This window comes from Cricetulus griseus, chromosome 3, assembly GCF_003668045.3.
Source record: "Cricetulus griseus strain 17A/GY chromosome 3, alternate assembly CriGri-PICRH-1.0, whole genome shotgun sequence".
In the NCBI taxonomy this organism is placed as follows: domain Eukaryota; kingdom Metazoa; phylum Chordata; class Mammalia; order Rodentia; family Cricetidae; genus Cricetulus; species Cricetulus griseus.
Window position 1 is genome coordinate 51,691,747 of NC_048596.1, and position 72,089 is coordinate 51,763,835.

Sequence of the window (72,089 nt, forward strand, 5' to 3'; positions counted from 1 at the left end):
TGTTTGCTTTTTCTTCTATTTCTTTAAGGGATTTTCTTGTTTCCTCTTTAAAGGTCTCTATCATCTTGCCGAGGTAATTTTTGAGGTCCATCTCATCTTCATGCTCTGTGTTGGGCTTTTCAGATCTTGCTGGAATGGAGACCCTAGATTCTGGTAGTGTCACATTGGTCTTTCTGTTGTTGAGTGAAATCTTATTCTGTCTTCTTCCCATATCTTCTTCTAGTGGGTGCAGGTGGGGCCTCTCTATCTCCTCCTGTGACCCAGTGGTGTGTGGGGGCCACGAATTCAATGTCGGCAACTCTGGATGGTCTTGCCTCTCCTGGTAGTCTCCTCACTCAATGTAGATCAGTTGGTGGAAAGGGATGGGAGAGTGGGGTGTTTCTAGATTCAGGGTGCTCTTCCTTGTCTGTGTGTGTCTACCCCAAGCAGGTGCAGGCCCAGGGAGGTTGGGGTGAATGATGGTTTGGGCGGGGGTTGGGTAAGGGCAGAGGCTCACTCACCTGGTTTGTGGGTCTGTCAGTGGAGAGGGATGGAAGAATGGGGTGTTACCAGATTCAGGGAGCTCCTCCCTGCCTGGGTGTGTCTATCCCAAGCAGGCAGGGGTGTGGGGGTGATGTCAGGGTGAATGATGATTTGGGCGGGGGTTGGGTAAGGGCAGAGACTCACTTACCTTGTTCCGTGGATCAGTCAACGAAAAGGGCTCTCTGCACCCTCTTAACTGCTTGTTCCGTTTACTATTTATGTTGGCCTACCAACATAAATAGGCCTGGGAATCAGATAGCCTCCTGACCCACCAGTTGTAAAACCTGCAGATCTCAGGATGTGCTAACTAATGGTAGCTATCTCTTTGTTTCATAGGGACCCTTAATTGTTAATTATTGACACATTGGCCAGTGGGGCAATCTGTTTCCTTCATGAGCCCCTTGGGGGGTGGGGTGGCCATCTGGGAATTCTTGGTACCCAGTTATCTTATGGCCTTGTAAGGGAGTAATTGCTGGTGGCTGTTAAATTCCAGGCACTAAGTCATAGTAGTAGCCTTGGTCAGTTTCTGGGCTATTTTTCTTTGCTAATTTTTAAGTTTTTCAATAGTACAACGAGAAGCACTTTTAAGTTCATGTTTTGAAGACAACCAAGGGAAATTTAAAATTTTGAGCCTTTGACTATGATATGAAGTCTTATGATGATAATAAAGCTATGCCAGATCCCACATTTGGGGACATCTATCCTGTCCAGCCAATATATCTGGTTTGGGCATGGAAGGAGACATGTGGATTGACGAAAAAATAGACAAGAGACAAGAGATAGAATTGGGAGGGCACCTAGTGAATACTAGGATCAGCCCCAAGTTTATTACTAAAAGCTCTTCTATACCCCAATCAAGAGGGGAGAAGACAAAAGACTTCCTTATCAAGAAACAACGAATGAGCAAGCATAATTACCTTCTCATTACCCCAAATATCTGGTAACCACACCCTAAACCAAATACCCTGTTGTCAAGGCAAGACACACTATAACTACACCTTAGGCCAAACATTCTGTTGTTTAACCTTGAAAGAACAATAGTGGGTTTGAATTTTCTGACCTTAAGTCACAATGAAGCAGAACTATTTCTATGAACTCCAACAAAGCTACAAGGAAAGAAATCTGAAACATTTTTTACATACCTTAAGGCATTTTGGGGACCTTTATGTCTTGCAATTGTATGCCTTAAATTGCATCTTCAGAACCTCATAATTTACTTGGTATATTCTTCTTTGCAACTTGTACTCTAAATCATTCTGTAGAACCTCATAACCTAATAAACTACAAATTTTTATCCATTTATTTGCCATAAGACATGTAGGTGATTCATTACTGAGAATAGTCATTGACATCCAAGTTTTTAAAATAAAGGAATAATAAAAGTTGCAGTGAACCTGTTTTGTGAGTTTATCTCCTTAGTGTGTCTCTTGACAGCAAGGTAAAGTCTGAGTCTGCCTTTTTTTTTTTTTTTTTTTTTTAAACAGGAAAGTTAGCTGCTCTAAAGAAAAGCAAGACCTGGCTTTTACATATGAATTGGACTGACCAGGCTGCTGTAGCTATTTAGAGAAGGAACTGGGTGTTTGCCGTTGTTAAACTGATAAAGCTATAGATAGCCATCAACATCATCACATTGAAAAAAGGATATAAGATATGTTTACAAAATTTTCAACTACAGCAAGTACAAACCAGGAGAGATTAAACACAAACTCTTAATGATTTTCAAAAATTGCTGTGAGATATTAACTGGCTAAAGTCCACAATTAGATTAACAACACAATAACTAATTAATTTATTTCAAGCCTTACAAGGTGATAAGGACTTAAATAAACAGTCCAAGAAAATTATCAGCTGAGGCTGAAAGAGAATTGTCTTTCTTAGAAAAGAGTTATAGTATGCACATGTAGGTTGTTTTGATCCAGGCCTTAATTGTCTTCTAAACATTCTGCCACAGGAATTCTAATGCAGAGAGAAGACAATTTTTAGAATGAATATTTTTGCCACACAAATTAAAAAAATTAAAGACCTATGTAAAAAAGTTTTCTGAATTGATCCTGAAAGGAAAATTGAGACTTTGTCAATTAACAGAAATAGACCAGCAAAAAATTGTGGTACCTTTTACTAATGCTGAAATTGCCTTGTTGTGGGTAGAAAAGAACATTGACAAAGAGCTTGCAGTAATTTTGGGGAAGAGATTAGCAACAAATATCTTAAAAGAACTAATTGGATCCTTATTTACAAAGCAAATATCTAAAAAGAACTAATTCAATCCTTCCTCACTTTGTACAGGGAACACCAATTTCTGGAGACCCTACATTCTATGCTGATTTCTGTGCTGATGCAAAAAAATCAGGAAATGCAAGTTATAAGTCATTGAAAATGAGCAAAGTGGCTCAAAGCCCTTATGTTTCTGTTCAAAAGTCATAATTATATGCTGTTCTCATGGTATTATTAGATTTAGATTTTCCTGATCCTTTTTTTTTTTTTTTTTTTTTTTTTTTTTTTTTTTGGTTTTTGAGACAGGGTTTCTCTGTAGCTTTGGAGCCCATCCTGGCACTCGCTCTGGAGACCAGGCTGGCCTCGAACTCACAGAGATCCGCCTGCCTCTACCTCCTGAGTGCTGGGACTAAAGGCGTGCGCCACCAACGCCCGGCTCCTGGCCCTCTTAATATGGATACTGACTCTCAATATGCAGAAAAAGTTGTTTTACATGTGGAAACTGAAAGACTTAAAAATTAGCAAAGAAATATAGCCCAGAAACTGACCAAGGCTACTACTATGACTTAGTGCCTGGAATTTAACAGCCACCAGCAATTACTCCCTTACAAGGCCATAAGATAACTGGGTACCAAGAATTCCCAGATGGCCACCCTCCCCAAGGGGCTCATGAAGGAAACAGATTGCCCCACCAGCCAATGTGTCAATAATTAACAATTAAGGGTCCCTATGAAACAAAGAGATAGCTACCATTAGTTAGCACATCCTGAGGGCTGCAGGTTTTACAACTGGTGGGTCAGGAGGCCATCTGATTCCCAGGCCTCCCCTCAAGACAAAGGGCCTCCTAGGAACCCATGACTCATGGGTTCAATGGACAGAAAGTCGAGGCCCCTCCCTAAGCTTATGGTTTTTGCCTTTAAAAATGCCTGTGCCTAGGGGACGGGGCTACTCTCTAGCCTGCATGCTGAGAGAGCCCGTTTGTACAAACGTCCACCTTTCATTAAAGCCTCTTGCTGTTTGCATCAAGTTTCTGCCTCCTTATGGTGATTGGGATGGCCGAGGTCCTGGGAAAAGATCCTGGATGGCTGAGCTTCCGGGGGTCTTACAGAAACCACTTAACTTATTCCAGATGATTCAGAATTAATTTTGTTATTTATTCAATTACAAGAAATAATTAGAAATAGAAATCACCATTGTATATAACACATATCAGATCCCATACAGGCCTCCCAGAGCCTATAGCGAAAGGTAATGATGAAATCGATCAGCTATTGGTAGAAAATGTTCTAGAAGCCTCAGAATTTCATAAGAAACATCATGTGAACAGCAAAGGTTTGAAGAAAGATTTTTCTATTGCTTGGCAATAAGTCAAGGGAAACATAAAAAACTGTCCTACTTGTTCTTTTTACAACTAAACTCAATTAGTTGCAGGAAGTAGCCCAAAAGGTATTCAAAGAAATGAAATTTGACAAATGAATGTGCTTCATTTTGTGTAGTTTGGGAAATTTAAGTATGTGCCCCATATCATAAATGTGTATTCAGGACTTCAATGGGCACCTGCTTTGAATTCTGAAAAAGTTGAATTTGTGATTATGTATTTCTTAAAAGTTATGGCCATTATGGGAATATCTGTACAAGTTAAGACTGACAATGCTCTAGCATATGTCTCTAGTAAAATTAAGGTTTTGCATATTATAACATAAAGCATAAAACAGATATTGCACAAAATTCTACAGGACAAGCAGTTTCAGAAGGATCTAATTGCACTGTAAAAGATATGCTTAATAAACAGAAAGGTTAATAAAGACCCCCACATATTGATTACACACTGCTCTATTAACTTTAAATGTTTTGAGTAATAATTAAAAAGGACGGACAGTTGCAGAGAGACATTGGCTAAGGAAAAAAACTGCTGAATTAAACTAGCCTGTATACTTCAAAGGTGCATTGACCTCAGAATGGAAACCAAGATACGTGTTATGTTGGGGAAGAGGTTTTGCTTTTGTTTCCACAGGAGAAGAAAAACTATGGATACTGTCAAGATTGGTAAATATTAGATTCAAACAAGAGAGATCTCTTGATTAGGAATGGTGTTTCCATGAAACAGTTTGGTTATTTAATCTAAACTCATTTATAAATCTAACAAATGCTTTTCATTTAATCAGATATAACCTGCCAAAAGGGAAATGCCCCAAAGTTAGGGTTGGGGCAGGATTTTTTTCTTTCTTGGATAATAAAGTTGAAGTCTTCAAAATGATAATGGGGCCCCACAATGATGATTCAACCTGAATTTTGGTAATGTCACTAAGTCCATAAATACCACCCAAAGATCAGTTTTGGGGTACAAACTGCTCAGGATAATTTTAAGGTGGTTAGGTAAAATGGTCCAGCCTCATAGAATACTCCAACTAGAACTTTTTTGCTTTAAATTTTTATTTGACTTTTTAAAAATTGAGCTATACATTTTCCCAACTCTTTTACCTTTAGCCCCTCTCCCCTGACACTATCCCCCTGCCCCCATGCTTCCAATTTACTCAGGAGTTCTTGTCTTTTTCCCTTTCCTAAGAATATCCTGTTATGTTTCTCTTAGGGTTCTCTTTGTTACCTGGCTTCAATAGGGCTGTGGCCTGTAAGCTGATTGTCCTTTGCTTTACGTGAATGAGTACATATTATCTTTGTCTTCCTAGGTCTGGTTTACCTTACTAAGGATGGCTTTTTCTAGTTCTGTTCATTTGCTTGCAAATTTCAAGATGTCATTGCTTTTTTACCACTGAGTAGTACTCATATTTTACGTATCCATTCTTCAGTTGAGGGGTATCTAGGTTGTTTCCAGGCTATTTCAAATAATGCTGCTAGGAACATAGTTGAGCAAATGTCCTTGTGGTGTAAGTGTGCATCCCAAAAGTGGTATTGCTGGGTCTTAAGGTAGATTGATTCCCAATTTTCTGAGAAACCACCGTACTGATTTCCAAAGTGGTTGTACAAGTTTGCACTCCCAGCAGGGATGGAGGAGTGTTCCCCTTACTCCACATCCTCTCCAGCATAAGCTAACATCCGAGTTTTTTATCTTGGCCATTCTGACAGGTATAAGATGGTATCTCAGAGTTGTTTTGATTTGTGTTTCTCTGATGACTAAGGTTGTTGAGCATTTCCTTACGTATCTCTCAGACATTTGAGATTCCTCTGTTGAGAGTTCTCTGTTTAGATCTGTACACCGTTTTTTATTGGATTATTTGGTCTTTTGATATCTAGTTTCTTGATTTCTTTGTCAGTCCTCTGTCAGATGTGGGGTTGGCAAAAGATCTTTTCCCATTCTGTAGGCTGTCATTTTGTCTTTTTTGACTATGTCCTTTGCTTTACCAAAGCTTCTCAGTTTCAGGAGGTCCCATTTATTCATTGTTTCTCTCAGTGTCTGTGTTACTGGTGTTATATTTAGGAAGTTGTCTCCAGTACCAATGCATTCCTAGATATTTCCAACTTTCTTTTCTCTGAGGTTGAGTGTGGTTCATTTTATGTTGAGGTCTTTGATCCATTTGGACTTCTGTTTTGTGCATGGCAATGATATGGATCTTTTTTAATTTTTCTACATGTCAACATCAAGCTATGCCAGCATCATTTGTTGAAGATGTTTTCGTTTTTTCCATTTTATAGTTTTAGCTTCTTTGTCAGAAATCAGGCATGCATAGGTGTGTGGATTGATATAAGGGTCTCCAATTTGATTCTATTGGCCCACCTGTCTGTTTTTACTACAATACTAACCTGTTTTTATTACTGTAGCTCTATAGTAGAGTTTGAAGTCAGGTATGGTGATGCTTCCAGATGTTCCTTTATTGTACAGGATTGTTTGGGCTGTCCTGGATTTTTTTTTGTCTTTCCATATGAAGTTGAATATTCTCCTTTCAAGATATGTGAAGAATTTTGCTGGCTTTCTGATGGGTATTGCAATGAATCTATAGATAGCTTTTGCTAAGTTTCCTGATGTCTTCTTCAATTTATTTCTTCAAAGACTTAAGGTTCTTATAATACAGGTCTTTCACTTGTTTGGTTAGAGTTACCCCAAGCTATTTTGTGTTACTTGTGGCCATTGTAAAGGCTGATGTGTCTCTGATTCCTTTCTCAGTCCATTTATCCTCTGTATGTAGGAGGACTACTGATTTTTTTTTTAGTTAATTGTGTGTCCTGCTACATTTCTGAAGGTGTTTATCAGTTGTAGGAGTTCCCTGGAACAATTTTTGGGGGTCACTTATGTATGCTATCATATCATCAGCAAATAGTGAAAATTTGAGTTCTTCTTTTCCAATTTGTATCACCTTGAGCTCCTTTTGTTGTCATATTGCTCTAGCTAAAACTTTGAGTACTCTATTGAATAGAAATGGAGAGAGTGCACAGCTTTGTCTTGTTCCTGATTTTAGTGGAATTACTTTGAATTTCTCTCCATTTAGTTTAGTGTTTACTGTTCACTTACTGTATATCAGCTTTAATATGTTTAGGGATGTTCCTTGCATCCCTGATCTCTCCAAGACCTTTATCATGAAGGGCTGTTGGTTTTTGTCAAAGGCTGTTTCAGTGTCTAATGAGTTGATCATGTGCTTTTTTTCTTTAAGTTTGTTTCTATGGTGGACTACATTGACAGACTTTTGTATGTTGAAGATCCCTGTATCTCTGGGATGAAGCCTACTTGATCATGGTGTATGATTTTTCTGATGTGTTCTTGGATTTGGTTTGCCAGTATTTTTGCATCAAAGTTTATGAGGCAGAATGGTCTGTAATTCTCTATCTTAGGTATGTCTTTGTTTGATTTGGGTGTCAGGGTTACTGTAGCCTCATAAAAAGAGTTTGGCAATATTCTTTCTGTTTCTATTGAGTGGAACAATTTGTGAGGAATTGTTATTAGCTCTTCTTTGTAGTTTTGGTAGAATTCTGCACTGAAACCATCTGGCTGTGGGCTTTTTTTTTTGGTTGGGAGACTTTTAATGACTGCTTTTATTTTCATAGGAATTATAGATCTATTTAATCTGGTTATCTGGTCTTGATTTAATTTTAGTATGTGGTACTTATCCAGAAAATTATCCATTTACATTAAATTTTCCAATTTTGTGGAGTACAGGTTTTTGAAACATAACCTGATGGTTCTCTAGATTTCCTCAGTGTCTGTTGTTATGCCCCCCTTTTCATTTCTGATTTTATTACTTTGGATATTCTCTCTCTATCTTTGGTTGGTTTAGATAAAGTTTTGTCTATCTTGCCAATTTTCTTGAAGAACCAACTCTTTCTCTCATTGATTCTTTGCATTGTTTTCTTTGTTTCTATTTTATTGATTTCAGCCCCCAATTTGACTATTTCCAGCCATCTCCTCCTCCTGGGTGAGTTTGCTTCTTTTTGTACTAGAGCTTTAAGTTGTTCTGTTAATTTGTTAGTGTGGGATTCCTCTAGCTTCTTCATGAATACATTTAGTGTTATAGACTTGCCTCTTATTACAGCTGTCACTGTTTCCCATAAGTTTGGGCATGTTGTACTGTTATTTTATTGAGTTTTAGGAAGTCTTCAATTTCTTTCTTTATTTCTTTCTTGATCCTGTGGTGATTCAATTGAGCATTGCTCAATTTCCATGAGTTTATGGGCTCTCTGCAACTAGTGTTGCTGTTGAATTCTAACTTTAAGCAATGGTGATCCGATAAGATACGGGGGTATGTAGCATGAAAATAAAAGACCCAGAGACTGATATTGGGGTTCAAACTTCAAGCTGAAGATCAGAAAAGCAATGCAACTGGTCACTAGCTCATACTCTATCTAAGAATGAAAGGTGATACTAGCTCCACCAAACCTCAGACTGTAACCTCTCCTCAGCATGGCTGGAGAATCCTGAGACTTCAATGTCTTCCTATCCTCAATGTGACAGACCACAAAATCAGTGCCTTTCTCATCCAATTCTCCCTTAGTCTCTGGGACACTGGAGATTATAGGCTTTGGATCTTCTCTACCTCTCTAATGGAAGCTGCCCCCAATATCAAACTATGTGCCTGCTCATTGGCACCCTACATTCTACCAGTGATCCATAGTTGGGACTGCGGCCTCTGCTCTTTTAACTTGTCTGTTTCCCTCCTCTTGCTGGCATGCTAAAACTCTCCTGCTTCCCATCATGGCTAAGGCTGTCTCAGGGTGGGAACCTCCTTCCACTTGGGAATGTCCTGTTCCGTAGACCTCTTATGCTCCTGTTCAAATGTCTCTCACTCTCCTGATTGTCTTATCTCTACTGCCCTTCTACCGTGTTTATTCTCTGTGCAGATGCCAGTGGCTCACAGTGAGCTGGCCTGAGACAGTGTCTGATTAGGACACTCTGAGAGTTTTTCATTTTTTCCCCATGAATGAGGTTTTCTGGCTTTGTACCAACTGGTGCATTCATTTCTCAGACCCATGAGGGGTCTCTTGGGTTTTGTACCCTAACACTATTCATAGATGGTACATTCATTTCTCAGACCTACAATGGTGTTTTGCTTTGTTTGATGTTGTGCCCCTTGGACTCCAGTGTCCTGTTGGTTTCACACATGCTTCTTCCTCAATTGTGGAGAAAAAAGCTAATAATATCATATCCCAAAACTTACTAATGTCTGCCATTTGGGAACCTGCTTATGGAAGCAGCCATCTTGACCACATGGCCTAGCTATAGGCCTGTCCACTCTATGGGTCACTCCCTTCCCTTGGCTTCTGTAGAGGGACAGTCTAGTCCACTTCTGCTGACTTTTTTGCCTTTTATTTTTATCTCTAATTTTTCATTCACTAGCTCTGTTGCGTATGGCTTGTTCTACTCTGTATCTTTACATGTCCTGTCTGTTTGCTGCAACTGAGAATCAGAGATCACACTCTGGTTCTCCTTACTTTTACCCAGTTCTGTTAATATATCCATGTGTGTGCATACATGTAGCTACTGTTTAAAAATGTAAGCTAACTCTATGCAACTTAAATTCAACTGTGCTAAGTCTCAAATATTTCTAAATTGTTCTATATCTTTAAATCATGGTAAACATTTTAAGGTTATAAAGGTCTATTTCAAATTAGCAAAATATTTACACCACCCAGTCCTTCCTTTAAGCTGTTTACAAAGGTTAAGCTTCTATTAAAAAGGGAATTTTTCTCTATTTTGTCCTTTACAGGCATAAATCTAACCTACCAAGTTAAAACCAGTTACAGCCAGGCTAGAGGACTCTAATTAAAACATCCCTCCATAGCCTCTCAGCTTCAATCCAGTTCTCCAGACAGATCCTGCACTAATCTGTAGCCATACAAATTAATTACAGGGATAAAGCCTTACCTAGCCACCTATGTGCTTAAGGCAAGTAACTAAAGACAAATTTTGTCTGCTGAGATATACTAAACAGACAGACAACCCTCAAATGCTCAGAGATCTAGAGAATATGGCATTTAAAATGTTTTATTAAAAAGCTTTTTATAACAGACAGGCCAGATGCTGGCCCCATCCCATTTCCTGGTGGGCACTGAAGAAACTCCACCCACAAAAGTGACAACACTAGCCACTAAGCAACCCTGCCTTTCACCCCAACTGCTGCAAAGAACTCTTTGGACTGTGGACAAGAGGACAGTGGAATCGACTTTTTCCACATTGCTTGGGCCAACAGTAGTCAAGTCTTCCTATAACTCCTAATCCACAGGTCTCACTCTAGAAGGCAGTTGTCCTTAAAGCCTCTGCCCTCAACAATTGTGAAGGACCTGGGGGTGGCTGTCCATGCAGCCAGCTAGTCAGTGTCTGTTATTCTTTAATAATTAATTCAGGTAAATTTTTATCCTTCTAAAGAACTCTGATGCTTTTGATGACTGGTAGCTTTGCCAGCTCAAAGCAAAACAGATTTCCAGAACAGGTATTTTAGGGTTTATCTATGTGAAGATAGGAAAGTGTAAGGTGTATGAAGGTCTGGGAATGTAAGTTACAAAGGTCTGAGGATGGAAAGGTCTAACAAGGTGGATAAATGCAGGTTATGAAGGTCTGAGAATGGAAGGTATAAAGGTCTGAGGATGGAAGGTCTAAGATGGTTATGTAAGGTGTATGAACTAAAGTTATGAAGGTCTGAGGATAAAAAGACTTAAGTGGTGACCAATTAAGTGAGTTGAGACATTAAAAAGAATGAGACATGTCCCAGATTTCTCTATTCCATTATGCTCCTGTTCATAGTCTTAACATTAATCAGTAAAGTTTTAATAAGCTACTAATCCAACTCTGACAGAGTACAAAACACCATATTATACCACTATACGATAACTGCAAAGTCAAAATTAAGGTACTCTTCATTGTCCTAAAGATATCTATCTGTCAGTTTTAAAAATGTTAATGCTTTCAGCCAAAACTCTTCCAGGGTATTAAACAACATGCTGTACCACTATATGATAACTGCAAAGGCAAAATTAAGGGGTTTTTCACTGTGCTAAAGTTTTTAAAGTGTTAATGCTTTCAGCCAAGTCGTTTCTAACATAAATGTGCTGCTAACATGTCTAACATCTTATGTTTTCACAAACTCATAGGATTCTTGTAAGTTCCAGGAAGCCAAATTGGACCCATCCAAACAGGTCAGATTCACTCCAGATAAATATTATTCAATCTCTCCCTGGTCCTGGGACTCCCTTCCCTCATCTTGGGACCCCTGGAGAACCCCTCCCTCATCTTAGAATCTTTCCCTCAAGTACCAGGACCTAAGAAAAACATTTTTTTTCAAGCTTAACCTTGTCCTCTGCTCTGCCAACATCTTGCCAGGTCTAAAGAGGTGCCAGAGTTCCACACAGTCAGGACTGTGATGAAACAACCAGCTACCCCAGAACATGGTAGCATTCCAGTTTTCTCAGATGCCCCAAAGATGGTCAACGCCCCCCAGGTCAGCAGGAAGTAGTTCTGAGAAATCGATGTCCTTATTCCCTAACTGCCATGCCTAACTCCTCACCATTTTAATAATAAGTAAAGGTGGGAATGTAAGGATTCAGGCATTAGCTGGCTGGCCCCTGTCACCTGGCAGAATGCACTCAGGCAGTACCCTGGTCAGCCCAGGGCTCCATAAGTACTAGTCTGAGCTCAGGTGCAAAGAACCCCTTTAAAAGAAAGACCCCCCCACCCACTTATGCTCTCTTGCTGTCTTGCTGTCTTGCCGCTTTTTCCACACTTTCCAGCTCTTCTCTCTCTCTGCTCTCCTCTCTCTCTCTCTCTCTCTCTCTCTCTCTCTCTCTCTCTCTCTCTCTCTCTCTCTGTACCCCTTCTTACTCCCCCTTTAATAAACTCCATGGTTAATGAATCTCTTGGTTCGTGTTCCATCGTGATGGAAACTTAAGCAAAAGAACAACAGTAACAACTCCTTCAAATCATTTGCTAGAGCCTCCTCCATGTAAGTCAGTTCCATTGCCTGAAAAGGACCCTGAAGCATGGGATGAGGAATTTTGATAGTCAATCTAATCTTGAGTTCTCTGCATTTTGATGAGGACTTAGGAGGGTCTATGAAAACCCTAGCTTTATGACCTGGGCAAGCTATGGCAAGGCAAGAGAAAGGGATTCATTTTCTTATTCTTCCCAAGCTTCATAAGCTGTGCTTGGTATTTCAAGTGCAATTTCAGAAAAAAAATCTAAATGCTTAATACCGAGTTATGCACTAGCCAATCTATTTAAAACTCCAACCGGGCGTTGGTGGCGCATGCCTATAATCTCAGCACTCGGGAGGCAGAGGCAAGCGGATCTCTGTGAATTCGAGGCCAGCCTGGTCTTCAGAGCAAGTGCCAGGATAGGCTCCAAAGCTACACAGAGAAACCCTGTCTCGAAAAACCAAAATAAATAAATAAATAAATAAATAAATAAATAAATAAATAAAACTCTAGAAGGAAAGTCAGCATTGGACAGTCCCCTAATATTATCTCAAGAGGCAAGGGAAGAACTATAGCTATCTCAATCCAGACTTAAAGAAGCCTTTGTGTACTGTGTGGATCCTTTACAGCCTTTACATGTACTTATTTTCCCCACTGAATTGTTTCCTACAAGTATTACAGCACAAGAGGATAAACCTTGGAAATGAATTTTTTATTCCATAAGGGCCATATATTACTAACTGCTTAGCTTACTCTTCTTTCTCAATCAGGGGAGAAACAGATGTCAACAATTACATGGAATTGATCCTTGCTTTATTTTATTACCCTTAACTAAAAATCAGTTTTTAAGAGAGATACAAAACTCTAAGGATTGTCAAATTCAAAGATTTCTGTAAAAGTATAGGAAGTCATTATCCAGCTGGCAAGCTATGGGATTTTCTCATACAAACTGAATTTGTAATAACAAAGTTGTTAAAAAAAATCCTCCATGCCACAGACAGATACTCATTTTATTAATGATTTATCTAACAGGAGGAAATTCCTGGTCCAGATATTTATCAATCTATTAATATATTTTCCTTACCCCACCAGGTAGAACTGGTAGTTTTGATTCATCTATTACATCTATTATAAACTATTAAGTATCATTTCAGATTCTGCTTGTGTTGTAGGATTATTTCCAGCAGTAGACTAATACTAGAACATACACTAACCCTCCTGTGTTTGTTGTAGAAGGAAATAAGCAAGCTGATACATTCACTTGCCCTATTTTTACTCCTCCTGAAGAAAATTGAGAAAGGGTATGCAGCTGTCTTTGCAGATGTATCCACTGAAGCATTATGGATTCCTCTTTGGCTCCTTTGGCCCCTGGCCTTCAAAAACAAGTGGATTTCAAGGAGACAGTGGAAGTCACTAAGAACACAGCAAACCTCAGCCAGTGGTGGCAGAAGGCACACGGCCCACCAGCACCAACTAAGCTGCCATCCGGGCCTAGATTCAGGGCTTTGAGTCAGTCCACCCCATTATCTACCACCATTTATGAACTCCTATAGAAGGAGCTGGTCCTGAAGAACCAGAGCTGCAGTGCTATGAACTTTCCTCTTAGTACTGCTTTCAGTGTCCTGTAATTGGGGTTTGTTGTGCCTTCATTTTCATTGAATTCTAAGAAGTCTTTAATTTTTTCTTTATTTCTTCCTTGACCCAGGGGTGATGCAATTAAGCATAGTCCAATTTCCATGAGTTTGTAGGTTTTCTACAATTTGTGTTGTTGTTGAAATCTAACTTTAAACTATGGTGATTCAATGAGATATAGGAGGTTATTCCAATTTTGTTGTATCTGTTGAAGTTTATTTTGTTGCTGAGTGTGTGTTAAACTTTAGAGAAGGTTCCATGTGGTGCTGAGAACCACATGGAAGAAAATATAACCCTTTGTGTTTGGATGGAATGTTCTATAGATGTCTGTTAAACCCAATTGAGTCATAACTTTTGTTAGTTCCTTTATTTCTCTATTAAGTTTCTGTCTGGCAGTCCTGTCCAGTGGTGAGAGTGGAGTGTTGAAGTCTCCCACTATAAGTGTGTGTGGTTTTATGTGTGATTTAAGTTTTAGTAATGGCCTATTTTACTACAATTAAAACATTTGGTATTTTGTTGTCTTCTTCTACCTTTGTAGATGCTTCCCCTACCCAAACATCAGTGTTATAGTCAAAAGATTCAACATTGTGTGCAGGATCCATTCATCCACTGGTGCTGATCTGATATTTAAGGGCCCAAGAACCTTTTTACATTCTAAATTAGCATTATCAAAAGCCAGAGATTAAATGAATACTCATCTAGCTTCTGCATCTGCTATCCCTATTTGTACAGCTTTGGTCAGTCTTTGCAAAAAGTCACAGAAGTGTTCTTTTGAGCCTTGTATAACCTTAGCATATGGCTCAATTATTTTCCCTCATTCTTGTATCTTATGCCAAGCATTCAAGGCTGCTGCACAACTTAGGGACAAGATCTTTTCATTGTATATAGCTTGAGTATCTGCATCAACATAATGACCCTCTCCAAGAATTTGATCTGGGGAAGCCTTACAACCTTTGATTCTGCCTTAATATTCAAGGGCTTTGGCTTCTTAGCTCCAATAGGCCTCCACTGTAGCTGTGGACCAAGTTCTAGAATTGCTGAGACTAATTGAAGCCAGTCATTTGAAATTATTCTTTTTTCATGATAAAGCTCTTGTTTATTAATAAAAGCAACAACAACATTAATTTACATGTCTTATTTTAGTCACCTAACAATACTCATGTTTTCCCAGTTTTATAGTTTCTTGAGCATTTTACACAATTGTGATATTTTATTAGTCTTGCTTTTACTATTGTATGTGATAGAAGGAAGAGTGTTTTGTTTAGCATTTTATTTACTTCTTGTATGATAAATCATCTCATTGAAAATGGCATGATTAATGCTTTTCACAATCAGTCAGCTGTTTCTGGAAACCTTCCCTTCCCTTCCCTTCTCTTCCCTTCCCTTTCTCTCCCATCCCCCTAGCCCTTCCTCCCCCCTTTTTCTCCTCCTCTCCCCTTCTTGTTTCTTTGAGAAAGGATGGCCCTAAAGTCTTATCAAGGAATAAATGTAGGAAGATCCACCTGCCAACACATGGTAGGACAGCCACAAAACTCTGCCCTAGACTATCTTGTCTGCTGGCCTGTATTAATGAAAGTAAGAAGCACCTATCCAGTTTCACTGTTGACAATAGAGCTTTATAAACAGCCCAGCTTTGCCTGCAAGGTGAAGAAAGCTCCTCTCAAGTTTTCATGTTAAGATAAGGGGATGCTTGTAAAACTGTGTGCTAGCTTTGGCAGTGTCTGTTAGTCATTTTGTTCATGCATTTTATCTAGTGTTGATGCAATTATCTTCTTAAAAACAATATTTGCATTTAGAATTATTCTATTTCTTGTAGCCCATGCCTTTACTAATTGCTTCACATATGGTGAAGGCATGCCATAAGAAACTACTGCTTCCTTAATATCTTTTAGATATTTCATATGTATCAGCTCCATTTACATTCAGTATAGCCTTCTGGGTGTTCAATATTTGCTGGCTTTTCAGAAATAGTAACAGGATAGACCATAGCAGGTGATGATGATGAGATAGCCTTTGGCAAGTCATCTCTGACTCTGAAAGGCACTGGTGATGCTAAATCTTTATTCTCTTTTGTTTGTACCTTAGCTCCTGGTGTATCAGTTTTAAGAAGGCCTTATGTGGCCTGTAATATATTCACCCTTGTTTCTCAGAGTGTTTGAACTTTCTGGACAGTAAAAACATCCAATAATTTCATTAAATCAGTCAGTTTCTTGTTCTCCTCATTTACATATGATTCTAGAGATTTAATAGTCTCATCTGTAGAGATTATTTGGATGGCATGTAGATTGCATTCCAAAAATAATGTTCTATCTGAAAACTTGTCGTTAACTTTAGTAGTAGTATGCTTCTTCTAAAAGTCCATCCATAGCAGAAATGGAAAAACTTTAAATTCCTGTGTAGTAACATTATCTGCCATTGTCCTGGAGTAGTTAATTTCATTCATTCATTCATTCATTCATTCATTCATTCATTCATTCATTCATTCATTCATTCATTCATTCATTCATTCATTCATTCATTCATTCATTCATTCATTCATTCATTCATTCATTCACTTTAATTGCAAAATATCCAGTAATTTACCTCAAGTAAAATCCCGGAAGATTGAGGTCTGTGCTTGCTGGTTTGCGTGTTGACCTTAAGTTGCAATAACTACGTTTGGCCAGCAGGTGTCACAGGTATACCACTAAAGCAAATCAAGGGGCAAAGACACTCTGAGGATCTGACTTGTCTCTGATGTATTACAATCCGTAATTTCTAAACAACACACAACAAACCTAAACTGAATGAATTTTGTTACGGAGAAAGGAAAGGAAGCAACCTGCAAGTGCAGCAGGTGCTGAAGGGCCAGCAGAGGTAGGCAGCTGTACTTGGTTGAGCTTTAACTATGGAGGGGTGTGCCCAGTGGTGGGTGCCTGAAAGCAGAGAGACGGCTCTACACAGGGCACTATGCTGTGCAGTGCACAAAAGAGGCATGTGGGGGCAGGAAGAAAACCCTTGGCAGCTCCGGGAAATTGAGGGGGGCGCAATGGGCCACACAGGCGGGTTGCCAAGAGCATCAGTGGCCAGGGGAGTGCACACTGCTCTGGGCAGGGTCGGGGAAGCTGCACTAAATGTGTGGCATCAAACTACGCAGATGGGCTGTCTGACCAAGAGAAATCAGGGAAGCTGGCAGGGCTTCTCAGGCTCGTGGATGCCACAGCCAGCTGCTCGGGCTGATCATGGGAATCAAACCACGTGGGGTGCAAATTGAAGGTGGGTTTAAATGAGTCCACAAGGCCCACATAAATGATTAATAGGTATTTATTAGGGAAGCACTAATAGTTATTTACAGACTTAATGGTAAATAACTACCGTGGTCTTCCTGCTCCTGAAGATGTGGTCTCTGCCTTTCCAGATCTCTGACTACTGCCCAAGAGAGCAAGCCAACCCCTACTCTTTCTTATAAGGGGTCACATCTGCACACCTGAAGCCACGCCCCTAGGATGCAGCCACCACCACAAGTCCACTGGTGAAACAAGATACCACTACACACGTCCTGTTGCCTGCATATCAAAATGTAGCAGCTCCACAGTACCATGTCTGCCTGCATGCCACCATGTCACACCATGATGACAATGGACTATACTTCTGAAAATGTAACCCCACCCTCCACCCCCGCCCAATTAAATGTTTTCCATTATAAGAGTTGCCTTGGTCATGGTGTCTTTTCACAGCAATAGAAACCCTAACTAAGACTCAGTATACTCAGTATACTAATCAGCCCCACCCATTGCAATGAGTCATTGGTCTTGCTCAAGGCCTCTGGCCTCTGGGACACCATCATCACTGGATCCTCACGAAAACTCCTGGATATCCTGCTATTGCCTCAAGTCATGGAGATACCGCAGCTATGGTTCTGTAGGACCAGTCCCTTCGCATGCTCCAACGGGTCGTAGAACAGGTAGGTGTTAGGGTGCGACGAAGCCCAGGATGTGGGCCTGGATGGTACCTGAGCTTGTCATTCTGGGATACTGGGACCTCCCTCTCAGATGAGAGGCAGAGCCAGCTCTCATATGCCTAGGCCATGGTCTCAGATGGCTGACCAGACCATGGGCATTGCACAGCCCTCAGTGGTAGTGGTAACAGGAGCCACAGACAATCATGCAGTCCCCGGTTGTAGTAGGGACATGGACAACCACACTTCAATTCCAAATTTTAACCTCTAATGATTTTCACTAATTCTTTTATACAAACTCAATGCTAAACAAAATATTTACTCCCATGAAGCAGAAAAAAAAAAGAAAGAAAGAAAAAGAAAACCACTTTACTTTGGATTCTGTAAAGGACTACATGAGATTGTAAGTTAACTCACCTGTTTTCAGAGATGTGAAGATCACTGTCCACAGCTGACAGGGCAGTCCACTGACAGATTTTCTCACAAAGTAGATCTTTAACAGATTCAGTTACTTAAAGCAAATCATCAGATGATCCCTCTTGGTCCCTACCTAAGCCTGACTCAGGAGAGGCGCACAGGGAGAAGAGTTCAGGATTAACCTTTTTAGTGTGTCTTAGTGAAAAAGAACTTTCAGAAATCTAGATATAATCATTGTCGCCTCCCGTTGGAGATAGGGATTCAGCCTAGATGGCCTTTCAGGACCTTCTTATTCACACTGGCAGCCTAGGGAGGTTCCAGTTACTTCAGATGGCTTTCCTTCTGATCTGCAATGGCTTTGTGGGTCCTCACAGTCTTTTGGAGAACTTTACTGCAGCCATCCCTGGTCACCGCTGCTGGGTCCCCATCCTTGACAATGTCACTGTTTCTGACAATGACAGTGGGATCCTGAGCCAAGATGACCTCCTGAGGATCTCTATCCCACTGGACTCCAACCTGAGGCCAGACAAGTGTCGTCGATTTGTCCAACCACAATGGCATCTCCTTCACCTGAATGGCACCTTCCCCAATGTGACAGAGCCAGACACAGAGCCCTGTGTGGATGGCTGGGTGTATGACAGGAGCACCTTCCTCTCCACCACTGTGTCCCAGGTCAGTCAGTCCCTTTCCCCACTGAGAGTTCATGGTGCGTTTTTACTGGTAGCCTAAATAGTGCACATGTTTTGAGAATAGTCTTTACTTTTAGCCACTGTAATTATTTCTGCATTTATTATTTAATGCATCTGGTGATCACTTTGAAAATGTTAAAAATTTATTCTCCTTGTCCTTTTATTATAGGGATGACCATTGTTTAAGAAGTAATTTTTGTGCCAGGTCAGTTTAAGCGAATAATCCATGTGGAATCTCATTAATATGTCAAGTCAGTATCATTTAGCTTTAATTTCAAGTTTAAGATATCTGGAAGCCTATACAAAACTACAGTGGTTGGCTCGGAATGTGGCTCTGTGCTATAGTGGTTGTGTAGCATGTGTGAGGTGGAGGATTCAAACTCTAACACTATCCCCTCCAAAAATGTTACCTTCTTTTATGACTAGAGTGTGGCTAATGGCTAGCACACTTTCCAAATGTTAAAAGCCCTACAGTTCATCACCAATATTGCCAAAAATAATAAATAAATAAAGTCAGTGCCCAGTCTCCACACCTGAAGTCGTCATATGGGAGATTGCGCACTGACACACATGATCCAACAAATTCTTCAAGATCTCAAATCATTGCATTATATAGTCATATTTGAAAACTCCTTTTTTGGGGGGGGAGTTTGACACAGGGTTTCTCTGTGTAGCCCTGGCTGTTCTGGAACTCGCTCTGTAGACCAGGAGGCTGGCCTCAAACTTAGATATCTGCCTGCCTCTGCCTCCCAAGTGCTGGAATTAAAGGTGTGCACCACCGTTGCCTAGACATTTGAGAACTTCTTAGCACAATTTACAAGCCATTAATATAACCTACAAAATTACAGGAAGATTCCCAGAAACAGGTTTGTTTAAGCTGAGACTTGATGGTAGAAGTCAGGTGACGATAAAAATGGAAACTGTAGAGGAAGACGCGGCTGGTACAGTGTAAATGGAAGCTCATGTTGAAGAATTTTGAACAAATTACACTGATAGGCTGTCATGCTGCTTTTCTTCTCTTTCAGTGGGACCTGGTGTGTGGATCTCAGGCACTGCATTCAGTGGCTAAATTTATATTCATGTTTGGCATTTTTTTAGGACATATCATAGGTGGCTATTTATCAGACAGGTGAGTGGCTGTGCTTTACAGTTCTCTCTCTCTCTCTCTCTCTCTCTCTCTCTCTCTCTCTCTCTCCCTCCCTTCCTCCCTCCCTCCATATATTTTTATCATCTGTGAGTTGCTTATTCATTCATCAAGTAGTCATTGCAGATTTTATTTCTCTATATGTATCTTTGAGCCTGGAGATCACTGGACACAAATGGAAATGTTAAGTGTAAAAAGTCCATGTATTGTATGAACACAGAAGTAGTAGCATTCAAGATACGGTTTAGAGAAGAGGTGAAACAACATGATTTAGAATGATAAGAAGGTAGCTATGGGGATGAGACAAACATGTTTCACCAGATAGAACTGACCGTATTTGAATACTGTAATAAAATATTTAGTGGAAAACACCATTGTCACTCTTGGTTTAGGTTACTAGACCCCATGCTTCTCAGACATTGCCCTAAACAATCATGGCGACAAGAGAACAGAAAGTACACTTTAATTCCTCAAGCATGACAGTGGGTTCCCGGGGCATACGGTAAAAGGTACAATGGGTGTGCAGCAAAACCATGCCTGTTGTTTTCAGTTTTGCTTCTGCCAAAGTGGATTTCTTTTTTTTAATTGAAAAGAAATTTTTCATACAATATATTTTTATCATGTTTGCCCCCTTCCCCATTCCTCCAAGATTTTCCCTACCCATCCAACTTTAGGTTATTTTTTCCTCTCTCTTTCATTTTAAAACAAACAAGAATACAAAAAAAACCCCAAGAAACACATACACAAACAAAACCCAAAAAGCACAAAAGCAGAAATCAAAACAAGCAAAAGACCAATGAGACAAAAAAAGGTCTAGACAAATGAAAATGATATCAAAAGTCAACAAAGTTTATTTGTGTTGGCCAACTACTCCTGGGCCTGGGACCTACCCTGAGTGTGTCCAATATACTCAATCAGACTCCATTGGCAAAAACGTACTTTTCCTACACATGTGAGTATAAATTTCAGATAGCTTCTTGATTAGAGGTGAGAGCCTGTGTCCCCCTCCCCCTCTCAGTGCTGGGACCTTGTCTGGCTTGAGTCTATGTATGTCTTGTGCATGCTGAGAGTCTTGGTGAGTTCATATGTGCATCAATCCTTTTGTGTCTGGAAGAAGTCTTCTTACAGAAATCCCTCCCTCCCCTCTGGGTCTTACAGTCTTTGCACCTCTTCCACACAGTTTTCTGATCCCTAGGGTAAGAGATGAAAACATCCCATTTAGGAATGAGAGCTCCAAAGTCTCTCACTCTCTGCACATTGTCCAGTTGTGGGTCTCTGTGTTAATTCCTATCTGTTGCAAGAAATACCTTCTATCATGATAACTGAGCAATGTACTGACCTATGGGCTTAGCAGTATGCCCGTAGGCAACATTTTATTGCTATATTCCTTTAGCAGAAAAATAGTAGTAAGTTCTCATGACCTTCCTAGTCTGGGGTTCTTGGCCACTTTAGTATTCTTGGGTATGGGTTCCAAGAGTGGTCCTTAAATTCAATCAGAAAGTAGTTGATGACTCCCTTAACATTTAAGTCTTTGTTGCACCAGAACATCTTGCAGGCAGGCCATTGTCACAGATTATAGGATTTATAGCTGGGAGCTATTACTGATTGCCTTTCTTCTTGGGTAACATCCAGAGAACCTTCTAGTACTATGAATGGTAATCCATAGGGGTGAACTTTCTAGTTAGGCACTGCTTTGACTTCTCCATGTTCACTGACATATGTAAGTGTAGCCTTCAGTAACACATAGGGTCTTACCATCGGGTTGTGGAGAGTAACCAATAACCTTGGCAATAGTCTGTGATGTTTGGGGGTTTCCATGGGATCCTTTTGCCAATACTCAACAAAATGTAACCCCTTCTTGACTTTGGACATTTTCCTTGGTTTTTGAGAACATAGGGTTCCATATGGTTTTTCAAATGCCCTTTAGTGTTGGTTGTCTTTCCCCGTAATCCCTCCTTTGCCTTTCTCTCTCCTCACTTTCTCTCTTTAATCCTCCTATTACAATTTGCCTTTTGTCTCTCCATAACAATATATCCTATTTTGCCTTCCTCCCTAGTCCTTACTATGTACTCTGTGGTTACTGAGATTGTCATACACATGAAAAATCTTGAAAGCTAACATCCACATTGTGGTTAGAATATGAATGGTCTCCATGGGGTCATAGATTTGAATGTTTGGTAGCACTATAAGTAGGCGTTGCCTTGTTGGAATATGAGTAGTCTTTATTGGAGGAAGTGTGTCACTGGAGGTGAGTTTTGAGGTTTCAAATGCTCAAGTGAGGACCAGTGCCTATCACTCTTCCAATCCAATGTTAAACTTTCAGCTATCTCTCCAGCATAATGTCTACCTGCAGGCCACCACGCTTCCCACCATGATGATAATGGACTAAACCTTTGAACCTGTAAGCAAGCCCCAATTAAATGTTTTCTTTTATAAGAGTTGCTGTTGTCCACTATCTGTAATAGCCAGAAACTGGAAGCAGCCTAGATGCCCCTCAACCGAAGAATGGATGGAGAAAATATGGTATATTTACACAATGAAGTACTACTCAGCAGAAAAAAAAACAATGGAATCTTGAAATTTGCAGGAAAATGGATGGAACTCGAAGAAACCATTCTGAGCGAGGTAACCCAATCACAAAAAGACAAACATGATATGTACTCACTCATATGTGGATTTTAGACATAGAGTAAGGGATTACCAGCCTACAATCCACACTGCCAGAGAAACTGGCAAACAAGGAGGACCCTAAAAAGAGACAAACTTTGTCCCCTGGAGAAGGGGAAAGGGTCACCATGCCCTGAGCAAATTGAGAACATGGGAAGAGGGGGGAGGAAACTACGAGAGTGAGAAGGGAAGAAAAGGAAGGATGCAGAGGTCATGAGGGAGCAGAAAGATTGAGTCAGGTGTAGATTAGAAGAAAGGACATATGATAGGTAGGATTTTAGTTGGGGGGTGGTAGGGGAGCAAGGGAGGGAGAAGGGAACTGGAATTGTCATGTAATTCAATCTTGTTTATAATTCAAATATATGAAAAATAAAAAACTAACAAAAAAGAGTTGCTGTTGTCACAACATCTCTTCACAGCAATAGAACATTAACTTAGACACACACTCATAAAAGAAAATATACACTATTTGTCTCTTTGGGTCTTGGTTACTTTACTTGGGATTTTGTTTTCTAGCTCCATCCATTTACCTAGAATTTTATAATTTCATTTTTCTTAGCAGCTAAATAGTAGTACATTGTATAAATGTACCACATTTTCTTTATCTGTTCTTCAGCTGATGGGCATCTAGGCTGTTTCCAATTTATGGCTATTATGAACAGAGCAGCAATGAACATGGGTGAGCAAGTATCTCTGTAGTAGGATGTAGAGTCCTTTGGGTATATACCCCAGAGTGGTATAGCTGTATTTTGAGGTAATTCTGTTCCCAGCTTCCCAAGGAACTACCACACTGATTCCCACTGTGACTGTACAAATTTGCAGTCTCACCAGCAATGCATGAGCGTTCTCCCTTTACTCTTCATCCTCTCCAGCATGAGCTGCTTGCTGATCTTGGCCATTCTGACTGGTGTAAGGTAAAATTCCAAAATAATTTTGATTTTCATTTTCCTGATGCCTAAGGATGTTGAACGTTTCTTTTGTTTCTTAGCCATAATGTGCTTTGAGTTTTGAGAACTCTCTGCTTAGTTCTGTACCCCATTTTTAATTGGGTTTCTGTTTGTTGGTGTTCAGTTTTTTTAGTTCTTTATATATTTTGATATTAATCCTCTATCAAATGTGTAATTGATAGAGTTTTTTCTATTATGTAAGCTGCTACTTTACATGAATGGCGGTATCCTTTGCTATACTGAAACTTTTTAGTTTCATGAGGTCCCATTTATTAATTGTAGTTCTTAGTGCCTGTGCTAACAGTGTCCTCACTGATTTCTGTCTTGACCCATTCATTCATTCATTCTTTCATTCAGTGGTGACTTGTTCAGTTTCCATGAGTTTGTAAAGTTCTTTTTGGAGTAAAATGTTCTATAGATATCCATTTGATTAATTATAGCTTTTAACTACATTTCTCTGTTTAGTTTTTGTTTGGATTCCCTGTTTATTGGTGCAAGTGGGTTATTGTAGTCACCTGCTATCAGTGTGTGAGGGTCAATATGTGATTTTAACTGTAATAGTTTTTCTTTTATGAACTTGGGTATCCTTGTATTTGGTGCATAAATATTTATAATTGCAATATCTTTTGGTGGATTTTTCCCCTTTGGTGAATAGATAGTGTCCTTCCCTATCTCTTCAGATTAACTTTGGTTTGAAATCTATTTGGTCAGATATTAAAATTGCTACACTTGCTTGTTTCTTGGATCCATTTGCTTGTAATACCTTTTCCCATCCTTTTATCCTGAAGTGATGTCTATCCTTGGTGATAAGATGTGTTTTGGGGGGAACAGCAAAAAGATACATCCTATTTTCTAATCCAGTATGCTAGTTGTGTGTCTGTTTATTGGGGGAATTGAGAACACTAGAAAGTGACAAGGGGAATACATCTGATAGACACAGATGTACAAACTCAGATATTAGAGGAAAGCTTTGTTGTCACTTAGCTCATTTGGCTGTCTACTCTGGAGTAGACTTTGTGCTCTTGCTCACTCTCCTGATGAAAAATAAACTATGACTGATTGTTCTGCCTGGACTGCTGTGAATTCCTATACCTTGGCAGCATGAGAAACAAGACTATTGCAAACAAAACTCCTAATAATGTCTTACTAATCCACACTGGCCTCAAATTCTTTGTGTGCTAGAGTAACATTCAAATCATGATCCTGTTGCCTCAGTTTACCAAGTTATAGAATTACAGATGGATACCACAGAACTATGATAAATAGTTCTTCTAGAATGTATTTCTGTCCAATATGAATATAGCCTCTTCAACCATCTCTTTCTTGAATAGAATATGTTAATTGACAATATTATTTCATCTATTCACAGAACCAGTTCACACCTAGGTCTTTATCTTTAATTCATTCTCATTATCTCTATTTTTTTCATTGAGATTTTTAGCCTTTTCACATTGGGTATTTTTCTGATATGGTTGCATTTACTCTATCATCCTATTTTTAATTCATCCAGCAGACATGTGTGAAAATAGAACAGTATTGTATAACTAGTGGTGCTACACATCCTTAAACAACATGGAGATCTTAAGCTTATACATCAAACTAGTTCTAATATTAGAGAAAGGTAAGTTTCATCCTCATGGAGTATCCTGCCAAATGCCAGTCTACCACCAAAATTTGAAGCTGTCCAGGCATTCCAAGAAATATGCATAAAAACTTTAGACAGCATGTTATAAAGAAATTTAAGACTTCAGTGACAACACAGGACAAAGGAACTGTCTTTGCAACATTTTGGTAAAGTCATAAAAGTTCCAGGCCACTATACTTCAAAAATAAAGAAAGAACATTCTTTGCAAAAGTAAGAATCTGAATTCCAAATTTCCACATTACAACAATCAAATATGAATTTTTCCAAGAATAATAAAGTAATAAATATGAAAACAAAAAAGAAGTATAGCCTATTCAAAATGAAACACACTAGGAATGGTTTCTGTGGGAGATTTACTAGATAGATACTTTAAAAGACATATCTTAAATATATAAAAAAGGATGAAAATAGAACATGGGCAAAGTATTAATGACAATTAGGAAACTAGTGTACAGGTACATCAGTAATAGAAAGTACATAAAAGAACAAAATAGAAATCTGGATTTTAAAAATGCAAGAAATCAAAATTTTTCCTACAGACATTTAGTAGAAGATAACACTAATACAATAATGAATTAGAGAAGAGAAACAGAACAGTAAAACCGACAAAATTAAGAAGTCAGAAGATAGATTTACAAATTACTAGCATTCAATGAACTTATGAGACAACAGCAAGCTGGCCAAAAATATGCATTGTGGGAGTATAAGAAGGAGGACAGTGGGAAAGAAGGGCTTTTTGAAAGATATGTTATGTAAATATCAATATACAAATCCAAGAATGTAAATTCTAAGACACTGAATGCAAAAACCTTCCTTCATAGGAATAATCAATAGATTCTGTAGAATCAATAATCAAAAGATTGTATATAAGCACTTGTATGAAAGTGATTCATTCTCATTTAATATATTCTCTTTTAAATTTAAATCTTTTGAGCCATAGGTGTGTGTATTTGAATACTTTGTTCCATAGCTGAGGGTCAATCTTTGGAAAGTTATGAGACTTTAGAGTGTGGGACTCGATTGGCAGAATTGGGTTGCTTGTGGTTGTGTTGAAGGAGGTACACACTTTGGTTTCCATGTGAATTATAATTGGTTTGGACTCCAAGGGAGGAACTCTGTCTCCTGTTGCTGACACCATTGATTCTCACTATGGAGGATGGCACCCTCAGAAGCTGTGAGCCCAAATAAATCTTTCCCCTAAGTAGCTTCCATCAGATATGTTGTCACCATGATTAAATAAATAGCTAATAGGTATGTTACATGTATAATTTAGTATGACATACTTGTGTTAAAGTTCCAGGTTTGTAGACTGTCATAAATGGCTTAACTCATATAAAACTAGTGGAAGAGCCAGGCGGTGGTGGTGCACACCTTTAATCCCAGCACTTGGGAAGCAGAGGCAGGCGGATCTTTATGAATTCGAGGCTAACCTGGTCTACAGAGTGAGTTCCAGGACAGCCAAGGCAACACAGAAAAGCCCCTGTCTTGAAAAGTCAAAAAAGGAAAAAAGAAAAATCAAAAAGAGCCGATGTGGAGGTGCACACATTAAATCCCAGCACGTGGAAGGCAGAGGTAGGCAGATCTCTCAGAGTTTGAAGCCAGCCTTGAGTCATAGTAAATTCCAGGCTGGCAAGGACTACATTGTAAGACCCATCTAAAAAAGAAAGAGGTCGGAAAGAAACTCTTTGCTGTAAAGGATATCTGCCCTTTTTAATTTTTTGATCGTTTATTATTTCAAGGTGCTTCCTATCTTTGTTGTTTATGCAAACTCTTATTGTTCCCATAACCAAACCCTTCCTTTTGCTCAGGTTTGGGAGGAAGTTTGTTTTCACGGGTGCTTTACTACAGATGACCATCACTGAAACCTGTGCAGCTTTCGCTCCCAACTTCCTCATCTACTGCTCATGTCGCTTCCTGGCTGGGATTTCTTCCTCATCCATTAGGACTAACAGCGTTTTGCTCAGTAAGTCAAAGCTTTTCATAGACATTGTACAAGCTTTGGGTTTGACCTAGATGTCCTTCCCAGCTTTCTTAAAAGTCAAACTTCATTTTCTTTTCTTTCAGTAGTAGAATGGACAAGCCCTAAATTCCAAAGTTTGGTAATGACACTGGCATTTGCTGCTGGGGGTATTGGACAGGTAATATTGGGAAGCCTGGCTTTCGCTATTCGAAACTGGCATCACCTCCAGCTGGCAATGGCTATACCAATGTTCTTCTTCCTTATTCCCGCAAGGTATGAGATTTCTTTCCTCTTCTGTTATAGAATCCAGGGATGACCATGTACATGGAATCAGGACATAAGAAATGCATTTGTGTTTGGTCTACACAAAGCAGGAATGTGCACTCCTCTTTGTACTTATGTGACATAAGGACAAGCAGCTCTGTCAGATAAAACTGCAGAGGCTGAATTCAAGATAAGTAATAAGTAGTTTTATAAAATCATAATCATACATATGTATAGCAAAAGACCCTCATTTTCTGACAAATACTCATTCTTTATTTGAAAATTCTGTTTACCTGTTGGTTCTGCGTTTTTGTTTAATAGCTGGGTAAAACACACAACATTTCAAGATCATATTGTCTCTGTTGTGGTTTGTATTTCTATGAGTGATTTTGCAAGCAAAAATATGCTTTGAAAATTATGGTAACTTTGATATTAATAAAAGGCATATAAAGTAAGTTTATCTTCACAACTGTTCAATGAAGGAAAATCATGGCTTCTCCACTTTAAAGCTGTAGGCAGAATGACTTACTTCTCTCACTGGCTCTTTGGATTCTTTGTTTTCCATTTTAAAAAGAGAATTAAGACGTGCTATGCTGCTATCAACAAAGGAGGCATGTTTGATCTGGAAAGACCATTAAAAGTTTATAGACTAACATAGTGAGATGAATCCACAATCCACACAGAAAAGAGGGAGAACTCTCTAGCAGGCTCTTCCAAATCATTTTATCCTCACAGCATAGCCATCAAAATTGTGATGCTGCTATACCTGGGTAGTGGTGGCACACACCTTTAATCCAAGCACTTGGGAGGCAGAGGCAGGAGGATCTCTTCAAGCTTGAGGCCAACCTGGTCTACAAATTGAGTACCAGGGCGGTCAAGGCTACACAGAAAAACCCTGTCTCAAAGGAAAACAGAAAAAAAATTATAGAACTTCTGTCCCCGGTTTATGGATTAGCAATGAAGGTAGAGTTGACTTGTTTTTGTGGCCAGAAAGCAGTAGTTGCTAGGCGTATAAATGGTTACACTTTGGATGATAGAATTAGTGTACAGAATTTATCCAGTGGTTCGTATTTTAGGAAAAGAACGAAGTAAGAATAAATGTTCACCTTAACAAGGAATTTGGAAAATGTCTATATACAAGTATCCTTCATGTTGCAGTTCTGTGAACTTCATATAAATACATATTTAAGTAAGAGTGAGCAGGCTAACATAACTCCAGGCCTGCATTCTGGAAGTATAATATATACACTAGTCATTTTCCATTTTTCTAGTGTAGGTCTGGACAGTGTAAGATTATATTTATTAATATAATAAGTGGTAGGTATTAAATCAAAGAATATAATTGTTCAAGGATAAATGTGGTTTTGAAATGACTGCTTGAGAATTGACTCACTTCCATCATTTTGAGTAGGTGGCTGTCAGAGTCAGCTCGGTGGCTGATTATGACCAACAAACCCCAGAAGGGCTTAAAGGAGCTTCAAAGGGCTGCATGCAAGAATGGAAAGCAGAGTTCTAGAGATGTCCTAACCATGGAGGTGAGCATAATGGGAGCTTATTATGACGCAAGAAAACACAAGTTTGACATGTACTCATGTTAGTGCCTGAGATGCAATGTGTGGTCACTAAAACACTTCATAAGGATGTTTCATTCAAACAGAATTAAAATCACAGTGGCAGTGGTGGCACATGCCTTTAACCCCAGCACTTGGGAGGCAGAGGCAGGAGAATCTCTGAGTTTGAGGCTAACCTGGTCTATAGAGCGAGTTCCAGAATGACCAGGACTATGCAGAGAAACCCTGTCTTGAAAAAGAAAAAAGAAAAATTAAAATCACATCTGTTTCATTTTGTTTCTTGAATTCTGTGCTGCTTACTTTTTTTTTTTTTTTTTTTGTCAATACAAGCTAAGGTCATCTGGGAAGAGGAACTCTGCAGTGAGAAAATGCCTCCATCAGATTGGCCTGTAGGTACATCTATAGGGCCTTTTCTTGATCAGTGATTGGTGTGGGAGGATGTAGCCCTCTGTGGGAGTGTCACAAGCAAGCTGAGAGAACCAAAGAGAGCCAGCCAGTAAGCAGCATTCCTCATGACCTTTTCTTTTCCAAGTTCCTGCCTCCAGTTCCCACCCTGACCTCCCACCATGGTATACTGTAAGCTATGAGATGAAATTAACCTTTTCCTTCCCAAGTTGCTTTTGGTTATGGTTTTTATCACAGCAATAAAAAGCAAACTAGGGCAAATTCAATTTTTAGAACCTTCTTCATGGGATTTCATTTTTTTTACTTTTTATTGGAATATATTGGTTATATGTTGTATTGGTTTTCATTTTGACAGCTTCATACATGTACATAGTGTATGTTTGTCATTTTTCATCGTGCCAACTCCATTTTCATCCCCTCACAATTCTGCTGATTCCTTCCTCTTTCCAATTAGTCCTGCTTCTACTCTAATATCTCTCTGTGTCTCTCTCTATTTCTAAACAAACATTTTAATTCAAGTTTCTTACAGAAACATTTTGAACTGTGAAGATTTAATTACAATAGCTTGGGCAACAACACATAGCTACACCACTGAAGAAAATGGCTTTTCTTCTCCCAGCAACCATTAACTGATGAACTCCCTATGCATCCTCAGGAAGGATTTATGAGCCTTTCCTAATTAGCAGTAGCTAACTTCCTATAAATCCTCCAGGACAGGCAGGGTGTAACACGAATAAATAAAAGACACAGAGACTGGTATTGGGGTTCAAACTTTAAGCTGAAGTTCAGAAAAGCAAAGCAGCCAGCCACTAGCTTTATACCTCTACCTCAGGCTGAATGGGCTGATCCTGTCTCCACGAGCTCTGACCAGGTCAGAGGCTAAGCCTTAGACCATAATCTCTCCTCAGCATGGCTGGAGACTGAATGAGTACCACCTACTGGCTACTGAAGTCCCTGCTTCTATGTTTTATACCTCTCTAGTTCTGGGACTAAAGGCATTTGATCTGTTACTCTTTTAGACTGATTCAATCTCATGCACCCCTTGGTGGCCTTGAACTCACAGAGATCTGTCTACCTCTTAATCCTGAGTCCTAGGATTAAAGGTGTGTACCCCCACCACCACCACCTCCTAGCTTCTGGCTGCTGGGATTAAAGGTGTGTATCACCACTGCCTGATCTCTATAGCTTGAGGGTGACTTTGCTTTTCTGAATCCTCAGGCAAGCTTTAATAAATCATAAATAATATATCACCACAGCAGGGTTTCATCAACTCCTCTACTCGCCATCATGGAAGTTGCTGGGCCCAACCCCTTGCAGTTTAAAATCTTGGCCATGCCAAGACCAGAAGACAAGACTATGCATCACTCTACCCTTTCCACTGCTCTTTCCTTCTCTCTTTCCCCACTTTCACAATGTTCTGTGAACTTTGGAAGATGTATATAGATATCCCATTTATGGCTGAGTAGCTTATTCTCAGCACATTGATCAGTAATTGTCACCAACTACAGAAAAAGAAGCTTCCCTAACCAAAGCGTTAATCTAGAGAAATTAACAAAAATATTTGGAAGGCAATTCAATTGGAATACCATCTCTATCTAGCAAAATGACTATAGTAGGTTCCACCCTAAGGACTGTGACATCTATAGTTACCGGGTTTTGATGGAGTTTAAAGCGCCAATGTAAATTCCCTCCTGTGGGCAGACCTCAAATACTGGTTACCACTTTAACAGTGATACCACTGGTCCACTGTGAGTACAATTTGCCAAACAAGGATCAGTCATGCAGCCCAAAAGTCCTCAGCTGAGTAGAATTATGACATCTCTCCAGAGTAACATACATAGTACCTTCTAACGCTGAAAGCTTGCCAGCAGGGTTTCCAGATTGGTTCTACCTTGATTTCTCTACATCCTGCAACCAAAGCAAATAGTGTACTTAGTAGTAGGTCCTTAGCATTAGTTCTGTCAGGAAATTTAGATGGAATTGTGTGATTGTTAGTATTGATTGTAAACTTGAAAATCTCTAGAATATCCTAGGAGATAAGTTCCCAAACATACCTGTGTTTGACAATTTTGATTAGGTTAGCCTCTTGGAATAATTGATCTTGGGATTATCTCCATTAGTTTAACTGAAGCAGGAGAACATCCAAATACTGGCAGCAACATTTCCTAGGACTTGGGTCCCCAGTTACATAAAATGAAGGAATCCAGCTGAGCACGCACAGTCATTACTCTCTGCTTCTCACGTGCAGATGAGGTATGATCAGATAGATGCCTTGGCAATTTCCTGCTGCCGTGATTTTCCCATCATAAAAGATCATACCCTCAAACTGAGTCGAGATAACCCGATTGTCTTACCTTTATTTTGTCAGAGTGTCTTGTCAGAGCAACAGGAAAAGTAAGTGATACAGAAAATAGTACGAGGAGATCAACCGGCCATTCTGGTGGGACTTGAGAAACAAGAATGTTGAAAGACACATGGACAGTGGAGTCAGACTCATGAGTTTTCAGAAGTGGACAATAACTATATTCAGAAAGAGGATAATTGCCATTCATGTGATTAATTTTGCCAAGACTGGCTTCATTCTGCCCATATCCTGAGAATTTGTGTTAAATGAAACTTAAAGATAATGAATGAGTGTATTTGATGGAAAAAATTTTAAAACAGGAGACCATTCCAGAATATTGTATGACTAGTCTTTACTGCATTACAGTGGGTCTACAGTGGGAAAAAAAAGAAAAAATGAGAAGTTTGCCAAGAAGCAAAGAAATCAAGAAACTTAAACTTTGCAACGAATGCATGTTCTGAAAAAGAAGCCAAGATTGTTCAGCAACACCCTGTTGTATCTGCCCTGGGGGCAAGACCCTACATATCATAGACTCCCACTTGAGAAAATTCAAACTTATTTAAAAATGCAAAGCATGAGCTGATGACACAGTTGATAGGATTCCCTGTTCCTTAAAAGCAACTACCTAGTAATCTATTTCCCTGAGATGAACATAAGGATGCAGAAACAAATGTGGTCCAAGAAGGCCAGGGTTCATCCTTAGCTGGTAACAGTACTTGGAGAAGGCCAGGGTTCATCCTTAGCTGGTAACAGTACTTGGAGAAGGCCAGGGTTCATCCTTAGCTGGTAACAGTACTTGGCAGCATGACCCACATAGTGTTGACTCTGCAAGTGTTAAGAATGTAAGATAGAATAGTTCATGGAGTTTTGTTCCACAGTTATAGGTATTAGAGGAAGCCAGACAATTATGTGGCAGAGTTGGAGTCACTGAGACAGACCGTTGCATGAATTTGTGGAGGTGAAACTAAATTGAGGTGACTGTATCTGAACTGTGGGATGGTTACCAACAAAAGCCACATGCACTGAGTGGAACTTAAGATAGAAGTTATGTGTGACAAAAATTATATAGCTGGAGATATCTAACCCCTTTAAAAGTAAAGTCCCAGACATTGGACATGGAGCTATAGGACTTTCCTGCTGGGTTTGGTCCTGTTTTGGTCAATTATTTCCTCACTATGCCCCCATTCTTATCTTTTGGAATGGAAATACATACCGTGTGCTATTATGCTGGTATGTAATGTTTTTGTTTCTGCAGGTGGCCACAGGTAAGGGATTGCCTGGAGTCCCAGAAGAAGCTTTAAACTGTTGAACAATGTTGGGACTGTTAAAGACTATGGGGATTTTTGAAGTCGTAGTAAATGAATTTTGCATCATGAAGCTGGTCATAAGCTTGTGGGAGCAAGGGGCAAGTTGTTGTGGTTTCAATACAAAATGCCCCTATAGGTCCTTGTGGCCCGATACTTGATCCCCAGCTGGTGGCGATATTCATGAAGGTTATGAAACATGTAGGTGAAGGAAGTGAGCCACTGGTGGTGGCCTTTGAGACTTTAGAGATTGGTCACACTGGCTGCTCTGTCTTTGCTTCCTGTGTCCAGGTACAGTAGGCTCATCCAGTTTCCTGCTCATGCCTCCCCTGATTTATACCATGTCTTCCTTACCATGAAGGTTTCTGACCCTCTGAGAGAACATAATCTCTCTTGAGTTGTCGGGGTATTTATCATAATGACAGAAAAGAAACCAACAGAGTCATCTGCAGGTTTGTAACTTGTAACCTTTACTATGTCGAGGTACAGCCCATCCATTCCTAGCCGCTGCTACCTTTCCATCCTGAAGGGATGGTGGGTTTTATTGAATGTTTTTCTGCATCTATTAAGATAGCTACGTGATTTCTGTCTTGAGTCCATTTATGTAATTGATTACATTTATTAGTTTACCTATGTTGGAACTGAATCTCTGAAGTCAACTTGAACACGATGGTTTTTCAAAATTTTATTTGCCAGAATTAAAACGTTTTGTTTTGTAGAGACACTTTTGGCATAAGGGTCATACTGGCTTCATTAAAAAAAAAAAAAAAAAGATGTTGAGCCTTTCTTTCTCTTCTATTTTGTGGAATAATTTGAACAATGTTGGTGTCAGTTTTTCTTTGAATATTGGGAATTCTACAGTGACTCCATTGAATCTTGGCAGTTTATGTATCTGTTTAAACTATTCATTTTATCTTGCTTTAATTTTGTTAGGCAATATGCATCTATAAGTTCATCTATTTTTTGTTTGTTTTTTGAGACAGGGTTTCTCTGTGTAGCTTTGGAGCCTATCCTGGCACTCGCTCTGGAGACCAGGCTGGCCTCGAACTCACAGAGATCCTCCTGCCTCTGCCTCCCGAGTGCTGGGATTAAAATTCATGCAATGGTCTACCAACGCCCCTATTTTTAATATTCTATAATTTGGTGATATATTGGTTTTATGTTGTGTCTTTATGATTTTCTGTTTTATAGCATTTGTTTAGTGTCTTTTTATCTCTAACTTTATTAATTCAGACTTTATCTCTTTCTTTTCATTAACATGACTAGGAGTTTATTAGTCTTATTTTTTCAATCATTAAAAAATCAATGGCTTTGCGCTTCTGAGTTAGCATGTATATTGTGTCACCCTTGTTCATATTTTGTTAGAGCAACCACATTGATGAAACTTCATGCATGTAGTTTCTCTGACATATCTAAAAGACAAAAATCTCATGGCAAATTTTCTGGTCCTCTTGCTCTTACAGCCTTTCTGCCAATGGAAAGGGAAAATTCCATGGAGCCTCAACCACAAAGAAAAAATTGCAGCAACTAAGGGAATGCTGAGAGCAAGAGCATTCCCTAGGGAAGAGGCAGAAATTGGTTTTCTAGTGCCAAGTTATCATTCCTGGAATCATATATACACAAATAACATTATACAGACTAAGCAGATCATATTCATTTATTTAGAGGTGTGTGTGTGTGTGTGTGTGTGTGTGTGTGTGTGTGTGTGTGTAGCAGTAATTAAAGAAATAGAAGCCATATATTTGAGAGAGAGCAGGGTGGGTTGCATAGGATGGGATGGAGGGAGGAAAAGAAAGGATGAAATCATGTAATTGTATTTTTATTTCAAAAAACATTTTTAAGTTATCAGTGGAGCATCAAGCTCAGATGCCATGTCATGCAAATTCATCTGCTGTATGTGGAATTTGGGACCGTACTCTAAATAACTCTTCACTTGTTTTCCTTCCTAATCTGTATCTCTAACCTATACCTACCTTTCAATAATCTACACCCAACTATAGTCTCCTGTTTAACATATCCTCACTGTAGAAATGTAATTCGGGAATCCTGGCAATTGTTTTACCATTTATTAATATCAAGTCCGTGCATGGTGATTACAAGCAGAAGGAGGAATCTGGGTTGTATCACCAGCCTCTCTGCCCTTCCGGCTGGGGAGCCAGCTCTTTGTCACTGTGCAATAACCCCTTTCCCAAATGGCTCACCGCCAATTCGCCTACACCCAAGACCTTGTGGATCCTATTATCCTCTTCTCTCTGAATGTTATTGGGTCACGTGCCTCCAGAGAAGACCACACCCATTGGGCCAAGCCCTTGTCCCCAATACCATTATGGGACCAAATTCCCACAACAGAAATGCCTGAGTTTCCTTTCACTCCTGGGCTCACATTTCTCATCCCTTCTATGCCTGCCAGTATTTTCTTGATGTCTATATACTGTTCACTAGACAGAAACAGTAGTTAGCGGCCTAATCTTCTATAGGTTACCAGCATGCCTCACAACGTTTATCATTTTGTGACAACGGTTTGCTGATGTTGTTTGAAGGTTGTGAGAAACGCCATGAAAGAGGAACTGGAAGCAGCACAGACAAAACATTCCGTGTTGGACTTGTTCCGTACACCCAGCCTACGTAAGCGCATCTGCATCCTGTGCCTTATGAGGTGGGCTTCACACAGATACTCTGAAAATGGTGTTGTGGTGGCTTGTGCTTTTAATCCCACACTCAGGAGGCAGATGTAGGCAGAACTCTATGCGTTTGAAACCAGCCTGGTCTACATACAGAGTTCAAGGCCAGCCAAAGCTACATATCAAAACCCTGTCTCAAAAAATAGTGTAGACATGAATCTTCTTATTAACAGAGTTGAAGATAAATGATGAGACATTTTTATATTTGGGGAATCCAAAGGATTTGGATTATACTAATACAGTGTTTATCCAATCACTCTGACAAGTTCATTACCAGAAACTGTTGCTCAGAACTTCAGTCATGGAAAAACTTAGAACCTAAGCTTCATCGTTTGTCTGTTTTCATTTCAAAGGACATAAAACTTCAAACATCAACTACATAACTGTGTACATATCAGTAGCTAAATAAAGATGTAAAGCTAGAACTTTCATTCATATCAAGATATAAGAAAAACTTGAAAACCCTGGATGGACCCAGCTTGTATCGCAAGAATTCCCTCACCCCTTAAAAACAAAATTTAAGATTGATGATATGTTTCCTTCATCATAGAATGTTTTGTGATTACAAAATTATTTCCCACGTGTAAATTTTCCAGAAAACATTTGCCTCAATATTTTAACAACTAAAAGGAGCTGCCTGAGATAACTGTGCCACCATGTGTTGAGCAACCACTCCAAACCTTATAACACAGCTTTTCTCTTTGTTCGATACAGATTTATGTCATTGATACCTATTATGGGCATGTTTATCCACCTGCAGCACCTGAGCAGCAATGTGTTCCTGCTCCAGTGTCTCTATGGTGTGATAGCCATTCCAGCCAATGCTCTTGGAAATTTTTCAATGAACCACATGGGGCGCAGAATAACCCAACTGATTTTCCTGTCTCTGTTGGGAATCTTCATTCTCTCCACCATATTTTTGTCTCAAGGTGAGAATAGAATACAGGATGAGCACAGAAAATACCCCCATCCTTTTCTCCAGATATGTCAGATCCTACCTATAAGAAATTGGGGGAAAGGGCACCCTCTGGATTTGCTGCAAGCAGTCCAAGCATTTAGAATACATTGTTCTATTAATATATTGGGATAACAGCCAAAATTTCAGTAAAATTTGGTTCAGATATTTGTCTTTATTGCATGCAAGAAGTGCCTGATACATTTATTCCCAAATGTGTTTAGGTCAACAATGGATCAGTCACTGGTGAATTATAATTCTCATAGCAATTATGTAGGTTAAAGCCTTATAGTTCTGATCAAAACACACAGTTACTTCCTCTGTCCTACAGTTCGCATTGCTTTAGCTTCAGTGACAATTTATTTCCTGGACTGTGTGTATCTATTCATAATTCTCACATCATATCACCATGAATCCAACCCTAGATTGGAGAGTTGTCTCAAGAAAAGAACCTCAAAAGAAGGGGAAAGAAGTAGGAATGGGCTAAGCCACAGGACTGTTAAAGTTGATTTCATTGAGTTAAATGGGTGTATGTCAGGAGAAAGTAGCCAAGTGATAGCCAAGCTTTGCTGAAACCCAGGACTCTAGCACGTTCCATAAAGTCCCCAAACAGCAGTGGTGATGCCTGAATGTTAGCAGTGATGTCGGTTTTCTTCCTTACCTCAAGAAACACTTCAGTGTGTAAAGTTTTCCTGAGCCTTTTTTTTTTTTACTTTTTTAATTTGAATTAGAAACAAGATTGAATTACACGACAATCCCAGTTCCCTTCTCCCTCCCTTCCCCCTTCCACCCCCCCAACTAAAACCCTACCTATCACATATCCTTTCTTCTAATCTACACCTGACTCAACCTTTCTGCTCCCTCGTGACCTCTGCATCCTTCCTTTTCTTCCCTTCTCATTCTCGTAGCTCCCTCCCCCCTCTTCCCATGTTCTCAATTTCTGAGCCTTTTTTAAATTTAGTTATCTTATCTTATTTTATGTGTATGAGTTTTGCCTGCATGCATATATGTGCACCAGATGTGTGCCTGGTGCCCACGGAGACCAGAAGAGGACATCAGATCCATTGGAACCTGGAATACGGATAGTTGTGGGGTGGAAATTGACCATATGAATGGTTTTCCAGCTTGGACACTTTTGCTAGCAAGAGTACTTATCCTTGAGTCCTCAGACACTATTCCAAATCAAGCTAGTCCCCAGCTGGCACCCCACTGCAGACTTTCTGTCCTTCCACTCTTCTGTGATATTGTCCATATGCCATAATTTAAACACGGCGTGTATATGAATAAGTTGATAGTCCTCCATAATTTTCTCCACGACAGTCCTACATTCTGCATGAAAGATTGCCGAGACCATAGAGAGAAAGGTGGATGTAATCTCCTTCTGCATCTACCATGCTCTCCACTTCTCAAGCAAATATCAAAGAGGCAACATCCAGTTTTTTCAGAAGCTTTTCTTCATTGTAAATCAATATATGAAGATAGGTCACCTTCCTCAGCTTGTAACTACTGACAATTTATGGCTCTCTGCAGTCTCGCTCCACTGTATTTTAGATCTATACAAACTTCCAACAAAATTATATTCCATTTGAGGTTGGGGAGCTGAAAATTTCTACACTCAGATTTATCTGTCTGTCTCACTTGACTGTCACTGGTCTTCCTCTACCCAGAAATGCAGACCCTTCGTATAATTTTGGCAACATTGGGAGGAGCAATTTCTTCTGCCTGTGTATCGAGTACTCTTGTGCATGCAAATGAGCTAGTCCCCACCGTAATCAGGTATGATTCAAGGTCAGAGCAGATTTTTCTCAGTTTATTCACCATTCCTGAAAGGACAAGAACAAAGAAAAACTGCTGGGTAGTTAAGCAACCAATTGTGATGATAACAGGAATGGCCACAATTTTATTTTTGTCAGATAAATCCAAACCACTAAACAGCATCTTCTGTTCAACTCGGAACCACCTAGAAAAAAACGCAACTTTTTTAATGTTTTATTTTGGATAGGTCTTTCATTCTGTGTATTTTCATTTTTTATGATTTCATGAAGGTGTGATGACATTCACTCCCCATTATCTTCCTTCTCTTATCTCTGCCCACTCTTGCTAACTCCTCCTTCCACCCTGGCCTGCCTCCTATACTCCTATACTCTTTTATCAGTTGCATGCCTTCAAACTAGCACAGAAAATTTGCATTTCAATAGAACATTCCATCCCCACTCACGTTCCCAGTCCACTCCTCGCTACCCCCTTTTCCTTTCATGTCATATGCATACTATAAATCCCTCTCTCTCCTTAAGACCTTCTCATCCTCTCTTATGATCATTCTTCTAGTTTCGTAGTCTATACCCAGACCCCCACCCACATGAATGCCCAAATGAAAACTAAAGTATAACATACGCATGTGACAGAAGACATGTAGTATTTACCCTCCATAGCACACTTTATTGTAAGTGATAGACAAGAGTCATAATGCCCTGACCTTGACAAAAAGATAACACCAAATGAAACAGAAATTTGAAAGTCAAGAATAAGTTACCAGCATCCGTAAGTCAATTATACTACTCATTGACTTAAAATGAGATGTAAAGTAACAAATTCCATGTAACTTGCTAGATTACTTCTGATTTATATTTTACGCTCCAAGGGCAACGGGTCTAGGAGTCGCTGGAATTGCTGGCAGTGCTGGGGCAGCCATATCTCCTCTGTTTATGATCTTCACCATCTACTCTGCTTCCTTGCCCTGGATCATCTATGGAGTCTTCCCCATCATCACTGGCCTCATTGCCCTTCTCCTTCCTGAGACCAAGAATCAGCCTCTGCCTGACTCCATCCAGGATGTGGAAAATGAGTGAGTAACACCTCTACCTTCCCCGTAGGGGATTTGTGTGTCAATGGTCTGTGATGAGGAAGGTGAATGGGAATTCAGGGTCAGTCTCTCCTTGACAAGCTGACAGCTATGCTTTTCCACATAGGGTTATTGGCGCTGGCAGAGGGACCTTTTGTACATCCCTCTGTATAAGGATTTCATATGTACCTGGAAACTCTACATTGTAAGAACTGGTTCTGACCAGGTGGTGATAGAAGATTTAACGATAAATATGACAAGTTCATGTATCCTCTGTTTTACTCTGACACATTATGAAACAAAGTTCATGTACCTTATGTGTACTTTGCCCCATTATGAAGCTCATATCCTGGAAGATATTTCACAATAACACACAAATATAAATGGCTTTTCATCCTTTAGACCAGTGAGTGCTGGTAAGCTTTCTAAAACTAACAATCTTTAGAGACCGGGATGTGACAGTCACTACCTAATTCACAGATTATATACAAGACTGAAGAACCTGCCACCCATGACAATGTATCTGAGGGACGGACTCTTGTGTTTGCTGCGTAATTCAGACAATATTGGTTCTACTAGGAATAAAATGTTCATGTCAGAGAAGAATGGAATCATCAATAAAATCATAAAAAGAAAGGGGAAGGATTTTAAAACTTTGGTGTGCTTCTCATGCACTCTCTCAAACCCATTTGAGAACATCATGATAACAAAAGTAGGAGGAATCAGAGCTGGTTTACAGAGGTTTCTGGGGGTTCAGTCTTTCATTCACAAGATTTATTTCAATCTTTGTGAAGAACTGTGGCTTTTCCCAAAGCTGATGGGTAAAGGATGCAGTTGCTCTAATGAAAGCAGGGATATCCGTCTTCTCTGTGCCCTTTCCCATTTTGTTTTGATTTATGATGTTTGCTGTATTTGTTCCAGGAGGAAAAGCTCAAGAGAAGCAAAGAAGAATGCTGTCTCCAAAGTGACGCCATTTTGAAGGATTCCAACAACTGACCTCTAATCAAAGATAAAAACAAAGAAAAAAATCATTCAGGATACAGTGCCTCGGGATTGTTCATAAATGTTGTCAAATTTTTTCCATATAAACCATATGTATAAGTAGTGAGTTAAATTAAAATTATGCCAGTTTACCATATATAAAATAACTATAATAAATCACAGCAAGAAATTTGCAGAAAGTCATAATATATTGAAGAAACCATGGCCCCAAATTTCTGTAGTTAGTGATAGAGGTCAAGTTTCTGATAGAGTGGGGATTGATGGCAGTTTCATGGATTGAAGCCTCCTCTAAGTCTTGGAGTCTAGGGGTGGGGTGGGTACCTCATGAGACTCACTAGGTAAACAAAGTTCACATTTCTGATAAAACCCAAATTTGAAGATTCTGGAAAGCCTTTACCTAGCTTTATGAAAGAAGTGAACGGCATTGTGGGAGGAAACTGAGCAGTCAAGCTTCAAAAGAGGTTATTATTTGACTGTTGAGCTGCCCACAAGCTGTGCAGAGAGCGTTGGGGTAACAATTTTCATAAGGTGTTGGGAGCTTTTAGTGATATAGCTGCCCTTTTGAGTCATCCTTGCTTCCCCTAAAGTAACCTTTCATTCAAATTCCTGTTAGTAACCCCCCAAAAATTCACTGGTTTGCCAATCTTTGATACAACTACTTTGTTCAGTCATGGGTTCTCTTTCTGGGGTGAGTACACTGTGAGTATTATGTCTCCCCAAGAAAAGGCAGTCATCTTCCCATTGCTGTAATGAGATAGCTGAGAAAATTAACCTAAGGAAGAAAGATTTATGGCGGTTCCCATATCATTGGCTTCATTCCCATGGCCATTTTAGTCCAGTACTTCAGTGCCTGCGTGAGGCAGCAGACGGTGGGAGAGTGTGTGCTGCAGGGAAGCTGTGCATTTCATGGCAGCTGAGAAGACAAGTGTGGGGAAAGAGACAGACAGACAGACAGACAGACAGACACAGAAAGACAGAGAAATACAGAGACAGACAGAGTTAGAGAGCGGAAAGACAGCGAAAGGGGAGAGAAGAGGAGGAGAGGGGAAGGAAGAAAAGAAATGAAGTAAGCCCACAAACAAAACACACCTCAAATCATTCCCAATTAATCCACTGCCTCCATGAAGGAGCCTCCTGAAAATCATCATTTCTTTTGAAATAATACTGTGGTGATTTGAATGTACTTGGTCCCCATAAGCTCAGGAAATGGCACTATTAGGAGGTGTGGCCTTGCTGGAGGGTGCTGGATGACACATATCTTTAACCCATATCTTGAGGCTGGAGGATAACTTTATTTTGGGTCACAACTTCTGTTGGAAGTACGTCACTGTGGAGGTGGACTTGGAGGTCTTTTTCTCAAGCTTCAGCCAGTCAGCTTCCTGTTGCCTCTGAGTTGAGATGTAAGCACTCTTATCTCCAGCACCATATCTACCTGCATAATGCCATGCTCCCCTCGTGACGAACTGAACCTCTGAACTATATGCAAGCCACCTAAGTCGTCTTTTTCAACTAATAAGACTTTGCGAGACTGTAACAGGAAGGTAGACTAGGCTACAAGCATGGTTTCTTTCAGAGTTCCTGGGGAAAGGTGGAATAAGAACAATTGATAACACCAGACTTGAGAATTAGTTGAAATATATTTTAAGTTTATATAGATTATCAATAATAGTATAGACACCTGCTAAGTGTTGCAGCATTGAAAAATGTATAATGTAAAAAAAAAAAATTCAGAGAGAGAAACTTCTGAGTTTCAGAAGATTCCAGCTGTAGCTGCTTTGCCTGTTGCCTTGTCCTTTGGTGAAGCAGAGCAGACAGCCTGTGGTGTAACTAAGTTGCTAACTTCATGATTGTAATAAAAAAAAAAAAACAGGAAGTTACAGTGAAAGACCCTGAAGAGGCACTTTCGTAGAGGGAGACCCACACACCCAGGAACCAGCGAGGCCACGAACTGGATGTAAAAAACAAGAGGCTTTATTGGAGACGCGGGTACCCGGGGCGACTTAGCTTTTCTGAGGCCAAGCGCGCCGAGCCAAGGGAAAGGGGTCCTTATATAGGGAAAAAGGCGCAAGCTAGGAGCAGGGATTCTATTTGATGGTTCAAATGAGGCACAGAGCCATTCCAGATCAGCATATTCTCAAGGTCTGGTGTCTGGTACAACAGACTTGATTCCTCCCTCCGCGCCCAGGTGGCTGACCTTGGGGGCGGAGACCTTGGGACGGAGTGTTTCTCAACGGGGGGGGGCGTGGGGGCGAGGGGTGCTCGGCCCCAGCCCCGGCGCGGTGCCAGGGCAGCCCCGCCTGGGTGAACCGGCTTGGGAGGGAAAACGGCAGCCGGGGGAAGTGGAGGCCGGCGGGGGCAGGGCGGCTCTGCGGCAGCTCGCCCGCGCTGCACTCTCCAGCCCCTCCCGGCTGCTCCAGAGAGAACATCCAGCATCAGCATAGGCGGGGGGAAGACAGAGAGGCAGCGGGCCTTTCATTCCCCCATTTCTCTTGTGACTGAATGAAATCTTTCATTCAAAGGTCTCTGGTTAGGTCTTTCTCTAAGCTTGGCCATGCTGTCTCTAATTATTCCTGTATGGTCTGTAAAAATGATAAATCTAACCCTCGTCTGTTCTGCAGGACCACCTCAGAGAGTGATGTTAAGGATTTTTCGAGTGCACTGACTGACTCTTCTAGGACCTGGATATCCGTGTGCATGGCTTGTTGTAGAAGCTTAAAATGATTAATTCCCTGTAAGGCAATGGTTCCGGTCCCTATGCCGGCTGCTATGCCCCCCACTGTTATCCCTCCTAATAATAGGGCCACGGTAAAGGATATTGGCTCCCTCTTATGTCGGGTTGACTTCTCTAGTACCCTATAAATATATTCAGGTTGGTGATATGTGACCCTGGGCCAAAGTTCTGTCAATATACAAAAGTCAATAGTGGCATTGAGAACGGTAGTAGAGACGCAGGGGGTCAAACCAGTACTGCCTATGCATAGCCCCTTTCCTGAGACCTCAGACAATGTGAGCTTGTGCTGCATGGCAGTTTCACAACTGGTAGGCGCTGAGGTCTGGTGACGCCGGACCCAGACAGTGTCCCCGATCTGGTAGGAATGGGGAATGGTAGGATGGTCCCTCTGGTCTTTATAAGTTTTTTTAAAAAGGTGTGAGCCCATATGGCCTAGGGGTATGCTAGGGGGAGTAGGAGGGCCCAGTCCCCATCAGGGAGTGATAGGTACTGGCATCCCCACGCAAGGAAGTTCCCTTTGACTTAGCATTTCAACCAGGGAGAATGGACGGCGAAATTCTTTTCCAAACTGCTTCCTGCTGACTTTGGGACGAAGTTAGGGACCCCAGAAGGTTGAAATGCTAGTCAAAAGCAAAAAGGAATTTAGGCAACGGGGAATCCATCAGGGGCTTCTGGTTAGCAGACACTGTTGCAGAGATAGGGGGTGTCCATATCAGCAGACTAGTTCACATCCATAGCAAGTCTAGGGTTCGCAGTCTACTTAGAACAGTCTGAAGTCAGCAACTGGTACTCAGATGTCTGTCAGAAGCAGAAACCTGTTTAAGACATATTTAAACTAGGAACAGAGGTTAAAACTTATTTATAGAAGCCCACAGTGCAGAAAAAGCAGATATCTGGATATCTGTTCAAACAGCAAGAACATATTTATAACTTTGAGTCCTAGCAAAAACTACAGATTTGGGCTATAAGCATGTACATTTTTCTTCTGTCCAGAGAGCTAGGTATGGATTGGACAGGGGTGCCTTTGGCCTGATGAAAAGCCCTTTAAGTTTGTACTTAGATGACAATCAAAATAAACTTAAAAACCTTGAGCTTGTGCCTGAACAGTAGATAGTCATTATTTTATCAGCTAACATACTGACTAGTCTATAGTGGATCTAACTGTCTGATGCTGTCAAGCTGACAACCAGTAATATTTCAGAGATCTGAGAAGGGTATATTTTATCCGAATCTACTAAAAAGTGACAGAAGCCAGTTAGAAGTAGGTCCATATACAGTTAGCCAAACCCAAGTTTCTCCATTACCGTTGGAGGCAGCTGTCTCAAAGAACAACAATCTTCGCCAGGCCTATCTGTGAGAGGTTTTATTTTCTCTCTGTGGAAGAGGGACATGGAAAAGACTGACCTTGTTTTGTCTAGGCAAAGGGGTACAATCAATTTTCCAGCATCCAGCAGCTTTGTCCACAGTCTCGGCCAGGTTCTGGCAGGCGGCAGGTTTCATATCTGAGCATCTGCTCATTGGTCCAGGTGCAGGAACTGAGGTGCCTGTAATCTTCGGGTCATTGTCAGGATCTGGCAGTCTGTCTGACATTATAAACTTTAAAGATAACAATTTAAATGCCATATTCTGAAGATCTCTGAAGCATTAGAGGTCTGTTTGTCTGTTTTAATTACTTGCCTTAAGCACACATTAAGTATACAGGTGGCTAGGTAAGGTCTTATTTCTGTAAATAATTTTTAGTCTGACTGTAACTGGTTTTAACTTAGTAAGATGTTTGAAACAGCACAGCTGAACTTAAAACTGCATAGAGCTACCTTATATTCCTTAAACAGTAGCTTAACTTCTTTCTTAGGCAGGGTTTTTCTGTGACTTTGGAGCCTGTCCTGGAATTCGATCTGCCGGACCAGACAGGCCTTGAACTCATAAAGATCCAATCTGCCTCTTACTCCCGAGTGGTGGGATTAAAGGCATGTGTCACCAATGTTCTAAACTTAAGGTGTGTGCTACCAACATCCTGAGCTTAAAGGTGTGTGTTATCAACATCCTAAACTTATTTCTAAAATATAAACTGTAATATCTTATAATAGATCAGCATCTTTTATAAAACAAAAACTTTACATTGTCAGGCTTTGCTCAAAAATAATTTTAAATTGAAGCTCTTTAAGTATAAATATTAATAAAAACAAACATTAAAAAAACTGGTTTTAAAAAGAAATTTAAATTCCCTTAAGGTCTTTCTGTAATATATAGAAGCATTAACATTGTAAATCTCAATTGAAAAACTTGTTTCTAAGATGGTACCTCTAATTTCCATGTGGTCATCTTTAGTCAAGATGGCGGTTTAAGTATTCCTTTTTTAATTTTAGCAAAATGGCGACTAGTCAAGTCATATGAACATTTTAAAACAAATATATATAAAACAGAATTAGCTTAATATGGTTAAAATTTTAGACATGAGAAACCATAGCACAGTTTATATTTTTCTGTGACTTATAATAACCTTTTTTCTGACTTTTAACAACTTTTCTCTGACCTTTTGCAACTTGCTTTAACCCTCTGTAACTTTCTGTGACCTCCAACAACTTGCTTTAACCCTCTATAACCTTTTATAACAATCTTTTCTGCTATGACTTGCTTTAATCCTCTATAACCTACTAGTTCATTTCTCTGACTCTCTTAGACATTTTTAGACAAGTTTTCTCTTTTTTTTTCTTTCCCTCTTTATTATTTATGTCTCCTATATATTTTTTTTCTCATTTCTCAGTTAACATCAAAATTTTATCAAAGTCCTTTTTACAGTTCTTAATAACTTTAAGGCCGTTTAGATGTCCGGATCAGGCCAGATAAGTTTATACGCTCGAGCTGAGGAACAAAGAGTAATTCATTTGCGTTTATGCACATCAATTATAAAACAAAGGCCAAACAACACAGAACACAGAACAGGTTTTCGCAGCGCAGTTTCAACAGAGAGTCGAAAGAATTGGGGGGGCGGGTCGAAGAAGGGGGCCCTCCTTCTTCGTCCCCAGTAAAGATTGCACATCCCTCAAGTCGAGGGCCTTCTCCAAAGAGACTGGGAAAATGTCCAGTCATAGATCTAAGTTCAAAGTACAAATCCCTCACACTGAGGGCTTCCCAAGTTCAAAATACAAATCCCTCACACAGAGGGCTTCAAACGCTACCAGGACGTCTCCTGGAGCCGCGGTCGGGAGTTCGAACCCGTCAGTCCCTCCTCGGATCCGCCTACAAATGTACACAGCTGTATACTACAAACGCAAGCGCAATTCACAAGACAGACTCAGACCAGACAAGACAAAACAGTGGATCCGCACAACACTTACCTCCCAGACGTGGGTCGGTGGTCCCTGGGCGGGTCTCGATCCCGGACCGAGCCCCCAAATGAAAGACCCCGAAGAGGCACTTTCGTAGAGGGAGACCCACACACCCAGGAACCAGCGAGGCCACGAACTGGATGTAAAAAACAAGAGGCTTTATTGGAGACGCGGGTACCCGGGGCGACTTAGCTTTTCTGAGGCCAAGCGCGCCGAGCCAAGGGAAAGGGGTCCTTATATAGGGAAAAAGGCGCAAGCTAGGAGCAGGGATTCTATTTGATGGTTCAAATGAGGCACAGAGCCATTCCAGATCAGCATATTCTCAAGGTCTGGTGTCTGGTACAACAGACTTGATTCCTCCCTCCGCGCCCAGGTGGCTGACCTTGGGGGCGGAGACCTTGGGACGGAGTGTTTCTCAACGGGGGGGGGCGTGGGGGCGAGGGGTGCTCGGCCCCAGCCCCGGCGCGGTGCCAGGGCAGCCCCGCCTGGGTGAACCGGCTTGGGAGGGAAAACGGCAGCCGGGGGAAGTGGAGGCCGGCGGGGGCAGGGCGGCTCTGCGGCAGCTCGCCCGCGCTGCACTCTCCAGCCCCTCCTGGCTGCTCCAGAGAGAACATCCAGCATCAGCATAGGCGGGGGGAAGACAGAGAGGCAGCGGGCCTTTCAACAGGTTCTCCGTAACTTAACATCAGTGCCACAATTTACTCCAAGGCATCACCCTCTGTTTCTACCACCTCCCAATAGTACCACCTGCTGAGGACACCCACAACCCAACATGTAAGTCTGTCCCTTAGTGGCCCGTCCTAATGTTTGTACTGGCTGGTTTTGTGTGTCAACTTGACACAAGCTAGAGTCATCAGAGAGGAAGGAGCCTCAGTTGAGAAAATGCCTCCATGAGATCCAGCTGTGAAGCATTTTCTCAATTAGTGTTCAGTGGTGGGTGGTGCCATCCCTGGGGCAGTGGTGCTGGGTTGTATGTGAAAGCAGGCTGAGCAAGTCAGAGGAAGCAAGCCAGTAAGCATTACTCCTTCGTGGCCTCTGCATCAGCTTCTGCCTCTAGGATCCTGCCCTGTATGAGTTCCTGTTCCAACTTTCTCCAATGATTCACTATGATCTGGAATTGTAAGCCAAATAAACGCTTTCCTCCCCAACTTGCTTTTTGGTCATGGTGTTTCATCACAGCAATAGAAATCCTAAGACAATGTTCATCTCACAAGGCTAAATGTATTTGGTCTACTACAGGTTCCCCACAGCTCTTAACTTTCCTTTCTCTAAAGTTCAATCCTAAAGACTTCTATGAAATACAGTGTAAACCCTTAGATGCATTCCTCTGTGACAACTAAAAAAACTAAAATTAATGCGATAGTTTTCCTGCAAGTGAAGTAATTTTATTTTCTTCACAGCTGACTAAATATCCATTGTGCATATACACACCACATTTTCTTTTTTCTAGATTTATTTTATGTGTAGGTGCTTTGCCTGCATGTATTTATGTTCACTACATGAATTCCCAGTGTCTGTGGAGACCAGAAGAGGGTATCAGATCCCCTGGAACTGGAGTTGAGGATGGTCGAAAATGACCATGTGGGTGCCGGAAACAGCCGAGATCCTCTGGGACAGCAACAGGTACTCTTAACCACTGAGCCATCTCTCCAGTCCCATATTTTCTTTATCTGGTAATTGGCACCTAGGTTGGTTATTGTAGGATAAAGGGCCAGTCAAAAAAACACACACTCTGACCTTGAAACAAAGCCAGTGAAACAAACACACTTTGGCCCTGGAACCAGAGCCAAAAAAACACACCCTGACCCTAAAACCAAAGCCAGTGAAGCAAACACACTTTGGCCCAGAAACCAGAGCCAAAGAAACACAACCTGACCCTGAAACCAGAGCCAAATAACACACTTTGGCCCTGAGATCAGAGCCAAAGAAACACACCCTGTCCCTGAAACCAGAACCAAAAGGTTAAAGAGGGCCAGTGAAATAAATACACTTTGGCCCTGAAACCAGAGCCAAAGAAACACTCTGCCCATGCATGAAAACCAACCAATCCCTGAGCGGGAAGACCAACCAATCTCTGGGCTTGACCAGCAAAACTATCTTCCACACTGTAAAGAGAAAGAAAACCTATCACACCAAATCCAGTAGATTCTGTGTGACAAGTTCCACAGACTGAGGTGATAACTTCACAAGAAGGGGATCTCCTGGAAACGGTTATGGAACTCTCGGCTGGAGAAAAATATTGAGCCATAGTTCTCATGGCAATCTCTGCTCTTCTGTTCTTTTCTCATATTAACGAAATGTTCCTGAAAGCCGATGCTGACATTTTAAACAAAAGACATAAATGAGAAACCAACCTCTGAGACCTGGTCACTGACCATGACTTCAAGTCTCTGAGAAAACCAGCACTTTCCGAATCATTCATGTCATTCACATAAGTACAAATAGTATTGATGAAAACTTACCCAACAATAAAATTTCATAGGCTGTACATGTGTAATCAACAGTGGGTTTAAATGTTTAGTAAAGAAAGCTTTTTAATAAGAAAGAGTCAAAATAGCTCTATTTCAAAGACTCACAAGAGCTAGGCAACAAATGTTAAACAGTAAGTGACCTGATCTTAGACATAGGCAGTTAGCTGTGGTTAGCCTTGAATGCTTTTCTAATTAAATGTTTTGGTTAGCCTTGGATAAGTTGTGTGTTACTGTGCCTAGTAATGTTATCATTTGTTCTATCTGAATCTGCTTCACTGAACACCATCCCTGAAAGAATATTTGTTTTATCCTGGATAAAAAGCCTTGCTTTATTTCTGTGAGTGGGTTACCTCACTCAGGAAGTTTTCTTCCAGTTCCGTCCATTTGTCTGTGAATTTCAAGATTTCACTGTTTTCTTTTTCCTGCTGAGTAATAATCCGTTGTGTAAATGTACCACATTTTCTCCATCCATTCTTCAGTTGAGGGGCATCTAGGTTGTTTCTAGGTTCTGGCTGTTACAAATAACACTGCTATAAACATAGTTGAACATATGTCCTTCTTGTATGAATGTGCATTCTTTGGGTATATGCCCAAGAGAGGAATTACTGGATCTTGAGGTAGACAGATTCCCATTTTCCAAAATGGTCATACAAGTTGGCACTCCCACCAGCAATTGTGGAGTGTTCCTCTTTCTCCACATCCTCTCCAGCATAGACTGTCATTGGTGTTTTTGATTTTAGTCATTCTGACAGGAGCAAGATGGTATCTCAGAGTTGTTTTGAGTTGCATTTCCCTGATGGCTAAGGATGTTGAACACTTTCTTATGTGTCTTTCAGCCATTTTAGATTCTTCTACTGAGGATTCTTTATTTATTTCTGTACCCCACTTTTTTAATTGGATTGTTTGGTGTTTTGGTGACTAGCTTCTTGAATTCTTTGTATATTTTGGAGATCAGCCCTCTCTCAGATGTGGGGTTGGTGAAGATCTTTTCCCATTCTGTGGGCTGCCATTTTGTCTTGTTGACTGTGTCCTTTGCCTTACAGAAGCTTCTCAGTTTCAGAAGGTCCCATTTAATAATTGTTGATCTCATTGTGCTACTGGTGTTATGTTCAGGAAGCAGACTCCTGTACCAATTTGTTTGAGGGTACCTCCTACTTTCTCTTCTAAGATCAGTGTGGCTGGATTTATGTTGAGGTCTTTGATCCATTTGGACTTAAGGTTTGTACATGGTGATAGATAATGGATCTATCTACAATTGTCTGCTTTAGAGCTGCAAGACACACTCAGATTCAAACTAAGTTATTTGTTTCTGTTTGTCACTGCAGGAATCCTTCCCCACCTTCAAGGATCCTAATTCCAAGGACTCCCATACCTGACTGGGATAGTCTGTGCCAAAAACTTATCCATGATAAAAGCAGGCTAAAGTAATATATGGCCACCAAGCCAGCCCTACAGAAGATACTAAAAGAATACTCTGTTCTGAAGAGAAGGAAAAGCATACCTGTGTTGGTTAGTTTTATGTAAATGTGACATAAACTAGAGCCATTTGGAAAGAAGTAATCTCAATGGAGAAAATGGTGTTGTATGAAAGGAGAGTGTTGTATGAAAGGAGAGAAGGTTAGCACTCCCCTTGACAAGGATGGAAGAGGCCCTTGGGCCTAACAACACGCATACGGTTAAGGCATTGCCACCTACTTCAATGGAGAAAATGTCCCCATCAGACTGGCCTGTGAGCAAGCCAGTAGGCAGCATCCTTCACAACCTGTGCTTCAGGTTTCCACCTCCAGGGTTCCTGCACTGAATTGCTGCAAACTTCCTTTGATGGTGGACTGTGATGTGGAAGCATAAGTGAAATAAATCCTTTCCTTTCCAAGTTATTTTTGGTCATGGTGTTTTATCAAAGCAATAGAAAGCTAACTAAGCCAGACAATGGTGACGCACACCTTTGATCCCAGCACTTGGGAGAAAAGCAAATACATAAAATTTTTTAAGCAGGGACTCACTATGAAGCCTTCTGTGGGTGGAAGTTTCTGTCCTGCCTGGTCCTGCAGCCATTTAGTCCCAAATAAACACACAGAGGCTTATATTAAGTAGAAACTGTTTGGCCAATGGCTCAGGCTTCTTATTGGCTATCTCTCTTAATTATTAACCCATTTCTATTAATCTGTGAATCTCCATGTGGTCTTGGCTTACCAGTGATGCCTGGAACTCTTGCTTCCTCAGCAGGTCTATGGGGTCTCCCCTGAGACTCACTCTCTGAGTTCTTCTTCCCTGAATTCTCCTAGTCTGATCATCCCACCTATGCTTCCTGCCTGGCTACATCCTGCCAGTCCATTGGCTGACACAGCTTTATTCATCAACCAATAAGAGAAACATATATTCATAGCATACAGAAAGACATTCCCAGTCATCTCCTCTTTTCTGTGTAAATAAAAAGAAAGGTTTTAACTTTAACATAGTAAAATTAAATATATCAAAAACAGTTATCGAGGGAGGAGCTCCCTGCTCCCTGAATCTGCTAGCACCCCACTCTTCCATTCCGCCGACAAACCCAGGAACTAGGTGAGTGAGTCTCTGCCCTTTCCCAACTCACACCCAAAACATCACTCACCCAGACCCCCCTCCCCACCTGCGCCTGCAGGCTTGGGGTAGACACACCCAGGCAGGGAGGAGCTCCCTGCTCCCTGATTCTGCTAGCACCCCACTCTTCCATTCCGCCGACCGACCCAGGAACTAGTGAGGAGACTTCCAGGAGAGGCAAGAGCATCCAGAGTTGTGGACATTGAATTCCTGGCCCCCACATACCACTGGGTCACAAGAGGAGATAGAGAGACCCCACCTTCACCTGAAAAAAAAGATATGGGAAGAAGACAGAATAAGATTTCACTCGACAACAGAAAGACCAATATGACACCACCAGAATCTAGGGACTACACTCCAGCAAGATCTGAAAAGCCCAACACAGAGCATGAAGATGAGATGGACCTCAAAAATTATCTCAGCAAGATGATAGAGACCTTTAAAGAGGAAACAAGAAAATCCCTTAAAGATTTAGAAATAGAAGAAAAAGCAAACAAAAAATTAAATGAAATGGAGAAAAAAAAACAAACCATAAAATTCAAGAAATAAACAAATCTCTTAAAGAATCTAAAGAAAGCCAAGAAAAAACATCCAAACAAGTGAAGGAAGCTCATGAAACAGTTCAAGGCATGAAAGCTGAAATAGACACAATAAAGAAAACACATAATGAGGCCATGCTGGAAATGGAAAGGCTAGATAAACGATCAGGAACTAAAGATGTGAGTATAACCAATAGAATTCAAGAGATGGAAGACAGAATCTCAGCTACTGAAGACTCACTAGAGGATATACATTCATCAACCAAAGAAAACCTCAAGTCCAACAAATCCCTAAGACAAAATATCCAGGAAATATGGGACACCATAAAAAGACCAAACCTAAAAATAATAGGTGTAGAAGAAGGTGAAGAAACACTGTTCAAAGGTACAGAAAACATATTCAACAAAATCATAGAAGAAAACTTCCCCAACCTACAGAAGGATATGCCTATGAAAGTACAAGACGCTTACAGGACACTGTTCAAACACTGGACCACAAAAAGAAGTCCCACCGACACATAATAATCAAAACACCAAATCTACAGAATAAAGAGAAAATATTAAGAGCAGCAAAGGAAAAAGGCCAAGTAACATATAAAGGCAAACCAATCAGAATCACACCCAACTTCTCAATGGAAACTCTGAAAGCCAGAAGGTCTTGGATAGATACCCTACAAGCACTAAGGGAGCATGGATGTCAACCCAGACTACTGTACCCAGCAAAACTTTCAATCACTATAGATGGAGAAAACAAGATATTCCATGACAAAAACAGATTTAAACAATACATATCCACAAATCCAGCACTACAGAAGGTTCTGGAAGGAAAACTTCAACCCAACAAACATAACTACACTCACAAAAACACAGGCAATAGATAATCTAATTTTACCAAACACAAAAAGAAACAGGAGGGCTAAATCCACACACAATGACACCACCAACAATAAATCCAAAACAAAGAAGAACCAATGAACAATGGACATTAAGATCCCTAAATGTCAATGGTCTTAACTTACCCATAAAAAGATATAGGCAACAGAATGGATACGAAGACAGAATCCATCCTTCTGCTGTTTACAAGAAACACACTTCAATTTCAAAGACAGGCGATACCTCAGAGTAAAAGGATGGGAAAAGATTTTCCAATCAAATGGGCTCAAGAAACAAGCTGGTGTAGCAATCCTAATATCTAACAAATTAGACTTTAAACTAAAATCAATCAAAAGAGATGAAGAAGGGCATTTCATACTCATCACAGGAAAAGTCCATCAAGATGAAGTCTCAATCCTGAACATCTATGCCCCAAATACGAAGGCACCCACATTTGTAAAAGAAACATTACTAAAGCTCAAACCACACATAAAACCACACACACTTATAGTAGGAGACTTCAACACCCCCTTACACCACTAGACAGGACCACCAGACAGAAACTTAACAAAGAAACAAAGGATCTGACAGAAGTTATGACCCAACTGGGTTTAACAGATATCTATAGAACATTCCATCCAAACACAAAAGAATATACCTTCTTCTCAGCACCACATGGAACCTTCTCAAAAATTGACCACATAGTTGGCAGCAAAGCAAACCTCCACAGTTACAAAAGAATTGAAATAACCCCCTGTATCTTATCAGACCACCATGCATTAAAACTAGAATTCAACAGCAATACGAATTGCAGAAAACCTACATACTCGTGGAAAAAGAATAACACCTAATTGCACCATTCCTGGGTTGAGGAAGAAATAAAAAAAGAAATTAAAGACTTCCTAGAATCTAATGAGAATGTAGACACAACATACCCGAACTTATGGGACACTCTGAAAGCAGTGCTAAGAGGGAAGTTCATAGCACTAAGTGCCCACATGAAGAAACTGGAGGAAAGTCACATTAGAGAATTGACAGAACAACTGAAAGCTTTAGAGCAAGAAGAAGCAAACACACCAAGGAGGAGTAGACGCCAGGAAATAATCAACCTGAGAGCCGAAATCAACAAAGTAGAAACTAGGAAAACATTACAAAGAATCAATGAAACAAAGAATTGCTTCTTTGAGAAGATCAATAAGATAGACAAACCTCTAGCCAAACTAACAAAAAGGCAGAGAGAGAGCATGCTAATTAACAAAATCAGAAATGAAAAGGGGGATATAACAACGGACACTGAGGAAATCCAGAGAAACTTCAGGTCATACTTTGAAAACCTGTACTCCCCAAAATTGGAAAATCTAACGGAAATGGACAGCTTTCTGGATAAATATCACTTACCAAAATTAAATCAAGATCAGATAAACACTTTAAATCGACCTATAACCCCTAATGAAATAGAAGCAGTCATCAAAAGCCTCCCAACCAAAAAAAGCCCAGGGCCAGACAGCTTCACTGCAGAATTCTACCTGAAATTCAAACAAGAGCTAATTCCAGTACTCCTCAAACTGTTCTGCACAATAGAAGCAGATGGGATATTGCCATACTCTTTTTATGAGGCTACAATCACTTTGATACCCAAGCCACACAAAGATATGACTAAGAACCAGAACTACAGACCAATATCTCTCATGAACATGGATGCTAAAATACTCAATAAAATATTGGCAAACTAAATCCAAGAACATATCAGAAAAATCATCCACCATGATCAAGTAGGCTTCATCCCAGGGATGCAAGGATGGTTCAACATAGGAAAATCCATCAATGTAATCCACCATATAAACAAACTGAAAAAGAAAAACCACATGATCATCTCACTAGACGCTGAAAAAAGCCTTTGACAAAATCCAACATCTCTTCATGATAAAGATCTTGGAGAGAACAGGAATAACAGGAACATATCTAAACATGATAAACGCAATATACACCAAGCCAATAGCCAACATCAAACTAAATGGAGAGAAACTCAAAGCGTTTCCTCTAAAATCAGGAACAAGACAAGGCTGTCCACTCTCTCCATATCTCTTCAATATTGTACTTGAAGTTCTGGCTAGAGCAATAAGACAAGAAAAGGGGATCAAAGGGATACAAATTGGAAAGGATGAAGTCAAACTTTCACTATTTGCAGACGACATGATAGTCTACATTAGTGACCCGAAAAACTCTACCAGGGAACTCCTATGGCTGATAAACACCTTCAGCAAGGTAGCAGGATACAAAATTAACTCAAAAAAATCAGTAGCCCTACTATATACAGATGATAAATCCAATGAGAAAGAAATCAGGGAAACATCACCTTTCACAATATCCACAAGCAACATAAAATATCTTGGGGTAACACTAACCAAAAAAGTGAAAGACCTGTACAATAAGAACTTTGAGACTTTAAAGAAAGAAATTAAAGAAGATACCAGAAAATGGAAAGATCTCCCATGCTCTTGGATAGGTAGAATTAACATAGTAAAAATGGCAATCCTGCCAAAAGCAATCTACAGATTCAATGCAATCCCCATCAAAATCCCAACACAGTTTTTCACAGACATTGAAAGAACAATACTCAACTTTATATGGAAAAATAAAAAACCCAGGATAGCCAAAACAACTCTTTACAATAAAGGAGCTTCTGGAGGCATCACCATCCCCGACTTCAAGCTCTGCTATAGAGCCATAGTTCGGAAAACAGCTTGGTATTGGCATAAAAATAGACAGATAGACCAATGGAATCGAATTGAAAACCCTGATATTGACCCACGCACCTACGAACACCTTATTTTTGACAAAGGTGCTAAATCCATACAATGGAAAAAAGATAGCATCTTCAACAAATGGTGCTGGCACAATTGGATTCGGACATGCAGAAAATTTCAGATAGATCCATACCTGTCACCATGCACAAAACTTAAGTGCAAATGGATCAAAGATCTCACCATAAATCCAGCCACACTGAATCTTCTAGAAGAGAAAGTGGGAATTACCCTTGAACAAATTGACACAGGAGACTGCTTCCTGAACATTATGCCAGTAGCACAGACATTGAGGTCTTCAATTAATAAATGGGACCTGCTGAAACTGAGAAGCTTTTGCAAGGCAAAGGAAACAGTCGGTAGGACAAAACGACCACCCACAGAATGGGAAAAGATCTTCACAGATCCCACATCTGACAGAGGACTGATTTCCAAAATATATAAGGAGCTCAAGAAGCTAGCCACCAAAACACCAAACAATGAAATTAAAAAGTGGGGTGCAGAACTAAATAGAGAATTCTCAACAGAGGAATCTGAAATGGCTGAAAGACACTTAAGAAAGTGCTCAAAATCCTTGGCCATCAGAGAAATGCAACTCAAAACAACTCTGAGATACCACCTCACACCTGTCAGAATGGCTAAAATAAAAAATACCAATGACAATCTATGCTGGAGAGGATGTGGAGAAAAAGGAACACTCCTCCATTGCTGGTGGGAGTGCGAACTTGTAAGACCACTCTGGAAATCAGTATGGCGGTTGCTCAGAAAAATGGGAATCAGTCTACCTCAAGATCCAGCCATTCCTCTCTTGGGTATATACCCAAATAGTGCATGTTCATACAACAAGGACATATGTTCAACCATGTTCATAGCAGCATTGTTTGTAATAGCCAGAACCTGGAAGCAACCTAGATGCCCCTCAACTGAAGAATGGATTGAGAAAATGTGGTACATTTATACAATGGAGTACTACTCAGCAGAAAAAAGCAATGGAATCTTGAAATTCACAGGCAAATGGATGGAACTAGAAGAAACCATCCTGAGTGAGGTAACCCAGTCACAAAAAGACAAACATGGTATGTACTCACTCATATATGAATTTTAGAGATAGAGCAAAGGATTACCAGCTTATGATCCTCTTCACCAAAGAAACTAGGAAACATGAAGGACTCTAAGGGATAAATGGTCCCCAGGAATGGAAGTGGCATGAACTCCTGATCTAATTGGGAGCATGAGGGTAGGGGAGAAGGAGCTGCTACAATAAGAGCAAGAGAAGAGGAGTAGAGGAGAAGAGGAGAAGAGGAGAGGAAATGGAGGGGCAGAAATATTGATTTGGGGGAAGAATAGAGGAAAGAGAGCAGGATGAGTGATACCATATCAGAGGGAGCCACTATAGGTCCGAGAAGAGATCGGGAACCAGGGAGATCTCCAGAGACCTACAAGGATGACACGATCTGACAATCCAGGCAATGGTGGAGAGGATAACCTAAAAGCCCTTCCCCTAAAATGAGATTGATGACTTCTCTTTATGCCATCCTAGAGCCCTCATCTAGTGGCTGATGGAAGCAGAGACAGACATCCACAGATATACACTGAGCTGAAATCGGGAATTTAGTTGAAGAGAGGGAGGAATGAAGAGCGAAGGGGTCTGTACCAGGTTGGAGAAACCCACAGGAACATTTGGCCTGACCAAGGGAGAGCACATGGACCCCAAATGCTGTCGGGGAGGCCAGTACAAGACTGATCCAGCCCCCTGAACATGGATGTCAATAAGGAGGCCTCTTCACTCCAGGGAGCCTCTGGTGGTGGATCAGTATTTTTCCCTGGTGCAAGAAGGGACTTTGAGAGCCCATCCCATATGAAGGGTTACACTCTGGCCCTGGACACATGGGGAAGGGCCCAGGACCAGCACAGGAAGATTTGGTGGACTTTGCAGAGCCCCGGTTGAGGGCCCTACCCTGCCTGGGGAGTGGTGGGCGGATGGGGTGGGGGTGGGCTGGGGGTAGGGGGGAGGGATGGGGGTGAGGGGAGGGAGAGGGAGAAGGGGATTACATGTGAAACAAGCTTGTTCCCTAACTAGAACTAATAAATAAATTTTAAAAAATTAAAATAAAAATAAAATATAAAAAACAGTTATCAAGCAAGAACTACAGTTAATATTTAGTCCATTAACATTTGGCAAAATTTAAAGAAAATATTTTATCATGTATTCTATCTTTGTGAGTCTAAAGTTTTATATAACTTTTCTTTTATAAAGTTTTATATGTAACTTATCTTTTATCATAACTAAGGAAAATCATAATCATAACTTTCTTCAGCTCCATCAAAGACCCATGAATTGAATTGACAGAGACACCTTGCTGCCTGGACAGTCATCAAAAGTTCCTCTGTAATGTTGGGGCATCCATCTTCAGCCTATAGGCCCAGTGTAAATGGAGTTTCTGTTCCACCTGGTCCCATAGCCAATTAGTCCCAAATAAACACACGGAGACTTATATTAATTAGAAACTGTTTGGCTGATCGCTCAGGCTTCTTACTGGCTAGCTCTCTCTTAATTATTAGCCCATCATAACTATTAATCTATGTATGTCTACATGGCCTTATCTTATCGGAGAAGGCTCCAGCATGCTACTCCTTCAGCAGCTACATGGCATCTCCCTGGAGGCTCCTCTCTGGGTCCTCTCCCCAGAATTCTCCTCATCTGGTAGCCCCGCCTATACTTCCTGCCTGGCTACTGGTCAGTCAGTGTTTTCTTCATCAACCAATAAGAGAAACATATACAGAAGAACATTCCCCATCCGCCCAGAATGTCTAACAGACTTTTTGATGAAGCAGAAAACTTGAAGGATCTTCATGGTCTTCTTGACTGCATGCTGTCCAAACTGGACAAGCAGGTTACAAAGAAAAGTGACTGCTGTACTTGCCAAGAGACGGGATGATTGTTTTTCCTTGGCTTTCCTTGCTTTCTTTAAGAGGTTTGTTGATTTCTTGTAATTTTTGGTTTGTTTTTCTTCCATTTCTTTAAGGGATTTTCTCATATCCTCTTTGAGGGCCTCTATCATTTTCATGAAGTTGTTTTTAAGGTCATTCTTTTCTGCTTCATCTGTGTTGGGATGTTCAGGTCTTGCTGGTGTAGAGTCCCTAGACTCTGGTGGTGTCATGTTGGTTTTGCTGTTGTTGAATGTGTTTTTATATTGTCTTCTTCCCATCCCTTCTTCCAGTGGGTGCAGGAGGAGTCTCTTCCTCTCCGGGTGAGTAAAGGTCCAAGGGTCCCTTCCAGTGGATGCAAGCAGGTCCAATAGTCCAATGGCTCTCCTCTTCCTGTGGGTGGAGGTGGGACTAGTACTGGGGCCTTGGCAGTCTCTGGGTGGGCTGGACCACCAGGATGGGATGCCCCGTGCACAGTCCCCAGGCCTTAGGCAGCTCTGAGCAGGACACCAGAAGCATGTTGCTATATCTTAATTTTTACATGGAGTAAGATGATTTTTTTATTTTTTATTTAAATTAGAAACAAGATTATTTTACTTGTCAATCCCCATTCCCTCTCCCTCCTCTCCTCCCCTGCCCCCACTAACACCATACTTGTCCAATACTATTTCTGCTCCTCAGGGAGAGTGAGGCCTTCTTCGAGGCCTTCTTCGGAATCTGTCATATCCTTTGGGATAAGGCCTAGGCCCTTCCCTGTGTGTCTAGGCTGAGGGAGTATCCCTCTATATGAAATGGGATCCCAAAGTCCATTTCTACACTAGGGATAAGTACTGATCTACTTCAAGAGGCCCTATAGATTTCCGAGGTTTCCTCATGACATCCACATTTATGGGGTCTGGATCAGTTCTATGCGGCTTTCCCAGTGATCAGTCTGGGGACCAAGAGCTCCCTCTTGTTCAGGTCAGCTGTTTCTGTGAGTTTCACCAGCCTGGTCTTGACCTCTTTGCTCATCACTCCTCCTTCTCTGCAACTGGATTCCAGTTCAGTTTTTAGCTGTGGGTATCTGCTTCTACTTCCATCAGCTGCTGAATGAAGGCTCTAGGATGGTATATAAGTTAGTCGTCAATCTTGTTATCATTTAAGGTAGCCTCTCCACTGTTGCTTAGATGGTTAGTTGGTGTCAACCTTGTAGATCTCTGGACATTTCCCTAGTGCCTGATTTCGTTTTAAACGTATACTGGCTCCCTCTTTGATGGTACCTTTTATTTTGCTCTCCTCTATTCTTCCCCCTACACAACCTTCCTGCTCCCTTATGTCCTCCTCACCCCTCCTCTTCTCCTCTTCTCATTCTCCTGGCTCCCTCTCCCCTCCCACCATGCTCCCAATTTGCTCAGGAGATCTTGTCTGTTTCCCCTCCGGGGGACCATGTATGTCTCTTTTAGAGTCCTCCTTGTTGCCTAGCTTCTCTGGTGGTGTGGATTATAGGCTGGTAATACTTTGCTCTATGTGTAAAATCCATACATGAGTGTGTGCATACCATGTTTGTATTTTTGTGACTGGGTTGCCTCGCTCAGAATGGTTTCTTCTAGTTTCATCCATTTGCCTGCGAATTTCAATATTCCATTGTGTTTTTTTCCACTGAGTAGTACTCCATTGTGTAAATGTACCACATTTTCTTTATCCATTCTTCAGTTGAGGGGCATCTAGGTTACTTCCAGGTTCTGGCTATTACAAATAGTGCTGCTGCCAGGCGTTGATGGCACACGCCTTTAATCCTAGAACTTGGGAGGCAGAGGCAGGCAGATCTCTGTGAGTTCGAGTCCAGCCTGGTCTCCAGAGCAACTGCCAGGATAGGCTCCAAAGCTACACAAAGAAACCCTGTCTCGAAAAACCAAATAATAAAAATAAAATAATAATAATAATAATAATAATAATAATAATAATAATGCTATGAACATAGTTTGAACAGATGTCCTTTTTGTACGAATGTGCTTCTTTTAGGTATATGCCTAAGAGTGGAATTGCTGGATCTTGTGGTAGGCTGATTCCCATTTTCCTGAGGAATCACCATACTGGTTTCCAAAGTGGCTGTACAAGTTTGCACTCCCACCAGCAGTGGAGGAGTGTTCCCCTTTCTCTGCATCCTCTCCAGCATAAGTTATCATTGGTATTTTTGATTTGCTAAAATCATTCTGACTGGAGAAGGATAATACATCTCAGAGTTGTTTTGATTTATATTTCCCTGATGGTTAAGGATGTGTCTTTCAGCAATTTTAGATTCCTCTGTTGAGAATTTTCTATTTAGTTCTGTGCCCCACTTTTTAATTGGATTATTAGTTGTTTTGGAAACTAGCTTCTTGAGCTCTTTGTAAATTTTGGAGATCAGCCCTCTGTCGGATATGGGGTTGGTGAGTATCTTTTCCCATTCTGTGGGCTGCCATTTTGTCTTGTTGACTGTGTCCTTTGCCTTACAGAAGCTTCTCAGTTTCAGGAGGTCCCATTTATTAATTGTTGATCTCAGTGTCCACACAGGTGTAGTGTTCAGGAAGTGGCCTCCTGTACCAATTTGTTCAAGGGTACTTCCCACCTTCTCTTCCAATAGGTTCAGTGTGGCTGGGTTTATGTCGAGGTCTTTGGTCCATTTGGACTTAACTTTTGTGCATGGCAATAGATATGGATCTATCTGCAGTCTTCTACATGCCAGCATCCAGTTATGCCAGCACCATTTGTTGAAGATGCTTCAACAAATTCCATTGCATAGATTTAGCTTCTTTGTCAAAAATCAGGTGTTCATAGGTATGTGGGTTAGTATCAGGGTTTTCAATTCAATTCCATTGGTCTACCTGTCTATTTTTATGCGAATACCAAGCTGTTTTCAGGACTATAACTCTGTAATAGAACTTGAAGTCAGGGATGGTGATGCCTCCAGACGATCCTTTATTGTACAGGGTTGTTTTGGCTATCCCAGGTCTTTTGTTTTTCCATATAAAGTTGAGAAATGTTCTTTCAAGGTCTGTGAAGAATTGTGATGGGATTTTGATGGGGATTTCATTGAATCTGTAGATTGCTTTTGGCAAGATTGCCATTTTTACTATGTTGATCCTACCTATCCAAGAGCATGGGACATCTTTCCATTTTCTGATATATTCTTTAACTTCTTTTTTTAAAGACTCAAAGTTCTTGCTGTGCAGGTCTTTCATTTGTTTGGCTAGCATTATCCCAAGATATTTTATGTTGTTTGTGGCTATTGTAAAGGGTGATGTTTCTCTGATTTCTTTCTCAGCCCATTTATCATCTGTATATAGTAGGGCTACTGATTTTTTTTTAGTTAATCTTGCATCCTGCCACTTTGCTGAATGTGTTTACCAGTTGTAGGAGTTCCCTGGTAGAGTTTTTCAGATCACTTATGTAAAGTATCATATCATCTGAAAACAGTGAGTGTTTGACTTCTTCCTTTCCAATTTGTATCCCCTTGATCTCCTTTTGTTGTCTTATTGCTCTAGCCTGAACTTCAAGTATGATATTGAAGAGACATGGAGAGAGTGGAAAGCCTTGTCTTGTTCCTGATTTTAGAGAAATCATGTTGAGTTTCTCTCCATTGATATTGGCTGTTGGTTTACTGTATATTGATTTTATTATGTTCAGGTATGTTCCTATTATGCCTGATTTCCCCAGGACCTTTATCATGAAGGGGTGCTGGATTTTGTCAAAGGCTTTTTTAGCATCTTGTGAGATATCATGTGGTTTTTCTTTTTCAGTTTGTTTATATGGTGGATTACATTGATGGATTTTTTTTATGTTGAACCAACCCTACATGCCAAGGATGAAGCCTACTTGATCATGGTGGATGATTTTTCTGATATGTTCTTGGATTAGGTTTGCCAGTATTTTATTGAGTATTTTTGCATCAATGTTCATGAGTAATATTGGTTTGTAGTTCTCTTTCTTAGTTGTGTCTTTGTGTGGCTTGGGTACAAGGTAATTGTAGCCTCATAAAAAGAGTTTGGCAATGAACCTTCTGCTTTGATTTGTGGAACAATTTGAGGAGTATTGGTATTAGGTCTTCTTTGAATTTCTGGTAGAATTCTGCACTGAAGTCATCTGGCCCTGGGCTTTTTTTGGTTTGGAGACTTTTGATGACTACTTCTATTTCATTAGGGGTTATAGGTCTATTTAAATTGTTTATCTGTTCTTGATTCAATTTTGGTAAGTGATATCTGTCCAGAAAATTGTCTATTTCCTTTAAATTTTCGAATTTTGTGTAGTACAGGTTTTCAAAGCATAATCTGAAGATTCTCTGGATTTCCTCAGTGTCCATTGTTATGTCCCTCTTTTCATTTCTGATTTTGTTAATTTGCATGTTCTCTCTCTACCTTTTGGTTAGTTTGGATAAAGATTTGTCTATCTTGTTGATTTTCTCAAAGAAGCAATTCTTTGTTACATTGATTCTTTGAATTGTTTTCTTTGTTTCGACTTTATTTCTGCCCTCAGTTTGATTATTTCCTGGCATCTACTCCTCCTGGGTGACTTTGCTTCCATTTGTTCTAGAGCTTTCGATTGTGATGTCAACTCTCTGGTGTGACTATTCTCTATTTTCTTCATGTGAGCACTTAGAGCTATGAACTTTCCTCTTAGTACTGCTTTCAAAGTGTCCCATAAATTTGGGTATGTTGTGTCTTCATTTTCATTGAATTCTAGGAAGTCTTTAATTTCTTTATTTCTTTGTTGACCCAGGAGTCACGGGTGGTTCAATTTTCCTGAGTTGGTAGGTTTTCTGCAATTTGTATTGTTCTTGAATTCTAACTTTAAAGCATGGTGGTCTGATAAGACACAGGGGGTTATTCCAATTTTTTGTACCTGTTGAGGTCTGCTATGTTGCCAAGTATGTGGTCGATTTTAGAGAAGGTTCCATGTGATGCTTAAAATAAGGTATATTCTTTTGTGTTTGGATAGAATGTTCTATAGATGTCTGTTAATCCCAATTGGGTCATAACTTGTTAATTCCTTTGTCTCTTTGTTAAGTTTCTGTCTGGTGGTCCTGTCCAGTGGTAAGAATGGGGTGTTGAAGTTTCCCACTATAACTGTGTGAGGTTTTATTTGTGAGTTGAGTTTTAATAATGTTTCTCTTACGAACGTTGGTACCTTTGTATTTGGGACATAGATGTTTAGAATTGAGACTTCTCCCTGATGGATTTTTCCTGTGATGAATATGAAATGACCTTCCTCGTCGCTTTTGATTTTAGTTTGAAGTCTAATTTGTTAGATACTAGGATAGCTACCCCAGCTTTTTTCTTGGATCCATTTGATTGGAATATCTTATCCCAATCCTTTACTCTGTCTTTGAGGTTGAGGTGTGAGTAAGATGATTTTTTTAAAGATTTTATTTGTTATGTATACAATATTCTGCTTCCATGTATATCTGCACATCAGAAGAAGGCACCGGATCTCATAGCAGATGGTTGTGAGCCACCATGTGGTTGCTGGGAATTGAACTCAGGACCTCTGAAAGAGCAGTTGGTGCTCTTAACCTCTGAGCCATCTCTCCAGCCCGTGAGTAAGATGATTTTTAAGTATTAACCAATACATATTATCTTTTCCATCCCCAATATTCCGTGTCTGTCTGTCTGTCTGTCTGTCTGTCTCTCTCTGTCTGTCTCTCTCTGTCTCTGTCTCTCTCTCTGTCTCTCTCTGTCTCTCTCTCTCTCTCTCTCTCTCTCTCTCTCTCTCTCTCTCTCAATTTCTTTACTTCTGCACTGCTGCCATTCAACCTGGTTTGCTCCAGGTAGACCTGATTTGTGCCTGTGACTGGCCTTAACTATGCCAGTTTCCTCTCTCATGTCTGAAAGTGATTTCCTTCAGATTGTAATGATTATCCTGCCAAAGCTTTTCTTTCCAAACAAGACATGTAGAAGTGAATGATTACACCTCCTCACCAGTAGTCAGCAGGCTGTGAGAAGTAAATTATCCAAGTGAAACAAGGCAATGTTTGACTCTGGGTTCAAAATAAATTGCTTGGGTGTTCATTTACTAAAATGATGCATTTATTTAGTCATCCATGCTGAGGAACAAAGGTTGGAGTAATCAATTATGGAAGGACCTGGTCATCCAGAGCAGACACACTCATCCCACCAAGGACATGAAGATGTGCATTTATGCCATGAACTTGGAAACAGTGTGTGTGTGTGTGTGTGTGTGTGTGTGTGTGTGTGAGAGAGAGAGAGAGAGAGAGAGAGAGAGAGAGAGAATGCAAGTGGTGTGTGTGCAAGAAGAGGGCATTGGTCCCCTTGGAGCTGGAGTTACAGGCTTTATTAGTGAGCCACCCAACAGAGGTGCTGGGGACTGTATTGTGGGTCTCTGAAAAAGCAGCAAGCACTCTTAACCACTGAGCTGTCTCTAGGCCCTTGAAGACCCTTTTTTAAAAATTCACTAGGATTCAGGCTTCATTTTATTATTACCTGCATTTGCAGTCTTATTCAAGGGATAAAGCAAAACTTAAGTAGAATTAAATCATTGTTCTTTGTAAAATATTTTATGTTATTGATTTGCTGCCATCATGTCTATGAGATTCAGTATAAGAAACCCCACTGTCTGTTGGTTCCAGTTTGTCTCCTCTCATGATTATTACTGAAAATAATGGTGTCATATGAAGAATTAAAATATGACCCATGAGTGACCAATACACTTGGCTATTCTATAAACTGATTAACTGGGGAACTAGACACTATTCCCAGCAGGAATTCTGCCAATTTGAAGCAACTTGGATTACACAGTCTCTGCACATGATCACAGGCCTGAACAAACTTCTACAGCCAGGAGAACCACTAAATGTGAAAACTGATGACACAGGACTTCCAAAGTCTCAAGAAAGATGCACCCTAGTAGGACATAGTAACACATGTATCTTTGGGTCCCTGTGCAAAGTGGCAGATCAAACATTTACAGACATGAGAAGATGAGCTAGTCTCCTAGCTACTTGGTTTTAAAGACAATTCTATCCATTATATTTATACACACCATTTAAAAAGAAATTGTTTTTAGATTTCCCTGTAAGGTAGCATTGATAACATCAATGGAAGGCAGGCAATACTGTATCCTTCCTTAGTCTTTTTAATAAATTAATTCCCCAAAACTAACAACATGGTAGACATAGTGGACAGTGTTGCATGCTGCCTACCTCGGCCCTCTTACCTACAGTACTGAAAGGTTAATTCTTCCAACTGCTATGGTCAGATGATTGACAATTCTCAACTGAGTCTTCTCTGGGAGAGTGACCTTATCTTCCTTGACATTCTATATCAGCAAACTAAGCATGGAGGGTATGAGGGACTGGTCCTCTTACTGCTTCATGGCAACACTCAGCTCCAGAGCTCCCGATAGGATGGCTCAGGTCTTTCCTGTGACTGTTTTACCATTCAGTTTTTCCCTCTGCCAATCTTGCTTTCCCCCTCAACCCCCTGTAAACTTCCCACCCACAAACATTATCTGTTTCCCAAGGAGCCTGGCCTGCAATGCTAGGTACTCCATAATGCTAAAATGGAACAGAACTATAGAATCCATAAACCCAGAACACGTGTCTCTTATAGAATCACCAGAGAGGGGGGAATTTGTTTATCAGCACTGCTCAATGTGTCTCGTTAACTCTGAAGCTTCTCTAAGGAACCCTAGTGAAGAGTCTGGACAGAATAACAGCTTGGTGCATCACAGCCTATTCTCACCCTGGCAGAAGAGAAGGCCGAGGTCTCAGAGATGCTGTGGCCATGCTCTCTCCACACACCTGGATCTCCCTTTCTCCATAACCACTAACATGGCATGTGATTTTAACACTGGTGCATGATGCCCTAATCTAAGAAAATGCTGTCTTCCAGGATTTGACAGTCACTTAAGCCAGCAAATTCCTCATATTGATTAATCTGTTTTGTTGTGTTTTCTGAGAGTCCTAACACAGGTCCCCTTCTGACTTCTTCCCATATTTAAAGATCGACTGGTCAACAATGTCATGTGTTTTTTAGCACATATTCCTCATTTTTAATGCATGAATATACATGTGTGTCCCATGTGTGGGAGGGTTGTATACATGCATGTGTGCGTGTATATATTAGGGCCAGAGTACAAACTCAGGTGTTCTCCTCAGGAGCCATCCACTCATTGGCTGGGAGCATACTAGCTAGTCTAGACTAGCTGGCAAGTAAGCTTCCAGGTTCCCCTTGTCTCCACTGCACACACCATCATAGCGGTCTTGCCTATAATGGTGGCCACAGCCCCTTGGGCATGGCTTCAGGCAGATGGAAGCAGAAAGAGGGAAGCTAGAGGTGTGTCTTGCCTTGGCCTGGTCTTTCTGGTGGGTCAGCTGATCCGGTAGGAAGGGTAGAGAAGTGCTCCCGAAGTTCTTTGTATTTTTCTGTATAAGTGTTCCCCAATAAACACCCATTCATTATTTATCTTGGGTCTAGTGAAATCATTACATCCTCGTCTTCACACCACCACACTCACAATTTTTTCTACATAGAATCCTGGGGTTAAACTCACTTATTTCATCAGATGGAGACATAGCCACCGTCAGTGTTAACCCAGGAAACACACTGTATAAATTAGCTGGCAGAGTGAGCCTATGTGTCTATAGTGGAAATAACAGAGAGGTGAGGGGAGCCCCTCAGCTCCCAGAGCGCATGCCGCCGTTTTTAGAACGGCTAATGTCACTGTCATTGCTTTATTCCCACTGACTGTTGGAAGCCACTGTCATCAAGGGCTTCTGGTCTAGCAGATGGCCTCAGTGGTTAGTTCCTCTTCTACACTGAGCAGCTCAATGATACGGAATTGTGCCTGCCACTAAAGAAAAGCATAGAAGTCACTGCTCTGTAAATCTATTGTCTTTGCGACAGTCTCTCTGTCCTTTTACTGACTGGTTTAGGAAAAGACAGAGTAGCCGTGTTCATCAAGGCAAAAAGACAAGAAACCTTTGACCACCAGTGACTTTTTTCCAAAGGCTCCTCTTATGAAACAAAACTGAAAATAGCAAACTTAATCACCTGTAATGTACCTCCCACATCACGATAAATTCAGAGATGTTTTGACTTTGAACTTCAATCATCCCAAAGGTAAATGTAAAATTTAACCTTTTGTCAGGCATGGGGACACAGCTGTAACCCCAGCACTCTGAAGAATGAGAGAAGAAGGTCACATGTTGGAAACCAGTCTGGCTATGGAGCAAGATCTTATTTCAAAAGACATGAGTTTAGGGGCTGCAGAGTTGACTCAGTTGGGAAAGTGCCTGCTAGACGAGGATGAGGCCCGGAGTTTGAATCTCCCAGCACCCAGGTAAAAAAGCCAGACAGGGTCACACATGGCTGTAACCTTAGCATATGGGGACAGAGACAGGTGGACCCTGGAAGCTTGCTGATCAGCAAGTCTAGCCAATCAGTCAAGTACCAGGTTCATTTGGAGACCTTGTTGTGGTATCCTCGCCACGACTAAGTCCAAGTATTGAGCGAAAGCCTGGAGATTTAATTTTAATTAAAAGCCGAGACATCTGGCCGCTTGTGCTATGTGCATCTCTACATCTTTATCCATCTTCTCAGTTATTCCGGGGGAAGAGCAGCCTTATGTACACTTACAGCACAATGGAAAAACCCCAGGTGGTAGAGCTCGTGTAAGAAGAGCTCGTGTTCTCCCAGGTGTAGTGGGGCCAGGCCAGGGCTCTAAGCCAGGATTAGAACACAGGATGCACCTGTGGTTATTGGCTGACAAGCAACCAACAGAAACCCCGTGCGGGTGGGACCCAACACCTTGTCTTAAAGATAACATGGAGAATGACTAAGCAAGATACGCCTGTGTTGACTCCCGGTGTGCACGTGTGTGTGCATATACCTGGGATGTGTCCACACTCACACATACACATCATATGTGCACATATACAAAAATGTTAACATGAATTCATCTTTTCATGCTTCTCCTAGAAAACTGAGCAATTTGAGAAAGTAAAAATATTTTTAAAACAATACAAAAGCTCCCATAAACAAAAATATCTAAGCAGTTTGTTCTCAATAAAGATCCTGCCCAGCTAGCAGCCTTGAAAGAGACACCAAGAACAGAATCTTCAGGGGCTCTCATCCCCCTAAAGTCCCAATGACTGCAGCTTGTTCTGCTAACATAATATACTTTTTCATGAGAACAATATGGGGGCTGAGATGGTCTCTGACCACTAATATGTCATGAGTTCAGTCCCTACTCTTCCCACCTCTTGGCCACGCGTGACAAAGCATCCTGGGGACATCCTACAGATTCCAGAATTATCCTTCCCTTCTAAAAAATCTCACATTTTTGGCCAGTTCACTCTCAAATAAGAATTCCAGTGAGATGGTTCAAGAGTTGGGCCATGTTGAAAGCACACAACTCTAAGCCTAATGATGGCCTATGTTCAATCTCTAGAAGGCACACGGTCAAAGGAGAGTTGACTCCCACGTGGTATCCTTTGACTTCCACATGTACTGCCACATGGCACACATATGTCCATACACACATGGACAGCATAAGGAAATGAATGTAAAAATAATTCAACTCCAGAGGACACAAAGAGACCACCGTTAGACTAACGTGGAACCTCTGCTTGTTGGGTCCCAGCCCCCACAGGGTCTCTGCAAGCTGCTTGTCAGCCAATAACCACAGGTGCATCCTGTGTTCCAGTCCTCGCTTAGAGCCCAGGCCTCTCCCCACTACACCTGGGAAAACACCAGCTCTTCCACCTGGGGATTTTCCACTGTGCTGTAAGTGTACCTAAGGCTGCTCTCTACCTGGAATAAGACAGATGAATAAAGATGGATAGACGCACATAGCCAGACCTCTCAGCTTTTAACTAAATCTCTAGGCTTTCACCTGATACTCAGACTCCGTCATGGCGCGGGCGCCACATCTGCTCTTCCTGTTTCCTATGGGCTGTTTATTCAAGAACTCTGTCTTCTGAGCTGAAGAGCTGTTATCAGCTCATTCAAAATAGCAACCTTGAGATCCAGCTTGTTAATGTAGGACAAGGAAGGTCATCAGACCTCACCTGAGATCTCAACTGCTCCCTCCCACGAGTACAGCTGAGGGGTGTGCACATACACATTGCCAGCTCTATGTAACTTGGCCTCAGCTGCATGTGGTCTGGTGGTCTCAGGAGGCGTTGGAAAGCACAGAATGTGGAAGGTGAACTAAAGGGAAGCTTCAATCTACACAGCTGTTGGGAAGCAGTCATCTGTGCTGGGGAGAGACTCTTAGGTGGTGCCGCTCCTTTGCAATGCCCCGTGTCCTGTAAGTGGCCCCTCACCTGTGCTGTGTAAGGAAATTCCAGTTGTACTGTAGTTACTCTGAGCTGTCACTGCGGGCCCTCTCTGGATGGTTTACGTCTTCCCAGCAACAGTTTATGTAACAGCATTGCAGGGGACCCCCGAGTCTTTTTTCCATGGCTACAACTTTCTTGGTGTCTACCAACAATGGATCTTGCCTCCTCCCTTTATTCTCCAAGAACAGCTGATAACAAAGCTTTAAGATAACAGTGTTTGTGAGAGGAAATAAATAAACTCTGAGTTGAGAACGGGAGACAGCTTGTCTGTATTCCTAGTTCACAAAGGGGTCCTCTCTGGCCCCTTCTCCTGCAGTCTCTGACATGTACCCTTAGCTAGATAGGATCCGAGACTAAGGAGAGGGCTCAGTGGGTGAGAGTGCTTGCTGTGCCAACATGAGGACCTGAGTTCAAACCCCAGCACTCATGTAAAAAGTTGGGCGCGCATGCTCACGCATGCACAGTGTGCCTGACCGACATGTTCTCCACTACCATTCTCCCCTTGACTGTAACACCCCTGCAGCATCGCTTCCTGAAGTTAGCCTGTCTATCATTAGGTAAAACATCTAGACTGCAGCATTTGCTGGCCCGTGTGTCACTGATAATGTACCTCCCTAACCGTGAGTGCAGATCCCAGTCTGCGTCTGGTCACAGGACCTGCCAAGTGAAGCAGCCCCGCCCCTGTGCCCACCTCATCCTCCAATGCAGAGTCTCAGAAACACTCACATCCAGGTGGCTTTCTCTTAGGCTTCCCCCTTCCCTGACCATCCTGCCATCGACAGGGGAACATGCCTACTCAGAGCAGTGACGTGACAGGTCTCCTCAAAGCAGAGATTTCAATTTCTAGTCTACAATGCAGAAAATGCTAAAAGTTTGTTTCTTTAAAAAAAAAATCTTTAATAAAGTCTCACCTCCTCATCTTGAAGGTGTGAGATGTGAATTCCAGAGCTCATGGACTTATGGGCAGCTTGGAAATAGAAGGGACTGCTGTCCAGAAAGTGGTCTATGCCCCATGTGTCTTCATCCTCCTGACTCAGAATGTCAATGGTCTGGCACCTGGGTACCCTGAGCCACTGCTTATAGGCTGACAAATATGCAGCTAGCCAGCACATAGAATTTCACACACTCTCAAAAACGTGGGTTTTTTATGGATGAGGGAACATAATTGATGATATATTTTGTCCATGCGGTTCACACCAGAGAGCCAGAGCAGTGAGCAAGAGGTGGGTGAGTTCACTATGAAAGTCACTAAACACTTTATGGTGGGGGAGCTGTTTGTTAATCAAAGAATTCCCTGTTTGCTTATTAAACATCAGTTTGGTCCAAGAGTTGGAATCATTAAGGAGTCCACTAAAACATGACAGTGTTAAAGCTAAAGGGGGTGCTCTTGTTGAGGCCTGGTGCTTAGGATCTGCCTGGAAGGATGCCCTGATACAGACATGAGTTAAGAGACTGGAAGGGGTATTGGGAACCCAACTTAACTCCCAGATGTCGGACTGACAGAGAAAGGAACCACAGGTACTGGCTTCTTGCTAGTCATGATGTGCAGATATGAGGGCTTGTCTGACTGCAAGCATCCAGGATCACCAGGCACAATACACAGGCTGGTGAGAAAGGGCAGAGGAAACTCCAACAAAGAAATATGCCCAGGCGCTAGTACCCAAGAAGCTGAAGGAGGCTGCAAGTTTGGGTTGCTGAAGAAGGGATACAGGACAAACACCAAAGTGTTACATTGTGTCTGTTTCCTTCCGCAGGAGAAAGGCCCTGGAGCAAGCAGCCTAAGATCTCTCAAACACTTTAAGGGCTCCATCTTGCTGATGCATGCTGTCCATGTCCTCCGTGTTTTCCAGGCATTTCTAGAGCCATAGGAGAAACCATCTCTAGCTTTTTTGGATGACTTCATCTCTCCATAGAGTAAAGTCCACATGAACAATTTCAGATCTTCCATCGGAATCACTCCTTCATTCGTACAGTGGAGACCAGTGGACTTAACATGTTTTTGAATATTCATCTGAAATCAGTTA

At 40.9% G+C, this 72,089-nt stretch overlaps 1 protein-coding gene and 1 pseudogene across 2 annotated transcripts; both read left to right on the forward strand.

Moving 5' to 3' along the window:
* The first annotated feature begins 18,343 nt into the window (after positions 1 to 18,343).
* On the forward strand, positions 18,344 to 40,470 carry LOC100773204 (solute carrier family 22 member 19). 2 transcript variants are annotated; one of them, XM_035443113.1, is made up of 11 exons: positions 18,344 to 18,745; positions 19,788 to 19,891; positions 26,974 to 27,128; positions 27,230 to 27,398; positions 28,801 to 28,924; positions 35,554 to 35,669; positions 36,409 to 36,623; positions 38,317 to 38,425; positions 39,291 to 39,494; positions 40,220 to 40,222; positions 40,416 to 40,470. In XM_035443113.1, exons 1-11 carry the CDS (start codon positions 18,344 to 18,346, stop codon positions 40,468 to 40,470), a joined length of 1,656 nt encoding a protein of 551 aa, XP_035299004.1. The 2 variants fall into 2 exon arrangements, with proteins under 2 accessions (XP_035299004.1, XP_027264184.1); XM_027408383.2 differs by lacking the exon at positions 40,220 to 40,222 and having other exon boundaries at positions 40,413 to 40,470.
* Positions 40,471 to 50,619: 10,149 nt separating this feature from the next.
* Positions 50,620 to 50,723, forward strand: LOC113831782 (annotated as a pseudogene).
* The last annotated feature ends 21,366 nt before the right edge of the window (positions 50,724 to 72,089 follow it).

Coding starts and splice junctions, on each gene's coding strand:
- LOC100773204 (XM_035443113.1), top strand. CDS start 18,344: ATGGCCTTTCAGGACCTTCTTATTCACACTGGCAGCCTAGGGAGGTTC. Junction 18,746..19,787: donor TCTCCACCACTGTGTCCCAG/GTCAGTCAGTCC, acceptor CTTCTCTTTCAG/TGGGACCTGGTGTGTGGATC. Junction 35,670..36,408: donor TGCATCCTGTGCCTTATGAG/GTGGGCTTCACA, acceptor TGTTCGATACAG/ATTTATGTCATTGATACCTA.